This window comes from Rana temporaria, chromosome 10 (assembly GCF_905171775.1).
Source record: "Rana temporaria chromosome 10, aRanTem1.1, whole genome shotgun sequence".
NCBI lineage: Eukaryota > Metazoa > Chordata > Amphibia > Anura > Ranidae > Rana > Rana temporaria.
The window spans coordinates 17490891-17562979 of record NC_053498.1 but is presented as its reverse complement, the minus strand read 5'-3'; positions in this window follow the sequence as shown (position 1 = coordinate 17562979).

The window sequence follows — 72089 nt, the reverse complement described above, 5'->3', positions numbered from 1 at the left end:
GAATTATTGCTGTGAGTGCAGTTTCACCATGTTCATTAGGTGAACAAAACATTTAGGCCAACAACACATAGAACGAGATTCGGCCAGTTTAGCAGTGATTGGCCAAGATTTGATCCATGTATGGGTCGTACAACCAGCCTGTTGGATTTTTTACATTCGATTACTGCCATTGGCTATAGCCCCTAGCAGTAATTATTAGGTTCTGTCCAATGGGAAGGATCCCTGCACCCCTCCACTGGCAAAACACAATAGTGCTGTGGTAGGCACAGTCAGTGATTTTCTTTCCTTCCACTCGTGATGGAAAAAAAGAAAACTGAGTAATCTTTGGGCTGCTTTACTTTGCAAAATTTCTCTAACATTGCAGTAAATCAACCCTATCATATGAAATAGTGAGACCATATATGCTAAATGTAAAAGAAACCCGTCAAATTAAAAATATGGGAGCTGCAACTCATGACTTGTTTCTGAAAGTGCATGGTCCAGAGCTATCCTCTTGAATATGTCTTCGCTACTTGGTAAGTCGCTGACCCAGAACAAGCATGTACATATCATTGCATCAGGTGTCAGAACTCTTGATATGAACATGCTTGTTTTGGATCAATGACCCGCTAAGCAGTAAAACAAAGATAAGTTTGACAGCCCTGGAGCATTGCAGCTGAACTTCCAGATTCACCTCTTTGAAGTAGATTCTCCTACTATGCCTGTGAAGTAAAAAAAAACAAAAGGCTATCCTGTATTTAGCCAAGGCTGAGGGTCAGTACACTGTAACTGCTAACAGGAAACATCACTCGGCTAGACCCGCCGAAACAAGAATGTTCCAAACAAAGAGCAAGGTCTCAGCCTGGACATATCCACAACTGCTCAGCTTAGCTGCTAGTTCTTGAAACAAATTATTGACATATACATTTCGATAGTTACATCAAAGACTGGAAATCCAATCCCCCAGAGATGTTCTACATTGTGAAGAATCTCTTGGCTAAAGACAAATGGGAAGAGTCCTCCATGTCTTCTCCATGTCTTCCAGCAGTCATTTTACAATTTTCAATAACGTTTCCAGTCTCTGGTCTCCTCATTCACACCTTATGCCTGCTAACAAGATCTTTGTCACTTTTTGTAATTGTCATATGAACTGCAATGTTCATAACATCCTAGAATCAAACCCTGTATGGATCCATGAAGTTCCATTCACATCACAGAAATTAAATTTTCTCTGTGGTTGCTCATCAAGCTTAGCCATGGTGGGATTGATATCACTGGAGTTCATGGGTCTCATGACATTAAGGAATTGCAAGTCTATCTGCCTCGGCCCAGACCGCTAAGTATAGGCAACTTCATTCTTCCCTCTAATTCCTGCAGCTACCATTGTTGTTGTTAGGAAATACAAATATCTGCAACACACGCAAGATAATGGCACTGCAACCCAATCATACAATCAGAGCCAGCAAGAGCTCTCTGTTTCTATTCACTGTGCCTGACTTACTCTCCACAGGAGTGCTTCCATGTAGATAAAGTCGGCATCCAGGTGAGGATGAATAAAATGTCTCTTTATTTCGTCCAAGGATAAACAGAGCCAACACTAGTGTTAGCTCTACTAGAACACGTGTACTCCTTGGACAAAAAAGGGGAATTGTATTCGTCCTCACCTGGTTGCCGACTTTATCTACATGGAAGCACAAATAACTGCAAGCTTATGTTGTAGTTTCCTAGCAGCTAAATGGAAAAGATTTCCCTCATCTGTTCTATCAATATTTTTTTCTTTTGGTGTAGTTTAAAAGCCAGATTATGGCAAAACTAAAAAAAATTTGAATATTTTGACTGCTCTTGAAACAGAAGTCCAAATGGCATGAGACTATATCATGGGTCTTCAAACTACGGCCCCCCAGTTGTTCAGGAACTACAATTCCCATCATGCCTAGTCATGTCTGTGAGTGTCAGTGTGTTACAATGCCTCATGGGATGTGTAGTTCTACAACAGCTGGAGGGCCGTAGTTTGAGGATCCCTGGACTATATACTAGGTCACAGTTTCTCAACCAGCATTCCATGGAATCCTAGGGTACCTCCACAGGTTGCTAGGCATTTCTTAAGCAATGAGCAAGAACGCAGTGACGTCATTGCGTACGACGAGCATCGAGTGAGCATCGTCATTCGATGCCGATGCCGCCATCTTTCTTCACCCTACCTATGCTGTGGAAGCTACCGCACATGCGTCAAAGTCATTTCGAGCATGCGCGGGTTTCTACGGCGACAGGTAAGTATACACACTCTCGGGTTTCTCATCGGGAAACAGGCCGACAAGAATCTCGATGAGAAAATAGAGCGCAGGTTCGATATTTTTCTCGTCGAGATTCTGGCCAGATTTCCCGACGAGAAACCTGAAAGCCCCGTACACATGCTCGGTTTACTCGGCAAGAAAGCTCTGTCAGCAGTGTTCTTGCCAAGAAACCCGGTCGTGTGTACGAGGCCTCAGATAAGTTCCCACTGACACCATTGGTCTTGTTATCTATATGTAGGGGGTAATTCTTCCCAGTGACCACAAGTATAAGGAGCATTCTTTCCACTGATCATCATATACCAGGAGTTGTAGATATAGTAATTTTTAGCAGGGGTTCCCTGACACCGCAAAGTTGATTTAAGGGTTCCTTCATGGTGAAAAGGTTCAGAAAGATTGTACTATATAGTCAAACTTTGTTGATACCTGACCATCACACTTATATGAGCTTTTTGGACCTCCCATTCCAAAACTATAGGCATTAATATGGAGTTTACCCCACCTTTACGCCATAACAGCCTCCACTCTACTTAGAGGGGTTTTCACAAGATCTTGGAATGTCTTTGTGGGAATCTGCAGTCAAAAGAGAATTTTGTGGTCGGGTGTTCATGTTGGGCTGGAAGACTTGGCTTGCAAACAGAATTTAAAATCATCACATAGGTGTTCTGTAGAATTGAGGGCAGTATTTTTTGCAGGCCAACAAAGTTCCTCCACACCAAACTCAATAAACTACAATATATGTTTATGGAGCTGATTTTGTGCACAGGAACATTGTAATGCAAATAATATTTTCAAAACTGTTACCAAAAAGTTGGAAGTGCAGAATTATCCATACAGTTACATTCAATCATTTGGAGAGATGCCTTTAAACTTTTGGCTCTATAGTGTCTGCGCCAAACTGTCTATATGGGCGTAAAGCATTGTGTGTGAAAAAGCAATCACGCCAGTTCTTTACAGTTTAGTGTAGTACAAGTCATGCATGCTTTAACGGTTGCCGTAGATTTCACCATGTCATTGAAACACATCTCTGATTTAATAATAAAGCGTTCTGGTAAAAAACATAAAAAATTATAAAAAAAAAGATCTTTAGCAGAAGTCAGCAAGTGCAAAGGCGGTGCTGGGCTTTCTCATTGGAAAGCCCAGCATGAGCTGAAAACACTGTACCATGGAAGGTTCCTGTATTAAATATTAATTTGTAAAATAACAGTTTATATAAAAAATAAAAGCATATATATTAACAAAAGAACTTTATAGAATTACAAAACTTTCTAAAATAAAACTGACCCCAAAAGATTATAGTCTCTTTTTAAGTGTGACCTAAACAGGTGACTTAACTGTGACCTAACGGATAGAAATACGATGTAGCGTAAGTACTGATGTGAAGAACTATATACAAAAATAGTCAAAACAGCATTTACGCAGCAGGGTAGTATGAGGCTGGCTGTTATAAATAATGGAAAGACACATATAATGAACAGCATGCAATATGGTACGCTGCTTCTTATTCCCAGTTAATGGGGGAAGGAATACAAGTCTGCTTTTTTTTTTTTGCGCACTTTTGCCCTACAGCTAATGCGGTGACCTATGGCCTGGTTCATGTGACTAGGTTAGTTTGCATATCTAGTTCAAGAAAGTGTACAGTGCTAAAGTACCTATTGCATCTGTGACTGAGGATGGATTTTCTAAGAAAACAAGATTAGCCACATTTTAAAAATTCAAAGCACCAGAGGCTGGGGGTTCTTAAGGTTTATCTCTATGTAAAGGCTTACTAACTGGATTTAAAGGGCTATATAGTATGTAGAAACTCTGTATAAGAGAAGACTAGATATACTGAACACAAGATACTCAAAAGCAATGCAAGCCAGAGGATCTAAAGACTGGTTGTGTAAAGACTCCAGCTGACTCAATTTCAAGCATCATTTGCAATAATCAGGCTATTTCTGGACTGGTGCAGAGCAATAACGACCATTTTTGGTGGTCAGTGGTGTTCTTCATTGCACAGGAAGATTTTCCAGCTTGCTGGAAAATTGCCCTGTGACTGGTCCCAATCCTTAACTCTTCTATGTAGAAAAGAGAAGACGAAAAGTAACTGTTATTATTGGGCAACAATTATGTTGGTTACCATACTCCATCAACTTGCGTGATGTAGGTAATCTTCCTTGGAGAGATATCTGCAACCAACAGCTTCCCTTAGTCACAGAGCATAGGCTGGTGGTTCAGAAGACTAGGTTCTATGTTGAGGCTCAAGATTGGAAGAACCTGGAAGAAAGATTCTGTGTGTAGATTAACTGAAAGAGAAAGGCTTTTAGGTTCTGAAGGCTAGGTCCAGGGTGGAGGCTCAAAGACGGACAACAGTGAAAGCTCTTGAGATCAGGTTTTGTGTAAAAGCTCAACGATGGAATGGGTAGAAGCTCTGAAGGCTAGGTTCATTGTGATAGAGGAACACAGAGGTTTTGAAAACTAGAACATTTTTAGAGGCATAGTGATCAAGTAGGTTGGAAGTTCTGAAGACTAGATTACGTGTGGAGGCTCAATATTAGAGGATGATGTAGGCTATGAAAGCTAGGTTCTGTGTAAAGGCTTAGGCCTCGTACACACGACCGAGTTTCTCGGTAAAAACCAGCAAGAAACTTGCTGGTATTTTTTTTTTGCCGAGGAAACCGGTCCTGTGTACATTTTTCGACGAGGAAACTGTTGAGGATCCCGTCGAGCCAAAAGGAGAGCATGTCTTCCTTTTCCTCGACGGGAAAGGAGAAACTTGCCTTGTCGAGTTCCTCGAAACCCCAACAAGGAACTCGACGAGGAAAACGATGTGTTTCGCCCGTCCAGTTCCTCGGTCGTGTGTACGAGGCTTCAGAGGTGAAGGTTTAGAAGACTTAGTTCTGTATAAGAACTTTGTGACAGAGGAGGGTGGATGTTCGGAAGGCTACATTTTGTGCCTAGGCTCAGTTATGGGGCAGCGGGGAGCTTCTGAAAGCTAGCTTCTGTGTAGAGGCTTAAAGATGGAGGATGGTGGAGGTTCTTTAGGTTCTGTGTGGAGGTTTAATGAGTAAGGAAGGTAAAGGTTTTCCAGGTAGGTTCCGTGATAATGCGAGTGGAGGATCTGAAGGCTGGATAATGTTTGAGGGCTCAGTGAAAGAGGACACTGGAGGGTCTGATAGTTTTGTTCTGTTTGAAGGCTCAGGATTTCATGATCATTACTGAAAGAAGAACTTTTCTTGTTGTACACAGAAATAAATGAGATTCCCCCTTTTATCTTTTTAGTGAAGAATAAAAGAATGGCAGTGAATGCCTGGTTGGTTGCTCTGGGCAACAAGAACAATTTTCTCTTCAGACACTTTCCATCTTAAGGCCCTCAGTCACAGAAGAGGTTGAAGGTGCTGACACATTTAATCACAGACAAATCTACCAGCTGCACCACATAAGAAGCCCATTTCGATGATTAATCCCACCATTAATTAGATAATTCATCAGCTACCTTGCATGTGACACAGGCCATTTACAGCTCAACCAAAACCACATAAAAATGAATATAATTAATTATTGCTACACCCACATACAAGCAATACATCCCTTCCTGTTTTTAATTAACCTCCCTTTAAACCCGGGATCCTGTGCAAAGCTCACTCCTTGAATTGTACCGCATAAAAGCGCTTTCCAATATCTCTTCCAGTTTGTCCTGCTCACCATTTCTGTTCCATCTACTTACACAAATCGAGATAGGACTATAATAGAACACGGTAAATGCTTGTTTTGTCCCACTGTGACTTCTGCAATTTATTTTCTTATATAAGGGGGGGGGGGGAAGACTCCAATTCCCTATTAAGCATCTTACTGCACCATAAATTCTTGCCATAGCACTGTGCAGAATTCCCAAATAATCCTTCCATTGCTCTATATAAACTTCTCTTATAAATTCCTCCATCTCCTCCACATAAGAGCTGCCCACATCTCTGCTAATAGCTCTATTAATTGTTTCTAGTAAAAATCTACCCGTCCCTATAATGGACATTATTGTCTGATGTCGCTTTCCTCCTATTGCTTGATATAACTCCAACTGCTCTATAGAATTTTTATAATCTTCCATACGAATTACTAGAGCTTTTTAAAAACTGATGAAAAGGAGAATTAACTGTGTTGCCTGCAGCAACCAATGATTATATAGAGCAGTGTGGCGAGCTCAAACTCCATGCAGATACCTGCAACAGTCATATATTTATAGCACAACTCCATGCTTTTCTAATACAGATTGGCCCTATTTCCAGATATATATATATATATAGCCATCTCTACACTCCATCGCTGCTCCTTGCGTCCTCTTATTAGTCTAATTATGCTCTTTGCATCCTCCTACTAGTTCATCATTGATCCTTGCATCTTCCTACTAGTCCAACGCTGCCCCTTGCTTCTTCCTACCAGTACTTCGCTGCTCCTTGCATCCTCCTACTAGTCCATCACTGCCCCTTGTATCCTCCTACTAGTCCATAACTGCGCCTTGCATCCTCCTACTAGTCCATCACTGCCCCTTGCATCCTCCTACTAGTCCATCACTGCGCCTTGCATCCTCCCACTAGTCAATTACTGCACCTTGCATCCTCCCACTAGTCCATCACTGCCCCTTGCATCCTCTTACTAGTCCATTACTGCGCCTTTCATCCTCCTACTAGTCCATCACTGCGCCCTGCATCCTCCTACTAGTCCATCACTGCGCCTTGCATCCTCCTACTAGTCAATTACTGCACCTTGCATCCTCCCACTAGTCCATCACTGCCCCTTGCATCCTCTTACTAGTCCATTACTGCGCCTTTCATCCTCCTACTAGTCCATCACTGCGCCCTGCATCCTCCTACTAGTCCATTGCTGCTTCTTGCATCCTCTTACTAGTTTATCGCTGCTCCTTGCATCCTCCTACTAGTGCATTGCTGCCTTTGCATTCTCCTTTAAGTCCATCGCTGTCCCTTGCATCCTCCTAGTCCATCATTGCCTCTTGCATCCTCTCACTAGTCCACCGTTGTACCATGCATCTTCCTACTAGTCCATCACTGCTCCTTGCATCTTTCTACTAGTCCATTGATGCTCCTTGCATCCTCCTTACTGGTCCATCACTGCTCCCTACATCCTCCTACTAATCCATTACTGCTTCTTGGATCTTCCTACTAGTCCATCACTGCTCCTTGCATCCTCCTACTAGTCCATCACTGCGCCTTGCATCCTCCTACTAGTCCATTTCTGCTCCTTGCATCCTCTTACTAGTCCATCGCTGCTCCTTGCATCTTCCTACTAGTCCATCGCTGCTCCTTCCATCCTCCTACTAGTCCATCGCTGCTCCTTCCATCCTCCTACTAGTCCATCGCTGCTCCTTCCATCCTCCTAGTCCATCATTGCCTCTTGCATCCTCTAACTAGTCCACTGTTGCACCTTGCATCTTCCTATTAGTCTATCGCTGCCCCTTGCATCTTTCTACTAGTCCATTGATGCTCCTTGCATCCTCCTTACTGGTCCATCACTGCTCCCTACATCCTCCTACTAGTCCATTATTGCTTCTTGGATCTTCCTACTAGTCCATCACTGCGCCTTGCATCCTCCTACTAGTCCAAAGCTGCTCCTTGCATCCTCCTACTAATCCATCACTGCTCCTTGCATCCTCCTACTAGTCCATCGCTGCTCCTTGCATCCTCCGACCAATCCACCGCTGCCCCTTGCATCCTTTCACTAGTCCACTGCTGCTCTTTGCATCTTCCTACTAGTACAGTGTTAGTCCCTTTGCAGGTTAAATAATGCTACATTTATTTGTTTTCATGAAAGTGTGCAAAAGTAATCCAAGATGGCCAGGCGCAAACATTGTGAGGATGTGCCCAGATTGGAGTTGGACTTTAAATGGAAGGTGCCAAAGCCGTTGTTTTTCCACTGCCGATTACTGAGCAACGGCAGCATGAAAAGTAATTTCTGAGTTGTTCCAATTTTGTTCAGCAACACTGTGATCTTAGTTCATATGTGGTATATCCACTTTAAAGGAATCCTGTACTGCGGACATATGTGGTTGATTTACTAAAGGCAAATAAATTGTGCACTTTGCAAAGAGCAGTTACTCCAGAGCTTAGTAAATGAGCAAAAGCTCTTCTAACTTCCGTCATCCAATCATGCGCAAGCAAAAAAAAAAATTCTTGCACCTGATTGGGTATTCTTTGCAATGTGAAGCTTTGCCTAATTTACTAAGCTCTGGAGCAACTACCCTTACTAAAACTGGAGCATGCAATATCTGGTGCAGCTCTGCATAGAAACCAATCAGCTTCCAGGTTTTATTGTTAAAGCTTAATTGGACAAGCTGAAGTTAGAAGCTGATTGGCTACCATACACAGCTGCACCAGGTTCTGAGTGCATTAGTTTTAGCGTTTCTAGATAGACCAAAAGGAGGCTGGAGACTTAGGCCCGGATTCAGAAAGGAGTTACGTTGGCGTATCTCCAGATACGCCGTTGTAACTCCCAATGCGGGCCGTCGCATCTCGGCGCCTGATTCATAGAATCAGATACGCCTCAATGTTGCCTAGATACGTGCAGCGTAAGTCTTCTACACCGTCGTATCTTAGGGTGCAATATTTACGCTGACCGCTAGGGGCGCTTCCCAAGACTTCCGCGTCAAATATGCAAATTAGGTAGATACGCCGATTCAGAAACGTACGTCCGCCCGGCGCATTTTTTTACGTCGTTTACGTAAGGCTTTTTCCGGCGTAAAGTTACCCCTGCTATATGAGGCGTACGCAATGTTAAGTATGGACGTCGGCCAGCGTCGAATTTTCCGTCGATTACGTCGTTTGCGTAAGTCGTTCGCGAAAAGGGCTGTACGTAAGTTACGTTCACGTCGAAAGCATTGACTATTTGCGGCGTAATTTGGAGCATGCACACTGGGATACGTTCACGGACGGCGCATGCGCCATAAGTCAAAAACTTAATTTACGTGGAGTCAGCCTTGATTAACATACAACACGCCCACTGCCTGGATAATTTGTATTACGCGGGCTTACGCCGGACCACATAAGCTACGCCGCCGTAACTTAGGGCGCAGGGTCTTTCTGAATACAGAACCTGCCTCACTAGGTTACGGCGGCGTAGCGTATCTGCTACGCCCGCACAAAGTAACGCCGGGCTTTCTGAATCTGGCCCCATGTCTAGACAGCCAGTGGTCATGCAGCTGCTGAGGAACTATAAGTCCCAACATGCCCAATTTCCAAACACACTGGGCCCTGTAGTTCCAAGACAGTTGGAGACTGGTAAGCTGCAAAGCCTGGTTTAATCTTTTAATTGTGGGACTCAATACATTTTGACTTCCATTATTTTTTCAGTTGTTTTAACTACTTGCCGTCGCCGCACCGTCATAATACGTCCACAAGGTGGCTCTCCTAGGCGAGATCACGTATTATGACGTCCTACCCTTTAGCCGCCACTAGGGGCGCACGCGCGCCGCCGGAGGCGCGCGCACGCGCCCCCCGCTCGCCCCCGACTCCCGTGCGTGTGCCCGGCGGGCGCGATCGCCGCCGGGCACACGCGATCGCTCGGTACAGAGCGGGGAACGGGAGCTGTGTGTGTAAACACACAGCTCTCGTTCCTGTCAGCAGGGGAAATGCTTTTCTTCGGTTCATACACTGTATGAACCGAGGATCAGTGTTTCCCCTAGTGAGGCCACCCCCCCCCCCACAGTAAGAACACACCCAGGCATACTTAACCCCTTCCCCGCCCCCTAGTGTTAACCCCTTCACTGCCAGTGGCATTTTTATAGTAATCTAATGCATTTTTATAGCACTGATCGCTATAAAAATGCCAATGGTCCCAAAAATGTGTCAAAAATGTCCGAAGTGTCCGCCATAATGTCGCAATACCAAAAAAAAAATCGCTGATCGCCGCCATTACTAGTAAAAAAAATATTAATAAAAATGCCATAAAAATACCCCCTATTTTGTAAACGCTATAACTTTTGCGCAAACCAATCAATAAACGCTTATTGCGATTTTTTTTTACGAAAAATATGTAGAAGAATACGTATCGGCCTAAACTGAGGAAAAAAAATGTTTTTTTATATATTTTTGGGGGATATTTATTACAGCAAAAAGTAAAAAATATTCATTTTTTTCAAAATTGTCGTTCTATTTTTGTTTATAGCGCAAAAAATAAAAACCGCAGAGGTGATCAAATACCACCAAAAGAAAGCTCTATTTGTGGGAAAAAAAGGACGCCAATTTTGTTTGGGAGCCACGTCGCACGACCGCGCAATTGTCTGTTAAAGCGACGCAGTCCCGAATCGCAAAAAGTACTCTGGTCTTTGGGCAGCAATATGGTCCGGGGGGTAAGTGGTTAAAGCACTGCCATAGATCTCAGTGTTTCACAGGATGTTCGGTCGCCGCAAAGATTAAGCAACATCGAGCTTCCGAAAGCCAGAAAAAAAATATGTAGCATCTGTCCAAAATGTTTTCGCGAGCTGAAAATGTCTGTATAATCCATTCACAAAACAGAGGTTTCAAAGAAGGACTGTTCGGGATGAGATTAGAACTCGCTGGCTGAACGGTCGTCGCAATTCATTGTTACGCGCTCAGGCTTTTCTGTGTTTGAAGCACACTTTAATCGCAAGTCTGCAGATTTCCATTTACAATGTGTAGTGTGGATGACCATTCTGAGGCTGCGTTTGGCCTGCTTTGTGTGTCTGTGAACGGGGCAGGTCCATTCGTGTTGCTGGCAAAGCAGGTCAGGCACAGCCCCTGCAGCACTTTCTGTTCAAACGCATGCGTTGGAGTAGCGCATCAAACAGCAGTGGCACTCTACAAAGTGCAGTAATCCATAGTAACCAATGAAATTTTAATGTACTGAAGTCAGATCAATGAAAAATGTTATATGAACTCCGGGATAAGCAAATATTGTCTAAAAACAAGAGTCATGTGAATTGTTCTTTGAATCTTGGCGTGCTTTGTATCTCTTCTAGATCTGTGCAATAATCCAATGATGTGGGAGTCAGGGGCTGGGCCGAGTCCTGCTGTCTGTGTCAATAGACGCAGGACTCGGGAGCACGCCCGCACAAGTACCCCGAGGGAGAACGGCTCTCCAACAGGGCACTTGAGAAGAGGAGGAGCCAGGAGCTACTCTGTGCCAACCAACTGCACAGAGGAGGGTAAGGGTACAAGTCGCCTAGAAGTCGGATTGAAGTAGTACAGGAACCTTTTCTGAAGTCGGAGCGACTTCAGTAGTGTACATTAAGACGGCTCCCATTCACTTCTATTGCTTTTCTTGACAGCATGACTTGGGGAGACTTGAGGCGACCTGAAGTCAGATAGCAGATCGCCCCAGTGTGAACCGGCTCTTAGTATGACAAGTTTGTTTTTTGTTTTTTTAAATAAAGAACCTTTAGATATCCTTTAGAGCAGAACTAAACCCTTCTATCGTTTTCAGCCAAGGAAGATGCCATCTTAGCTTACGTTTGAGCTGCAACTTCTATGGTACATGTGATCAGTTATGACGCTAGCCATTTAATGGTTTGATAGTTTGGTTGAGAGCACAAGAAAATGTGACAGCATTCTCGGCATGAATGGAATGTAACTGTTTCTTGTAACCGTTAAGTTATTGGGTTTAGTTCCGCTTTAAGGGCCTGTGTCAATAGCTTCAGGCTTTGCTCTTTGTTCTTTGACTAACTGAACAGACTTAGGTAACGGATGTTTCAACCTGCTGTTCACTCATACACAACCATCTTTTATGTAGCCATGGGTGTTTTTTTAATTTCCTTGCAGACACAATGAGATTATCGGATGAATGTTTGTCTGTTTTTTGTATTTTTCTTCATGCCAGTCTTATATCGAAAATGAACAGTTTACAAAAGTTACGAGAATTCTTGTACGACAGAATAAAAGTTCAGAAGTGATGTAATGTGTTGTAGTGTATTTGTATTGTATTTTCGAAGGGACAACTGTACTGATTAAATTACATTTTTTTCGTTCTTGTCCCATCGTCGTAATCGGCTCTCGAAATCTGTGTAGTAATGATCAGATTATCATACGATCGTTTTGAAAACTGTATTTTTCGTACGATTTTCTGATCGTGTGTATAAGCCAAGAGGGGCAAAATCACAATTTAACACTACTGCATAAAATATTTGGAGACTGCTGAAAGATCGATCAGTCTTGTTGGATTAATCCAACGGGGGTAAGCCTAAAATGAGACAAAGATGCTCATCAAACTCATAAATGATCAATCGTTCAGAGATTATTATACTACTGTACGCTAGTTCTTCTGTTGAAGGCTAGATAGTTGATCACTAATACGAAGTAGAACTATGACCTCCCATAAAAAAACATGTACTGTAGCGTGTAATGATAGGTGCATCGGCACCTATCATTTTCTTTTAGTCCTCCTGTAAAGTCCAGTGAAGTCCACCTAATGCAGCTTCCTGTGATGATGCGGCAACAACACTGCACTGCACCTGAACTCAGAGCAGAGTTCCCACTCTCATGAAGGCTGGGCCTACCTGCACTACAGTGGGATGAGAATATTGTAGCTTGTCAATCAGCACTTAGGCAGACCTAGTCCCACCCACTGCTTTCCAAATTAACAGCTCTGCCTCTGTTGCCGAATACCACCCCATGTGAACTGCAGTGCCTGGTAGTGGAAGCATGTGAAGCCTCGTACACACGACCGAGAAACTCGACGGGCGAAACACATCGTTTTCCTCGTCGAGTTCCTTGTTAGGCTGTCGAGGAACTCGACAAGCCAATTTTCTCCATTACCGTCGAGGAAATAGAAAACATGCTCTCTTTTTGGCTCATCGAGTTTCTCGACAGTTTCCTCGACGAAAATGTACACACGACCGGTTTCCTCGGCAAAAAAATATCTCCCAGCAAGTTTCTTGCTGGTTTTTGCGGAGAAACTCTGTCGTGTGTATGAGGCCTCAAACACAAATGAACAATAATTTGGCCCAGTCAGATAAGATAAAAAAAAAATGGTATTTTATAAGGCTTGTGCATCAGGCAGTAACTGGATTTGGTACTTGTTTAGGAGCCTTTTATTTGTACTTTAAATTATGCAACAGAATTGTGGGATTGTGGGAGATCTTCCAACTGCGCAGCTGCAAAGCCCTTGTGTATTGCCTCTCATTAAAACCAATGTGATTCGAACAATAAGACAGACTGCAGGAGATTTAAAGAGCTTAAAGAGCACTTGATTAGTCCTACCCTCTATGCACATAGATGGTCTCATCTCCCACTGACCACGGTGGTCAATAAGAACCATGCCCCTCCATCTCCAGATCACGCACATCCTAAGGCCTCTATTGGCCAACATATGGATACCATTCACCCTCGATAAAGGCACTATTGTTTATGGGTTAACTAGAATGAACATTGGTCAAACTGGAGCTCTAGAGTTGTAAAAATGGGAAGATGAAATGAGCACCAATGTTTGGGAGCGGTAATGACTGTGTTCAATGACTTCTCTTTATCACTCGCAAGGTAACCCTTCGAATTGGTTGCCTCGCTCGCAGGTATTGGGTCGCGCAGAACCATCGTTAGCCTGCGTACTCCCTATATATTCAGCTCAGCAGGGGCTACAATTACTCACTGTAACCAGCTCCAAATTAAAGCTTCACCTGCTTGTATCTGACAGTTTATTGACAAGACATGGAAATGTATCTGTGAACATCCAGAAGCAGTTAGCGGAGGACAGGGTAAAAAGAGGAAGCATCTTAATAGGCAAACAATAAATAAGAGGGTAGCAGAAAAAAAAAAGGGAAATAAAAACTACAATTCATTTTGCGACAAAAGAAAATGAAAGAGTCGGTTATAGGAAACTGGGGGACATAAAGCAGAGCGAGCTAGCTAAAATTAAAAAGATACATTTGGGGGGTTTATAAAAGGTATAAAATAAAATGGGGGGAGGCAGAAAGAAGCCTTTCCACAGTGTAATAAAAAGGTGCTAGCTGTGAATTATTGAAGAGTCGGAAGGTGGAGGCTCTAGGGGTGGGGGATGGGGGGGTACAATTCTGAGTGGGGGGCGAGCTAGGCCTTGAGGGGGGTGTTCAAGCTGCAGAGCATCTCCAGCTCAGATTAGGTGGAAAAAGGGGGGGGGGGAGAGCAAGGCGCTCTCACACCAGTCACTATATGCAGGGCATCTGACAATGAAAATGCTTTATTGCTTAGTCTTGTATCGATCGGTGACGAGGGGGCTCAAGGGGGGGGGGAGTTCTCTGCTGCACTGCACAATCCACTACTGCTTCCCTGAGCCTCCTCCACTCCCCCCACACCTCTGCGGCTCTCTCCTCCTTACAGCCCCCGCTGCTTTCCATCCTTTCCCTCTTCTTCTATTCACACTCCTTCTACATCCACACTCCAACTCAGTGAGGCTCGCTCAGCCTTGCTCCCTGCCTCCTGTCAGTTTGTTTTCTGACTTTTTTTTCTTCCTGCATCTCTTCCAATTACTCTTCATCCTTTTATCACAGTATTAAAGGAAATGTATTTCACTCCCCCCCCCCTTCCCTATCCACCCCAGCTGGCTTCACCTATTTTATCTCACACTTCCCAATGTGTCACTAATACCTAGCTCAACATCTGTGGCTCTCTCCTCTTGGGTGAATCTCTCTCTCTCTCTCTCTCTCTCTCTGTTTCTCCTGTGCTTTATCCTTTTATTTGTTCTCTTCTTTCATCCCTTGGACTGTCCATTTTCCTTTCTCTCTCTATCTCATTTCTTCTTTTATCCTTCTGTTCTCTTTGTCATGCACTTGTTTTCTTTTTGCCGTATTTTCTCTCATTTCCTTCTACTTTTCAATCTCCTACTCTCACTCTTTCTTTCTAAACTTCCCTACCTCTACTTCTTTTTTCCTTCCTTCTTTTTTTCCTTACTGTTTTTCCTTTCTTTTTTCTTCCTTTAGTTTCTTTCTTTCCTTTCTTTTTTCTTCTCACTCTTTTTTCCCTTTTCTTACTTCTCTTTCTTTTTCTCTCTCTCTCTCTCTCCATTTTTTCTTATACTTTTCTATTTCTTTACTCTACTCTTTACTCTATTACTCTCACTATCTCTCCTATTTATTTTTATTTATCTCATTACTTCCTTTTCTAGCTTTCCGTTCTCTCTCTCTCCTTTTTCCCGCTTTCCTTCCTTCTTACTTTACTTCTTCTCCCTCCCTCTCCCTTCTTTCTTTCTCCATTCTCTATTTCTCTTCCTTCTCTATTACCCTAACTTCATGTCTCTCTCTACCTCTCTAAGTTTCTTTTTTTTTCTCGCTCTCTCTCTCTGTCTAGCCCCTCCTTCTCTATTTCCCTACTTCCACCTCTCTCTCTCTTTCTTTCTTTTTCATTATTTTGCTCTCTCTGCTCTTTATTGTTTATCTTTTACTCTCTTGCCTCATTCTCCCATGCTCTCCTTCTGTTTTTCTTTATGTCTTTTTCCTTAGTTATTTTTCTCTATCTATCTCTCTCTCACTCCTCTATTTTCCTGCCTCCACCTCTCTCTATTTCTTGTTCCTTATTTCTCTCTCTCTCTCTCTGCACTTTATCTCTCGCTCGCTCTCTCTCTCACCTCCTTCTCTCTCTCCCGCTGTAAATATCTTTGTCTCTCGGCCTCAACCTTCACCGAACAATCAATGTACAGTTAATGGCTTCCTAATCACTGCTCATTAAACTAATACAACCGCCAAACACTCTTGTCTTCTTCATCATTGCTACCTTTGCCGTTCTACCTGTATAGAGCTGCCTTTCTTCAGCGTTTTCCCCTTCTGTAATCCCCTGATCCCATTTCATACCCTTTAATCCTGTTTTACTCTCTAGCTTTCTTTCCTGAATTCTTCCCCCTCTTCCCTCATTTAATTTTCTCTAGATTGTAAGCTTCTGCAGTCAAGACCTTACACTCCATTGTTACACGCTCTGGCTGTATTTAATAAAGGTGATGTGCAAAGCCAAGTATTCCAAAGCAACCAATCCAATTTCAGAGTGCCAGGTTTGCTAAAATCTCTGTTCTTTAAATTATCAAATAAGACCAGAAGTGTAATGTTGGCCAAATCAAATCGACATCTTTTTTTTGCAGATTAAATTTAAATTTATATTTAAATGGGGCATTATAGTCTTGGACACATCACACACATTTCCTACTGTTTAAATCAAAAATGCAATTGTAATTATGATAATTTACAATAGTTTTAATAATGTTGTATTTGACCAAGTTTCTGAGCATACTGCAGGTCTGAATGAAAAAAAAATATTGCACATATGCTGCAATTCTATTACTAAAGTAATTTTACTTTACATGATATACAACAACATTCTGTATTTATTTGTTCAAAGGGTCACCAAAATATAGTAATTTTCTGGCTTTTGGGAAATATGTGAGTAATTGTAGAATTTTGATGGTTCTATATATTTTTTTGGCATACTTATTAATATATATATATATATATATATATATATATATATATATATATATATATATATAAGCAGCACCTGGTGTATTGTCAAGCAGCAGACAAATAGACTGGGTATGCTTTGAAAAAAACATCATTCATTATGAAAAAAAACCCTGTCCACTTATCAGCCCTAGGTTTGGGCACTAGGCAGACTAAATTTAGATTGGACATTATACACTATGGGTCAGCCTATGATCTGGCTGGATAGATTGGCCATCCTGCCCTATGAGCCAGCCTATGGATTGGTGCTGCCTTGAAAGGCCATCATCTATCCATCATGAATCTACCCCAAGTAGACCCAAATTACTTACCTGGCTCAGGCCTTGAGCACTAGGCAGAGTCTTATTTAGATTGGCCATTGTATCTTTTGAGATCGACTATAGACTGGGCCTGCCTTATAAAGGCCATCATTCTTTATGTACCAAACCCAAGTATGTCCACTTTTCTGTCTCAGGCCTTGGGCACTAGGCAGAGTCTTATTTAGATTGGCCATCATACCCTATGGACTAGCTTTTGGACAGGCTGAATAATTGGCCATATGCAAAAATGTGTTGTGCTAAAAAGAAAAAATAATATTAAGAAAAGTTTGGTGAGTCCATGAGTCACTGGCGAGACACTCTGACAATATAAACATGTGCAGGTGTTTTGAACACTGCAGTCCCCCACCTTGTGAATACCACCACCAATCAATGGATGTGCTCTTACCAGAGATCACTCATGTGCTTGCATCCAAATGCGATGAAAGGAAACGACACCTCAGCCAGACCAGTTTCGTCACTACAAGGACTTCACTATTTGTCTCCTATCTCTTTGTTGGAATATGCCATCTGATACCATGGTTTGGGACAAGAGGATTGTCGATTGACCCATTGGCTATTTGGAGTGATCTCCTTTGTCTCCTGTATGCTGATGGGGTTTCTGAGATACACAAGCCTTCTTTGACCCCCCCCACACACACACACACACACACACATAATAGGTAGTCAACACTCTCTGGTAAGAGCACATCCATTGATTGGTGGTGGTATTCACAAGGTGGAGGACTTTGTTGGGGACTGCAGTGCCCACAACACCTGCACATGTTTATATTGACTCATGGACTCACTGAACTTTTGCTAATATTATTTTTTGCTTTTAGCATAACACATTTTTGCACATACTCATATACTGTAATAATATCTTATGTTAGTGGTAAAGCTGTTTATTTGATGATTTATATCACAAGCGCAGTTTATTATTATATTTTTCACTTATTTTTTTCAATAGATTGGCCATCATATCCTATCAGCTAGCCTATGTACTGGGTCTGCCTTGAAAGGCCATAATTTCTTAACCCCAAGTATACCTGACCACTTATCTGTCTCAGGCCTTGGGCAACTAGGCAGTCTTATTTAGATTGGCCATCGTACCTTTTGAGTCAGCCTACGGATTGTGTCTGCCTTAAAAAGCCATCATGTTTATGAACCAAACCCAAGTACGTCTTGTCCACTTATCTGTCCCAGGCCTTAGTCACTAGACATAATCCTTTTTAGACTGGCTGTCACATCCTATGAGCCAGCCTATAGACTGGGGCTTTCATGGGAAACCCATCATTCTTTATTAACCAACCCAAGTAGACCCAGTCCACTTATCTGCCTCGGGACTTGGGCACTAGGCAGAGTCTTATATAGACTGGCCATTATATAATATAGGTAGCCCTAAGGTAGACCTGTCTGCAGCTTGTGAGCACAGCCAGGCACAGTTATTGTGTGTATCTATAATTGGAGTGCCACACTGTGATATTGAAATCTGAATACAAATTTATTCCAGTGAAGGACTGTTTAAAAATTCAATGCGTTTTGGGCATTGTAACAGTTACAAAATGCATTGGAACTATAAACAAACTTCCAAATTTAGATTCACTTATCTCTACCACATCCCAAAGTGAAACCAATGAAATCCCCCCAATTTTCAAATTCTCTATGTCTACACCCCCACAATACTATTGGATGATAACAAAAATATAAAATATACACACAAAGAAGCCTCAGGGTTACAGCGCCATTCATCTATTTTCCCCAGGCACAGATTATGTCAGGGGCACTGGAAGAACAAAAACCTGTGTGTAGTTTGCACCATGGCTAGATCTTGTTCCCAGGGTGAGAAACAACTTATTTTTTCTTAGAAAGGCAGGCCAATTAGATCCAAATAGGGAAGCATGTCTCTTTGAGAGTCGGAAACGCTGGTAAATCTTAACAGCAAATGTTCTATATAAAATAGGAGAATCGTTCATTTGAGTATGTAGAGCAAATTCTTAGCAAACCTCCCACCCAACCCAGACAGACTCCTAAGGATCAACAGCAAAAACTTGTCTGTCTGTGGTTAACTTTTACTGCTACCATTTTACTGTCAATTTGTTGTCCTGATGCTAGACTAGTACCTGACAAAGGAACAGGCAGTAAAAGAAGACACTGCAAGAATGGAATTTCCATTACAAAAACATGTGACATATGGCTTACTTCTGACTTTAGAGGTACAGTCTGCAGTAATTGGCCACAGTCTGAAAATTGTAGTTTTATAATCATTACCCAACTACAGTTTAAAAGGAGACCATTTGAATTTAAGGGCGATTGTGATGTCTACTTGTTTTTTAAAGTTCCAAGACCTTTATTTTTCTTCTCTCTTCCCTACTTGCTTGGAGTCTGTTGACATCATGGAGGTTTAGGCACCAGATATGCACATGCTTTTCCAGTTCAGAATTGACAGTTTAACACAACGATAGCTCAAACAAATACAGTATCTGTATTATCTCATACTTGTCATTTAAAGAGATTGTAAAGGTAAAATAAAAATAAAACAAAAACAAACATTTCTTTACTTACCTGCTCTGTGCGAGGTCACAAACCTCCTCTTCTCGGGTTCCCCGCTGACGCTCCTGGCCCCTCCTTCCTACCCAGTGCCCCCAAGGGAAGCCTGCTCCTGAGCCCCATCGCTGCGTCCATTGACAAAGACAGTGAGACTCTGCCCCGTCCCCCACTCGCTCATCACTGGCTTTAATTGACAGCCCCTGCAAAGCCAGCGAGACCTGGAAGTGAGAGGAGAGAAGAGCTGCAAACATGCACAGCACTGGATCGAACGGGAGGGGGGGGGAGTGAGTAAAGGGGGGACAGGAAACCTGTCTTTGACAGGTATCCTGTTCCCACTTCTGGGAGTCCACGCCGCGGCCCATGATGTCACCGGGGGGGTTCCCTCCTCCTCCCCCTGTCGCCGGGCCTGTAGGAGAGAGGAGCGGGGCCTCGCGCATGCGCAGTAGGGTTCCCGGTGTGAAGCCGTAAGGCTACACTGCCGGGTTCCCTTACCCACAATGGCAAAGGTAAGTGTCCTATTATGAAAAGCCAGCAGCTGCAGTATGTGTAGCTGCAGGCTTTTAATTATTTTGGGCGGACCTCCGCTTTATGTCTAGTGGTGCACCGAAATGAAAATTCTGGTGCTGAAACAGCAAATTCAGTATTTATTTAGAAAAAAAATCGAAATAATTGTACTATTTTTGACTTTTTAATTAATATCATGATTTTAAATCAATTTTTTTTTTATTGTTGGCCATTATTGGCAAAATTGCAGGCGTTTTCAGCAGCCATTATCGGCACCTTTTTTTCTTTGGGCAAAACGCTGCCTATTTTCGCCAGCCGAAATTTTGATGCATCACTCACTACTTAATTTTGGTGCATCACTACTTAATAAATTCTCTGCATTAAAAAAAAAACTTCTGAGCATCGTCCCCCCCCCCTCCCTTCATCCCCCAGGCCCAAGGTTTACAATCATTTTAGGACGGTCATGATGAAAAGATCACTGTAGGTCCTAGACCTTGATGGGCAGATCTCTCAAGACACGTTGCTTACAGCGATGTGACTGTGTTATGGCTGCCATAGAGACCTATGAGACCAAGGACTGCAAGAATCTTTTATATGCCAATATTCAAGCAAACAATCAAGGATAACAGTCACTCAAATTATTATTTGCGTCTGTTAAATGAGGGTAACAGGCCTCTGATTGGGTATGGCTTTCCATACTTGGGTCACTGACAGCAATAAGCACGGGACACATCTGCTTTGCCTCTTATTTGCTTACTGACCACCGACACTCATCCTGATCTTCTTTCTTGGAGTATTGGTGAACATGCAGTGATATTTGTTTCCTTTTGGATTGCCACATACACAGGGATTTTTTTTTTTTTTTTTTAACAAAGGCGATTACGTAGAATGCAGAATACCATAACAAGTTCCTTTTCACAGTTGTAAGTGCTAATTATCACCCACATAGAAAAGATCTAAACAGCCAAATCCTTTCCAAACGCCGCAATCGATTCTTGAATCGGGAGCACCTCTCAGGCTCTCTGTGGCCGACCTAACGCCACTGTGTCTCCTTTGTTCCAGTTTGTATGACTCACAAATACAACAAAAAAAAACAGAAGGTTTAATAGAATAGTAATAGGAAGATACATACAAGGTGGTTTCATCGAGGAAATGAAATGCAGCAAGAGTGACAAAAACGGAATACAATACAGATTCGAGAACAGGTGCTCGAAAGATTAAAAAAACATTGGGATTGAGAAGAGACAGCTAAACCGGAGACAATACAGAAGACACCGTGACGGCAAGAGACCAGGCAGGAGAGTAAGAGACTGGTTTCCCCCACTGAGTAGTTAGCGTGTAACATACAAACATGTTACACGCAAACGGAAAGCCGAGCTGTCTTCGGCACTTTGAAGAATGATGGACACTTTCAAATCACTGCATGAAACTGCCTTTCAAAGCAAGAAACTGCTTACCAATGAGAACGGCACTGCTGTATAGAAGAATAGGAAGACAGTACCTTTTCAAAAAAGAAAGATGGCGCTTTTAGAAAGAGAAAAAAAAAAAAATGCTTTTATAAGATAAGACAGAGAAAGAAGTGAGACTGCTTCAAAGAAAAGAGACTCAGTTCTAATTATAACTGAATTCCAGGCATATACACTCCGGCCACTTTATTAGGTACACCTGTTCAATTGCTAATCAGCCGATCACATGGCAGCAACTCAATGCATTTAGGCATCTAGGTGTGGTGAAAACGACTTGCTGAAGTTGAAACCGAGCATCCGAATGGGGAAGAAAGGGCATTTAACCGCTTGCCGACCGCCCACCGTCGTTTTACGGCGGCAGGTCGGCTCGGCTGCGCAAAATCACGTAATATAACGTGATTTTGCATTGCGGCCACTAGGGGCGCGCGCGCGCCCCCTGCTCACCCCTGGTGCCGATGTGAGTGCCCGAGCGAGAACTCGTTACAGAGCGAGACCCGGGAGCTGTGTGTGTAAATACACAGCTCCCGGGTTCTTTCAGGGGGAGAAATGACTGATCGTATGTGCATACAATGTATGAACAGCCATCTGTCATTTCCCCTAGTCAGTCCCACCCCCCTTCAGTTATTGTATGTATTTTATACACTCGCGAGTAAGGACATACCTGCAAGTGTATGTAAAGTGCCTTGAAAGTACTGTACAGACATTTTGCAGTCGCAGTAGAAGGAGCTGAAGCTCAAAAAGTATAGCCCGCCCTGTTCCAGTGTGCCCCTGACACCTCCACTACAGCCCCTGAGACCTCAACTACAGCTCCTGACACCCCCACTACAGTCCCTGACCCCCCACTACACCCTAGAAGTGATAAAATGTATTGTTTTACTTTAAGTACATTTTCGTTTTACATACATGCTCTGGTCCCATTGTGTACTTAAAAGTGGGGTATGCCTGTAAATGAAAACTAGGAATCAGGAAAAAAAATACAGATTAAATAGTGAATTAGACAAATTTGACACACCATACGCCAATCTTCAATTTGCCCAAAACACGCACAAGCAAAGAGGCTACACATTTTAGGTATATGAACATTTTTGCTCGTACACCGAAAATGCCAAATTTGTCAAAAAAGATGACATTTTCTGAATTCTTCTGACTTGTGAATCAATGCTCATATCTCTCCCAATAATCAGGCTCCTTTCATCTTCCAGTTTGGAGTACTAGTACAGTAGTTCTAAAATTGCATTTTTGTGGGAAATACGAGAAATCTGTCATTTTAAATCGAACCTTTCCATCCCTAAAATGCTGTAAAGCAGCAATCGTAATATAAAGTAGGTATTCTCGAGGGCCTATAAATACCTACCAATGATATGCAAATGGTGACTTTCTCACTAAAAGTCAAAGCATTGTCCATGTCCTCCTTCACCTAGCTATTGCTGATTTAGTTCATTCTTTTCTAAAAATGAAAATAAGCCTCTTCGTCTGTATAACAGGCACCTTCTAGTGTCACATCTTACCATTAGCTTGCCTTCCTGTTTGCTCTATAGACACTATAGCCTCACTAAAGTTCATATGCCAATGTTGACTGAAAGGAAGTGATTAAATATGGCACGTTCGAACCCCAAGTGACAGTACTCAGACCTGGAAATAGCAATGCACTTTGTACTTTTGTGTTTACTGCATGACACAATAAATTATCATTTCAAAGGAAAGGTTTGCTGGTAACATGCTGAATACTGATGCATGGTGCCTTCTGTGAGTTGTTCCACCACCCATCCATAAAGTGACCAGACCTGTATGGTGCGTGATGGGGATATATTATATATATATATATATATATACTGATATTCAGGCTTGGAGATAGGTTGCTCAGGCACCAAGAAATGCAGTTTGTGAGGCTTGGCTAGAAGGCATTTCTATCCCAAACTCAAAAGTAATACTGAAGCAGCACAAAGAGGGCAGGAGAAGAAGATAAAGGTAAGTACAATAGCCACTGGAAGGTGCATGTTATACAGCTGAAAGCTTTTTAAAAAGGACAAGACAAATATCCTCTATGGACAAAACGCTATGGATGGAGGCAGGATGGAGCAAGCTAGCCTTTTGTCAAGATTTGCAAAAATTTGCAGTGCACACAAAAAGGCAGAGGCATTCAAGTGGTTCTAAAGCAAGGGGCTCAAACTGGCGGCCCTCTAGATGTTGCAAAACTACAAGTCCCATGAAGCATTGCAAGGATGACAGTTACAAGCATGACTCCCACAGGCATAGGCATGATGGGACTTGTAGTTTTGCAACAGCTGGAGGGCCTGCCAGTTTGAGCCCTCTGTTCTAAAGGCTGAGGGTGTTAAGTGCTACTCCCCCCCCATCCATCCCCACCTGGTACCTGAGTCCAATCTTGATCCAGCACTGTGCACAAGAGTAGCGGCTCTCCCTCCTCAAAGGCTCAGAGACTCCCACGGGGGACAGGGATGAACCACGCCCTGTGTGTCTATGGACATGCAGAGCTGGCTTGAGAGCAAGGCCACACAAGTCCACCCATAGCAAGTAGCTTGCTATGGTGGGCACTTAGTGGAAGGGAGGAGTCAGGAGTGCTCGGGGGGGGGGGGGGACCTGAGAAAAAGAAGATCGTGGCTGCTCTGTGCAAAACCACTGCAAAGAGCAGGTTACATAGTTAGTCTGGTTAAAAAAAAAAGACACAAGTCCATCTAGTTTAACCAATAAAAGGTAAAAAAAAGTGTACAATGCTATATACACAATCCTATACCCACAGTTGATCCAGAGGAAGACAAAAAAAAAAACAGCAGAGCATGATCCAATTTGCTCCAGCAGGGGAAAAAATGATTTCCTGATCCTCCAAGAGGCAATCGGATATTCCCTGGATCAACTCAACTAGTATCCGGTTAAATTAGGTACGTATCCAGTTATATTGTGTACAGGTAGGCATGAAATGTTTGTAATTTAAAAAAAAATAGGGTTTACAGTCACTTTAAATCGGAACCCTGAGCACAAAAACGTTCATTTAAAAAGACTCCTAAATATTCATAAAGGAATCCATTTTATGAGCATCTGCTTTCCTTCCCTTTTTATATGATGTGTCCTTAATGTCTTATTCTTTCTATGTATGGGAGACAATTGTACTTATGTGTCAATCCCATTGTAACAAATACTTTTGCAAACCCACATGCTAACATCTAAAAGTAGCAGTAATATCGTCAACGTGCTATGCATAGCAGTGGGAGGGACCCGGCAATGTTTGTAAAAAAAAATGACAGGAGGGGGCGGAGACAAGACCAGTCACCCTGCACAAGGAGAAAGAGCAGCAGGGAGTGGTCTGTATTACAGGAAGTTCCTGCACAGAGATAGTTTCATACAAATACTATACTCACAGCACAGCAAGATTCAAGTAGGAAAAAAATTCTGTTTTTATACTTAGACAATATTCGCGTATCCTGGAGTTCAACTTTAAGAGATACATGTAGGCACCGAAGGGTGCCTGTTCCTTATTACGATTGCTTCTTCTGTGGATGGAAAGTTTCACTTTAATATAGCTGTTCTCTCCAGCTAAAGGAACACATTAAAAAACCTTCTTACTTAATAACAGATACACAAGATTGATATCTACAATAGATGTGACCAATTCCAGCAGTTCTTTACCTATATAATGTTTGCGAATATCTATGATCATTCAGGGGTCATCTCCCTTTTCTATGCAGAAAAGGAAATGGTACAACTGAGCACCGACACGTGTTTCCTATTGACTGCTAAGCCCTCCCCTGCTGCCAGAGTCGAAAATGTTTGCCCCTCCCACGCCCAAGCCTTGCTTTTGACCAATGAGACCACTAAACATATTAGAGGACTAGTGGGGCTTTAGACCTCGCCATTATGGTTTCCCAAAAAAAAGTGAAGAGAAGGAGCCTGTGTAGGCTCCAAGTGGCTCTGGTTGGAGCTCACACAGTGCTAATGATTCTATTCCCACTATTTCGTGACAGTTCTTGGGCATGGGGATTGGCTGTTCAGACAAGGGGAGTGAGTCACATGCTCCCACACACCCGCGCATTTTTCTTTGCCTTGGTCAACTGGAGCGGCAGAGGAAGGAAAAGGAAGTTATACACCAGGGACCAGTCATCAAAGTGAACCTGTTCTTTTGCCGTAATGGCTAAAGCACAGGGTCTCCTTAATTCCAAAAAAGAAAATTACCAAAGCACTTTGTTGATAGAAAGTTAATAATAAACTGAAACACTCACTACAAATCGTATCCATGATAACTGCCAAAAAACATTCTCTGAAGTATTCAGCTGCAAAATGATGAAAGGAAGCTCAGTCTTTATGAGCAATGAAACAGCCTGGGGCTTCATTCACTTATAATTTGGGCTAGGCATAGATATAAGATAGCTGTCTGCAAAGGGGGGGCAATTTTGAGTCTGAAAGATTGCTCATACTAAAGGATTTTCTTAAACTAGCCATAAGATGGAGCGATTTTGGGAAATTCTGTATTGTATTTACACTATATTTACTTATCCCAAGTTCAGCATTAAGCTTCCTACAAATATTTTTCTGATGCCGCTCGTATCACAGGCTGGTTCATTCCTCTAACCCCCCCCCCCCCACGTCATCACAAACATCATTAGTAATAAGGAGTTTGTAAGAATGTACCAACACTCAGCGGAGGAGACCATCTGACACCTCTGGAAGTTTCCAATGCTATAGAAATTGGTGAAGGCTACAGCGCTAGAACAGAGGGGAGGTAGGAGACATGGGCTGCCAGCCATCAAGACAGAAATCTCGTAAGCTTATAACTTCCTGTGCTCTGTGCCTCTGGACTGTTACCATTTAGCATTGTTCACTGTTATCTCAGTGGACTACAAAACACCACCCATCCACCCCTCCTATGGAGCCAGAAGGGAAGTGTTATGTAATCCCAACGCAGTGCTCCATTCACAAAACGTTACCTACTAATTTTAGATCAGCGGTAAATAGCTCAGCGTTTTTCAAAAATGTTTGTTGCAATTCACACAAAAAAAACACTACTAAAATACGCTGTAATTGATGCAGTATTTTAGTAGTGAAAACTTGGGCCATTTTAATGCTGGCACCCGCTGGCGTCCTTGACAACCAAGTAATAGCTGGTTGTTAAGGAGTCAGCACCTGCCATGTCCTTCACAACTATGATTCATCTGCTGTCAATGGGATTTCCCGCTGATAGCAGAATGTAAACAAAAGGAGAGCCAGTGACTTGTCATTAAGGTTCCCCTAACGAGAAAGTTCCTTCAAGGACTGCGCAGGCGCAATCCTTGCCGACGGAAATCTCCGAACCTCGCCCGGCATCCAGGCTCATTCTTTAACATCCCCGTGGATTGGAGGATGTTAAAAAAAGAGCCAGGAGGCCGAGTAAGAGGAGCGAGCCGTCCGAGAGAAGCGAGGACGTGAGGCCGACTGGCCACTTTCCTCAAAATCCACGTCGCCCTGGATGCCGGCCGAGGTTCGGAGATTTCCGTCGGCAAGGTTTGCACCTGCGCAGTCCTTAAAGGAACTTTCTCGTTAGCCAGAAACCATATCGGCAGATCACCGGCATTAGAATAATTTAAAAAACAAAAAACAACCTGGCCCCCCCCCCTTCCATACCAGGCCCTTCGGGTCTGGTATAGATTTTGGGGGGAACTTCAAGACAATAGTCTAGTATAGAGGGGGTCCCACACTTTTTATTTTTACATTTAATAATGCTGACTCCCATCCTTTATTTACATTCTGCTGTCAGTGGGGAATCCCACTGACAGCAGATAAATCATGGATATTAAGAACAAGGATGGTGCTGGCTCTTTAACATCCATCCAAAATGTCCTACATTATCCAACTATTGCATGCCTGGATCACTACTTATTTAATGCTATGTTCAGACTTTGATGGTACCACCAAATATTAACTGGTATTAAGCAGAGAAAGGGTAACCGCTCAAAGAGAACCAGATAATCAAGTTCCTATGGTCCGAGCCTAGGGTGCAGGCAATGCAATCAGGATGCAGGTTTGAATACAAGAAAGGGCTGGGACAGCCGCACTCCAAAAAAAACTTCTCCTTTTATTAAAAATGGATGACAAAATACATGCCACGGCCAAAAACAGAACAAAAACCTGACGCGTTTCGCACTGTATCTCAGTGCTTATTCATAGCATTAAGCAGTCAAAGTTAAGAAGAAAAGAGATTTTTATTACAAAAATATATATAATGAATGACATATTCACAGAATAAAATGAATCATGACAATCGACAAAGAGTTTTTTTTTTATATATACATCCCATCATTACAAATAGAACATAGATACCATCCATATATTGGTTGCTTTGAGCAACCAATATATGGATGGTACCCATGTTCTATTTGTAATGTTAGGATGTGTATATATATATATATATATATATATATATATATATATATTTTTTTTTTTTTCTTCTTAACTTTGACTGCTTAATACCAGTTAATTTATGGTACCATCCAAGTCCAAACATCGCTCCTTTCTTATTCTATCTACATTTTGATGGGGCGAAGGTACCACAATTACACTTTCCTATACTTTTCACACTTCTATACAATACTTATTTAATGCTTAATCTTTATTTATTTATTTCCTTTGTATTGACACCTAAAGTGGTTCACAGAGGGCAGCGTGAACGGCCTGCGGGGGAGATGCGATGTGGGAACCCGCACTGTAATCGCACTGTGAACCCAAGATAAAGGTAGGTAAAAAGAAGCGCTCGATATCCAATCAAATGCAAGTTGGAAGGTCAATTAGTTCTTATTGAAAGAAGCAACAAGTGATCAAGCCAACGCATTTCGGGGGAACAGAGACTCACCTAGGGCTAGGAGAGAAAAATAAAAACCATTTACATAATTGTATATCAGAACATCCCGTTTCCTACTGCGCATGCACGAGTCTCGCGGCGCTGTAAGAATGGGTGGTTGCTCTCTGGGATACACACAGTTCCCAGAAGGCAGCGCGCCCCATTCCCCAGAAGGCAACGTGAGGATAAAGACCAGCCGTGGACTAGGAAGAGGCAGATTAGGAAGATCCGCCTAGCAACCCGCAATTTCTGGTAAGTATAACATTTATATTTTTTTCAATTTTTTTGTAGCATTTTGGTGTAATTTTCTTTTTTAGGGTGGACCTCCACTTTAAATCAACAATAAATGTGCTAGCGAAAATCCTTTTTTTTTTTATTTCCTTCCACATGAATGAGTATTTAAAGTGAACATATAAGTTTCAATGTGAACAATAATTGTGAACAGTCTCTATTCTTTCAGTAAATCACCCCACTGACTTGAAACAAGAAGAGAGATTATGAAGCCAGACTTTACTCCGACTTTCATTTGCGGCATGCTTGTTCTGGGTCTGTGATCCAGAAGCTAGTAAGAACTAAGAAACTAGCATTCTCAGAGAGAGATCAACAATGGCAGCCCCATATTTTTCTCATGACAGTTGTACGTTAAATCAGTGTGTTGCTGAGCTGTAGGAGTTTCAATCCCCTTGTACTGCATTCCCTGTAAAGTAAAATAAAGGAAACATCCAAGCAGGAGAGTTGGCCTCCACATAAAGGTTTTAACTGATGGAGCCCCTGAAAAGATAGAAAAAGCTGGTGGGTGATGGATGATTCAACCTGACAGCATTTACCTAAAATGAAATGTCAGTATGGAATGGGCTGGCCTATCCATTACTGTCTACAATGATCTCAAACAATGGGGGAACCTCAAGAGTTGACTGTCAGGGAACCCCTGTGTCATTAGCAAAGAGGAGAACCACAGGCTGAATCAGAGGAACTCAATTCCAACTAGATGCATGGGCTCCATGGAAGAGCGATGTTGGGTTATAGAGTAAATGACGTCCATGCTTACAGGCAGCTTTTTAAAATCTCCTACTAGAATTCATGGGCTACTCCTGCAATTAGCTAGAAAGCACTTCAATGATTTAGGCACCAGCAGACTCCAGCCTTAAGTGCATTACCTGATTTCAACAAATAAAAGGGATGTGCAGTAATAATTCTAATTAAGGGGAAAGCTTAAAGCCCCGTACACATGGGCCAAATGTCGGGTGACATCGGCCAGTTTAATAAAAACCGGTCGACATTCAGCCCGTGTGTATGGCAGCCAGTCCAACAGAAGCCGGCCATTGGAAAATCAGCAGCCGACCGACTCCCGATCAGCGCTCTCAGCCAATAGCGAAGAGCACTGACTGGAGTGTTCTGGTGGGGGGGGGCCACCCTATCAGATCCAAACAGCCCGGCTTCTGTCGGACTGGCTTACATACACATGGGCTGAATGCAGGGCCATCTTAATAGCATCATGGGCCCCTGGGTAAAGTAATGCACTGGGCCTCTACCAGCCTGCCCCAGTTGGCATGTATGATGTAATGCAAGACTATCATGGGGCCCCCTACGCACCTGAGGCCCCTGGGCAGTGCCCATGCATTAAGACAGCCCTGGCTGAATGTTGACTGTTTATTATTGAACAAACCAATGTCTCCCTGTGGGCATCATGTATTAAAAGTGATATAAAATATCTGTGCAGCCTTTAGCAACCAGATACTGCATGTCCTTTTATTTACTAACCTGTGCGGGTAAGATGACAGCTGGAAACAAACTGGTTACTACAAGCAACACAGACACTGATGCTTTAAAATATTTTTCACACATCGGATCCACAGTTCACAAACTCCTGCAGGCATTTGCTCCCAGGCAAATATAGAACGGATAAAACTTCCACAGCATATTTCCTCTGACCCCAGCGTTATTACTAGTGGTTTGACATAACAATATGCTACAGTGATGTCATACTAGGAAACCCTTTGTTTCAGGAGGCTTTGGGGCCTTAGGCCGTAAGGCTTCACTACCTGTTTCCCTTAGTAAGGATGGAGGCGCCAGGACTGAGCGATCGCCAGCGACTAGGACAGGTAAGTGTCCTTATTAAATGTCAGCAGCTACACTGTTAGTAGCTTCTGACTTTAAAAAAAAAATTGCGGGTGGAATCACACTGGGTACGATTTGGTACGATTTGAGATGCGATTTCACATGTCAAATCGCATCTCAAATCGGCGGCATTTGCCGGCAATTGTCGGCAATGGCACTGTCCTAATCGGCGCGACGCCGCATCTGCGGCACTGCACCGATTTCAAAAAGTAGTTCCTGTACTACTTTTTGCGATTTCGGGCCGCGATTTACATTGAACCCTGCACAGATGTCTCTTAAATCGCGGCCGAAATCGCGGCAAAATCGCAGCCGCAAAATCGCGATTTTGAATTCGCAGCAGTGTGAACCTAGCCTAAAGGAAAAAAGCAAATCAATGCAAGCAATCAAATTTTGAATTTGTAACCTGCAGTATAATCATTTTTTTTATTTTTATTTCAATAAAGCTTTAAACCCTCAAGAAACTGAACATCTCTGAACCCCATAACACATTGCATGTTCTGTGTGATCTTTTTGTGAACAAATATCAACAATAAAAGCTAATGGATTCTCAGACTTTTTGTTTGGCGCTCTCATTGGACTTTGGGCTTCTGAGTAATTAGGCAAGTTTGGGAATAGCACTTCAAATGGGGTTCCCAGATCACCAACAAAAGAGAGGACTGGAGCACTGAGCCAGGTACGAGACATTCTCTGTATGTGTTTCAAGCCTTAATTTTCTATTTTAACTGGAGTGTACTTTTAAATCAAAATGCTATGTTCTGTTTCTTGGTTGCCAACCACTCACGAACACTTGTAGCAGGAACAAACATCTTCATTTGAACTATAGGACACGTCCTCTGTTTTAAGTGTTCAGATTTCTGTACAAGAAAAAAACATTTTCAACTCTTTACAATTCTTTTGCTATGTAGGAAGCTTTATAATATTACATATTACTGAGGCTTCTTGCAGTTCCGGTACCTCCAGCAGTGAATGTATATAATGGCAAGGGGTGCTGGAGGGTCTATTGATGCCGGCTGCTGGGGGATCTATTGTTTCCGGGGTCTATTGTTGCTGGCGAGGGGTTTATTGTTACTGGGGGGTCAATTGTTGCCAGGAGGGGTCAACTGTAGAGGGAAGGTTCTAGTGTTGCTGGAGGGTCTATTGTTGCTAACAGGTTATTTTGTTTTTAGGCGTCTATTATTTCTGGTTGCAGGGGATTTATTTTACTGCTTTTCTTGTTATCATTAACAAATTTTATATAATTTATATATTTTTCACAAAATGTTCTCTAAAAGAGATAGTACTGGAGTTAAGTATTGGGTGGAACCAAGGGACAAAGCTCAGAGGTGGGTTAGGAGTGGAGACAAGGCGTGATCCAGAATGAGGGAGTACCTGCATCTATTCTCTGAGGGAAAAAAAAAACCCTACATATTACCTTAAGCCCTCGTTCACACTGAGGGCGGGTTTGAACGATTTCAAACCCCAATTTCAGTGCAAGTTCAGGGGCGATTTGAAAGATATCTGTGCGGGTTCATGCACAGATGTCTAAGGAAATCGCCCCCAAAGTCGCCAAAAGTAGTGCAAGAACTACTTGGGAATTGGTGCAGCGCTGATAAGTCGGTGTCGCACTGATTTGAAATGGTGCCATTGCCATTAGGGTTGCCACCTCATCCCTTTAAACCCAAACACATATGAATTACACAGGTTCTAGGGCTAATTTATTGCAAATAAGGCACCAAGTGTGTTTAATTACCACCTTAATTCGCCCCAGAATCTGTGTAATTAATGTGTGTTCTGGTTTAAAGGGATGAGGTGGCAACCCTGGTTTCCATCTGTCTGTCACTTGATCCGATCTGCCAAACGGACGGCGAATGGATCCCCATCCATCTGTTCTTAGTGCACACGATCGGAACGGAGATGGGTGGGTGTCACACATTTCTGCTGACATCTGCCGCTTCATAAAGAGCCATGGAGGGTCCGATCAGGTCTGCCTGAAAAACGAATTGGTCCATCGCTGTGAAAGGGACCAAACTTGTTAAAATAATGCTACATTGTTGGCCTTACTGTGGAAGATAAATAAAGAGTAACCCAAGGGCTGAATAACAGTTTTGGAACTGACCACATATCTGAAGGACTAACGGCTGCCATACATGACTAGAATTTTAGAGAAATGCTGAATCGATCAAAATTTATTCCATGGGTGCTCCTGTCAGCTTGACAAAAGTTAGTTAAACAATTGACTTTTGTCAAAGAAGCCAGCTTGTACATTGTTGGCCAAACAAGACCTCCGTCCAATCACTGTTTGGGTATTCTGACAACCACTGGAGTTGGCTGTCAGAATACAATCTACCCTGCTTAGCATGGATGGAGGAACCTTTTAGATTTCTTTCATTCAGCCCACAAAATTATATGTGTACTCCCAGCCTAAGAATTTTTTGTATCACTTATGATCTCTGCTAAAATTCAATCTGGATTCATCATCCATTTCAGATCACATGATAAAGTGCCTAAAGCCCTGTACACACGCTTGGTTTTCTCAGCGGTAAAAAGTCAGCTAAGAAAACCGAGGGGAAAGCTGAGAATCCGGCAGGAAAACTGCCATGGGGCTTTGGCCGGGAATCCCGGCCATGTGTATGCTCCATCGGCACTGCCTCGCATTGTTTCCCATAGGTAAGTAGTAGATCTGGCAGAAAAAAAAAAACGCCGGGAATCCCGAAGGGAAAATAGAGAGCAGGTTCTCTATTTTCCCGCCGGGATTCCCGGCTGTTCTCCTGACGGGAAAACTGCGAGGAAGCATACACACCGGGAAAACCGGTCGTGTGTACGAGGTTTTAGGCCCCGTACACACGACCGAGTTTCTCGGCAGAATTCTGCCAGAAACTCGGTCGGAGCTGAATTCTGCCGAGAAACCCGGCCGTGTGTACACTTTTGGCCGAGGAAGCTGACGAGGACCTCGGCGAGGAAGTAGAGAACATGTTCTCTATTTCCTCGTTGTTCAATGGGAAATTTCGGCTCGCCGAGATCCTCGGCGGCTTCACAAGGAACTCGACGGGCAAAACGATGTGTTTTGCCCGTCGAGTTCCTCGGACATGTGTACGGGGCCTAAGCCTTCAAAATTGTGGCCAGCAATTAAGGGAACCTGGAGCAGCAGTTTCTCCAGGAAAATATGTTGACCTTTCTGTTACCCTTTTTTAATCCAGCCCAGCAGTTCTTTTTGTTAACATTCAAGCATTAGTCTATTTGAGGAACAACAGGTGTCGAGGAGAAGAACTGTCTCAGCCCATCTGGCTTCTTCCTCATCAACCAATCAGATTCAATCCTGCAATAGGGAATGGAAGTTTGAATTTGACCTGAATGCTGTGAGGCAACACAGATTATCTAAAGATTACCATATGCTTTAGGCCTCGTACACACAACCAAGTTTCTCGGCAAAAACCAGCAAGAAACTTGCTGGGATTTTTTTTTGCCGAGGAAACTGGTCGTGTGTACATTTTTCGTTGAGGAAACTGTCGAGGATCCCGTCGAGCCAAAAAGAGAGCATGTCTTCTTTTTCCTCAACGGGAATGGAGAAATTTGGCTCGCCAAGATCCTCGACAGCCTAACAAGGAACTCGACGAGCAAACGAGCAAAACGATGTGTTTCGCCCGTCGAGTTTCTCGGTCGTGTGTACGAGGCCTAAAAAAAATAAAACTTTAAGCTTTAGAACCACTTTATTCGTACAATCTCCTTCATATATATCAAGAACCATGTAGTATGGAGGCAAGTGCAGTCTATTTTCTCCACTGCAGGTGGTGCTCAAGCACAGCGGCATTGCAGAGGGAGAGGAATTCAAGAGAAAAATGGTTCCTCTATTGTTTCATGGGTCACTGAGAGATCTATCCAATTGGATGCTGGCGACCCATGTGACTCTGGCGGCTATCTTGGGTCAGACAGAGTCTATTTAAGACCCTGTCTCCCAGGCTTGGTGGCAAATATAGGGACATGTCACCCATCCGTCAGGAACAGTGATTAGTGACAGAGGGAGATTCCAGGCGAGTAGGCAAAGAGAAGCGACACACCATCCTTCCTGGAAACCTTTCCATTTGGGTGCAGACCAGCCAAGCTGCATTCCATCCCTGGAGACAGACCATGTTGGTGCACCTGAAGACCTACTGCTTTATTCATCACTGCAACATTCTGTGAGTGCGCCTGGTTGGGTTCTCTTCCGTCCAGATAGTTGTGCTTTGTTAAACTTTAACTTCAGTTCTGTTTTCGCTACTGCCGTTCCACCACGCTGCACCTCCCCACAAATGCATGGTCCTACCTGATTGGATATGAATTGAGTGAGTTGCTGAGATAGCTCCTTGCATGACAGTTCGGTACAGAGATTGCACAATTAGATTGTGGCGTGCACAGCCAGCTTCTGATATTTATTTTCCTGATACACAAGGACAAAGAAGACCAACACATTTTGCCAATCAAATTACAAATCATTCTCCGAATGTCATTTCTGGGTAAAAGTCTGAATCTGATTGGTTGCTATGAGGCAGCACATAGACTCTCTGATAAATAAGGCCTTTATGATGTAACTCAATGCAACCAATCAGAAATCAGCTTTATCGCACTACGCGCCTAAAAGATTTCTGATTGGCTACTATAGGTAACTGGGCAAGATTGCTCTTGGTATATACAAAGATGACTTGTGCAGCTTGTTCCACCTACACATCTGTACTGTCCCTTTACTGGGGCCACTAGCCGAATAGATATAAATTAATTTGGCCTGAAAAAGATCTGTGCCCCCCCCCCAGCACAGCGCTTCTCAAGGGATGCCCTGTAATGGCCTGTATTTCTGGTAGACCCACATGCTGCAAGCGCTGCATCTGTTTAGCTTTGAGGTACTGCTGATCAGTTAAGCCTTTCATACAGTGTATCACCGAGAAGACCATTAGCACTGTGTAATTCTCGGTTTCCAGTCAGCTTGCTGCATGAGTGCGTTATCCTATGGTTTCAAAAACACAGCAAAGGAAAAACATCCAGAGTCAAACCACAAGCTTGTCTTTTTGTACCTTATTTGGAATCACCTCTCATTTTAGGTTACAAGATATTATTGTAGGAAATCGTTAAAAAATATATTTTAATGGCTGAGTAAGTGGAAAAAAAATGCAAGCTTTAAAGACAGCTAAGGTCTCTTTTTTTCAGGCATGGCATAGTCTCTGTAGTCTGCTTTTAACAATGACTAACACAATGCAACAGTCTTCAGCGAAAGATCCTTTTTCTTGTCTGACCACCATTCGCTTCCTATAACTCTGAACGGCTTCTAAGTTCCACCAACAGTCGATCTGCCTCTGGATGAATTGTGTTTTGACAGCAACAGGTTGTAGATCTACTCTGACAATTAACACTTCCGCTGGCCTGGACCTACTATGTGCTCTGCCCATTTTTTCACAATTTTTTCAATATTACGGGTCTCTCTGTAGTCCCCAGAACAGCCTTTCTCAACTAGGGTTCCCCCAGAGAGATCATGTGTGGACTTGGAGTGCCGCTCAAAGCTGAAGGATAACATGTGTCCCTACTGGTGGTATTCAGAAAGTGGGAGCAGGCATCAGGTACTAATTCGGATGCGTGGACATATGTTGGGTAAGACGCCACCCAAAACCGACCCAGTGCTTCAGATGTGGATATGGCTGCATATGGCCTCTGACCACGTCCCCTGATATGTTTCACCCCACCCAATGGGGGCTGGGTAATAGAGGTCTCCGGTAGGCAGGGCGAAACATGTCAGGGGGCGTGGCCAGAGCAGCACAGACTGAGGCCATACACAGCCATATCCACATTTGAAGCACTGGGTCAGTTTTGAGCGGCGTCTTACCCCACAGGGTTCCTACAGAGGTTGCTAGGGGTTCCTTAAGTGGTGAGCAGCTTCTGAGATGTGTAACCACAATGAAAAATTATCTTTTTAGCTATCTGTAAGGGAGGGAATTTTCTCAATGGCTACAAATGTTAGAAGAATTCTTCTAAGGCCTCGTACACACGACGAGTTTCTCTGCAAAAACCAGCAAGAAACTGGTACATTTTTCGACAAGGAAACTGTCGAGGATCCTGTCGAGCCAAAAAGAGAGCATGTCTTCTTTTTCCTCGACGGGAATGCAGAAACTTGCCTTGTCGAGTTCCTCGACAGCCTAACAAGGAACTCGACGAGCACAACAATGTTTTCCGCCCGTCGAGTTCCTCGGTCGTGTGTACGAGGCTTAAGAGGCCGTCATACCAATATACTGCGATCATTTGATATAGTAATTATTTGTAGTGGCTACCAGGGCCTGGAAAGTTATTTCAAGGCCCCCGTGTCACTTATTGTGCTGCCCTCAGGGCCTTGAGGATAGTAGTCTTTGTTCTGGTGTTTACTCAAGCCAAGAAAAAAATAAACCTCTTTAGATTGGCTTCTAGTAGGTACATGGTTTAGTTTATTTCTTTTAAAATATCTATCTATTTTTTGAGATGTCTATGCATTTTCATTTTTATGTTTTTTTTTCCCCCTCTGATCTTTTATAATTGGCAGTAATCTCTAGAAATGCCATGTAATGTGTCTCCAGTCTATGACAGTCTCATGAATGGCCCCAGTTTCCAACAAATTCTATATTATCAAAAAAATGGTGGCCAGAGAGCCTATATGAAGACCCGAAAAATGCGAGGAGTTCTCTACAGGTGGGGAACAGGAGCTGAAGCCATCTTTTACCCATATTTTACCCATCTCATTACATTTTTGCAACAGGTAGTCAGTGTCTGCGTGCAGGCGGTCACCATTTTGTTGAAGTCTACTGGAGCCTGACAAGCCTATCTTGCACCAGTCTTTTCACATGCTGATCCAACTGACACAGGTTTGGAGGGGCATTTGAGTGGTACTACTTTCATTGTTTTGAACCCCTATATCACAATGTTGGTAGATGTCCAACCATCTCTTCGAGCATATCTATAGTCACGGACCATCACCTGTTCATGTGTGTAGTCCCTGTCACTTTTTTATAACATTGCATTTACTGAATATTATGTGCGGCCCTTTGGTGATGTCAGGAGTCATACTTGAAGCCCACTACATCAAGTAAGTTGACCATCACTGCCCTAGAAGATCCACATGCTTTTATCTGTAAGAATTGCAAAAAAAATAAAATACTTAAATTGTTATTGGCACACACAAACCCAATGTAACTTGCAAACTTTGCACAAAAATCTTCTAATAATGAATGTAATGTAATTGGGGGTTTCGTTATGTCTGGGAGTTCTTAAAGTAGGCATGTATACAGGGGGGTTGATTTACTAAAACTGGAGAGTGCAATATCTGGTGCAGCTGTGTATGGTAGCCAATCAACTTCTAACTTCAGCTTATTTAATTAAGCTTTAACAAAAAAAAACTGGAAGGGGATTGGTTTCTATGCAAAGCTGCACAAGATTTTGTACTGTCCAGTTTTGGTAAATCAACCCCAATAGGATTTGTGTTTTTATATCGTATTACAAGTCTTCTTTTTTTTTTTTTTTTTTACTACTGTCCCAATGGGGCAGACATGCCCCTAAATAAGAAAATACATGAGCCACCTTCAGATAGCCTTGCAGTTCTCACATAATCAACTGTAAGGGTGGGATAATCTTCATCCAATCAGTGCTCCACTGCAACCTCCTTCCACACCATAGGTGGAGTAGAGTTTTTTTTTTTTTTTTTGGACAACCAGGAAATCACGGATTGCTATTAACCTCATTCAGAGCACTGTAACTCTAATCCTAAACCCAGTAGTCCTGAGTACTTCCAGGTTCATGGGTGAGTGGCCATCTGTCAAAGCAACTGCTTTGTCCAGGGAGTTTGCGTCAGAGCTTCTCAGAGGGATTGCATATTTCCATGGCTAATGAGGAGAGAGAGAGTATTACATCTGTATATATGCATACTCCAGATCAGGTGCACAAAGGCAACGTCAAGCACCAACATAAGCATACACACAAGCATGTCCTCATAGGGAAGAAATATGAGGAGAGCACGAAAGTGATTGTGTACATTCATAATGCACTGTACCTCTGTTGTGATCAGGATCAGTGGTTCCCAGATGGTGATCGTTGTCAGCTGACAGTGTTTGCAAAGCATTGCTTTCAAAAATATGTCCCCCTCTGCTCTTAATGGTCAAGAAGCAAAGGAAAAGACACAGATACAGTATTCTAAACTGGAATGTATACCTTGTAATATGTGCTATGTTATATTTAAAGGAACGCACGACTGCATTAAAGTGGTTCTGGTATAGATTATTTTTTTACCTTAACGTTTTCTATGCATTAAGTTAAAAAAACTTCTTTGCCTAGCAACCCCCCAGCTCCCCCTCCTAAATACCTACCCGAGCCTAATCTTGATCCAGAGATGCTCACCAGTGCAATGGCTCACTCTCTCCCCACTGGACAGAGAGGCAGTAGTGGGAGCCATTGGCTCCTGTTGCTGTCAATCACAGCCAGTGAGGAGAGAGTGGGGGGGTGGGGCCAAGCCTTGCTCTGCGTGGACACACAGAGTGGGTATATTGTCAAAATAGCCAATTCATCAAGATCTCCAATTACGTCACGTCCGGTTACTGTAAACCATCATTAAATGGAGATTTCGAAGACTCGCTGTTTTGACACAACACAGGCAAGCGTGTACACAAAGACTTTGCTGTTTTGACACAATAGTGGGAAACGAGGAAAAAGTTGTCGCTGCAGCAGAGGCAGCCATTTTGTTGATTAGTCTTGGAGCAGACTAACAATGTCCGCTCATAATACCGCGTACCGGAGTGTATACGGTTGCCAGTGTTGTGTCAAAACAGCAAGTCGTCGAAATCTCCAATTACTGATGGTTTACAGTGACCGGAAGTGACGTAATTGGTGATCTTGATGAATTTACTATTTTGATGGAACACCAACTTGGGAGCAAGCATGCATGTGTGCCCCCAGAGCACGCAGCTTGCTATGGGGGCACTCAGAAAGGGGGGAGGAGCCAGGAGCGCCAGACGGGGGCCCCAGAAGCGAAGGATTAGGGCTTCTCTGTGCAAAAACACGTCGACATGTTTATTATTTTTTATTATTATCATTGTTTTTAAAAATCACTTTAAGCCCAGGTTCACACTGGGCTGAGGAATCGAAGCCGTGCAAGTTCAGCTGAACCTGAACGATTTGTCAGTCCCGATTTTGGCCATGATAACAGAGACATCTGTGCCGTTTCTGCACAGACGTCAATGTAAATTGCGGGCTGAAATTGCAAAAAGTAGCACAGAAACGACTTTTTGAAATCGTTGCAGCGCCGCACGATTAGGACGGTGCCATTGCTGGCAATTGCCGTAAAATGCAGCCGATCTGACATGTCAAATTGCATGTCAAAACGCACCAGTGTGAACCAGGGCTTAATGATGATTTTATATTTACCCAAGTTCTGCTTTAATACTTATGCTAGCCCTAAACATAAACTGCTAAACCCCATTAGGTAGATTCAGAAAGAGTTAGGCCGGCTTATCAGTAGATAAGTCGACCTAACTCAGAATCGACGCCGACCTATGTTTAAGCGTATGCTCAAACAGAGATACGCTTAAACATATCTAAGATACGACGGCTTGCGCTGTCCTATCTTAGATTGCAATTTTTCGGATGGCCGCTAGGTGGCGCTTCCATTGCGGTCGGCGTAGATTATGTAAATGAGTTTGTACGCCGATTCACGAACGTACGCCCGGCCGCCGCAGTCAATTTACGCCGTTTATGTAAGAGATAGGCCGCGTAAAGTTAGAGCTAGGCTCTAGTGGAATAGTAATGTCAAGTATGGCCACCGTTCCCGCGTCGAAATTTGAAATTTTTACGTTGTTTGCGTAAGTCGTCCGTGAATCGGGATTTACGTTGTTTACGTCTACGTCAAAATCAATAGGCCCGTGCGGCGTACTTAGCCGCAATGCACACTGGGAAATGTAGTCGCCTGGCGCATGCGCAGTGAAAAAAAACGTCAAAAACGTGAGGTCAAGCCTCATTACCATGAAACACGCCCCCCTCCAAGTCATTTGAATTCGGCGCCCTTACGCCCGCTCGCTTTAGGCTACGCCGCCGTAGATTAGCAGGCAAGTATATTGAGAATCATTACTAGCCTAGCTAATTTACGGCGGCGTAGCCTAAACAGGCTAAGCTACGCCGCCGTAACTTTACACGATTGTACCTGAATCTACCTACAACTCTTAATACCCTTAAAATCTATTGAAAACAACAGATCCTCCTATTCTGCTGTCTTTGTAAAAATAACTGCCTCTTAACCTGAAATACACTTCTCTTTTTTATCGCCTTGCTCCTCTTTTTAATTTGATAGTTATCACTGTAAACATTTGTCACCTAACGTTTAATCCACACATCGTCTTCCAAAGCTATATTCATTTTATTATTTCTATTCTTTTCACCGTCCTCCTCTAAGGACGCTCCGACTTCTCCGGAGTTACATTGTACCCTTAACCCCCCTCCCCTGTCACCTCCTTTGGGACTTCTCCCCTCCACCTTGTCCTCATTCCTCCCCTGGGGTTCCAGTCTCGCACAACCTCCCCCCACCTTTCCTCTTCCCTGCCCTTGTGCAATTTGAGCGATGGGCGAAGCTGTCCGTCACACTGCGTCTGGCAGAGGGACACAAGCTGCGAGCCTGGGACACAACGTGTCATTTATAGTATGGAGAGCTCAGGAGGGGTCACAGGTCAGAGGAGCCCCCCTGGGTAACAAAGGAGGGACCATGGAGGAGGAGGAAAAGATGTCAACAGATCTAGCAGAGCAGCAGAGGATACAGGCAGCCGGGTGAGGTGTGTGGGTGAGACAGGCAGCCGTACAAAGACGACGTTGGTCATTATTTGCCAACAAGCATACAGAACAAGTTTTAATTGTACGCTGACAAAAAACAAAAATCTGATCGATAGATCGTTCACGTAGCCAACATTATTTTGCCTAGTTGGAGATGGATGTATATTGTACTCCAAGATCAATTTTTGTGTCACAGGATACTTTCTTTTAGTGGATTCATACAACTGATAGAATACAATACAATTATCAGTGAATCAACCTAATCAATCAATTTTATGCATGACTGCTCTGTCCAAAGCATTTCTAATACAACGGTTTCTATCATCAACATACCGCAGTTATTGAATAACGATACGGAAGAGTCATGTAAGATGTTCTTATTAATGGAGCATCTAAAATATATTTTTATGGTTATGCGTACATGGATAGGAATTATGGACTGTTAGCTCCGTTCACATGGTGTCCAAATACAGCTTGTTCAGCCTAATAATCCACATTAAGATAAAGTCAATCCACGTACCAAGTTGGATTAAAATCAGGTAACTCCATGTATTAACTTTAAAGTGGTTGTAAAGGTTTGTTTTTTATTTTCTAAATAGGTTCCTTTAAGCTAGTGCATTGTTGGTTCACTAACCTTTTCCTTCCATTTCCCTTCTAAATGTTTTTTTTTCTTTGTCTGAATTTCTCACTTCCTGTTTCTCCTCAGTAAGCTTTCCACCATCGTCCGAGCGGTGGAAAGTCATTTAGAACAGCTTACTGAGGAGGAACAGGAAGTGAGAAATTTAAACAAAGAAAAAAAATATTTAGAAAGGAAATCGAAGGAAAAGGTAAGTGAACCAACAATGCACTAGCTTAACCAATTAAGGACCGCCTCCTTCACATATACGTCGGCAGAATGACCGGGGGCCGCGGGACCTGATCGCCGCTGGAGTCTCGCGATTGGTCCCCAGAGCTGAAGAACGGGGAGAGCCGTGTGTAAACTGTGGTGGCAGCATCGATCGTGTCATCCCTTTTATAGGGATACATAATCGATGATGTCACACCTACAGCCACACCCCCCTACAGTTGTAAACACACTTCAGGGAACACATAACCCCAACAGCGCCCCTTGTGGTTAACTCCCAAACTGCAATTGTCATTTTCACAATAAACAATGCATTTTAAATGGTCCCAAAAATGTGTCAAAATTGTCCGAAGTGTCCACCATAATGTCGCAGTCACGAAAAAAAATCGCTGATCGCTGCCATTAGTAGTAAAAAAAAAAAATTAATAAAAATGCAATAAAACTATCCCCTATTTTGTAAATGCTATACATTTTGTGCAAAACAAACCGATAAACGCTTATTGCGATTTATTTTACCAAAAATAGGTAGAAGAATACGTATCGGCCTAAACTGAGGGAAAAAAAATGTTTTATATATTTTTAGGGGATATTTATTATAGCAAAAAGTAAAAAATATTGCATTTTTTTCAAAATTGTCGCACTATATTTGTTTATAGCGCAAACAATTAAAACCGCAGAGGTGATCAAATACCACCAAAAGAAAGCTCTATTTGTGGGAAAAAAAGGACGCCAATTTTGTTTGGGAGCCACGTCGCAATTGTCAGTTAAAGCGCCGCAGTGGCGAATCGCAAAAAGGGGCAAGGTCCTTTAGCTGCATTTTGGTCCGGGTCTTAAGTGGTTAAAGGAACCTATTTAGAAAATAAAAAACAAACCTTTACAACCCCCTTTTAAAATAAATTTAGTTCACCTACCAATCTAAATTAAAATCAGGTCACCCCACCTACCAAGCAACAGATTATTCTGTAATATGAATTTACTCCACCTACCAATTCAGATTAAGATTAAAAAAATCCACATTAAAGTTAGGTAATTCTGCTTACCGAACCACATTGAGATCAACTCACTTTATCTACCAATCCAGATTAAGATAAAAAAATTCCACCTGCCGGTACTAAGTTACATTGGGATCAGGCCATTCCACCAAACAATCTTGATTAAGATCAGGTCAAACATCCCCTTCTAACGATCCATATTAAGACCAGATCACTCCACAATCCATGTTTAGGTTAGGTCACTACAACTACCAATCTAGATTTGGACCAGGAAATTTCACCAACCAATCCAAATTATGATCAGATCAGACACCTTCATCTAACCATCCATATTATGACCAGATCACTCCACAATCCATGTTTAGGTTAGGTCACTCCACCTACCAATCCAGATTTGGATTAGGTCACTTCATCTACCAAACCACATGGAAGCAAAATTTTAGGAAAAATATTTACATTTTTGGATAGAGATTTGGGGTTTTATTGCTGCCTGATAACTCTCTGTAATTATCATTATTATTATCATTATACGTGATTTATATAGCGCCAACAGCTTGCAGAGTGCTTTACAACATGGGGGCAGACAGTACACTTAGGCCGCGTACACATGATCAGTTAAACCGATGAGAATGGTCTGATGAACCGTTTTCATCGGTCCAAACCGATCGTGTGTGGGCGCCATCGGTTATTTATCCATCGGTTAAAAAAAAAGCCAACTTGTTTTAAATTTAACCGATGGATTCCTAACCGATATAAAAAAAACGATCATTAGTAGGCACAACCATCGGTTAGAAATCCACGCATGCTCAGAATCAAGTCGACGCATGCTTGTAAGCATTGAACTTCATTTTTTTAAGCACATCGTTGTGTTTTACGTCACCGCGTTCTGACACGATAGTTTTTTTAACCGATGGTGTGTAGGCACGACTGACCATCAGTCAGTTTCATCGGTTAACCGATGAAAACGGTCCATCAGACCGTTCTCATCGGAATGGAACGATCGTGTGTACAGGGCTTTACAATACAAATCAATACAAGAGGGATCATAATTGTCCTGATTACCAATATCACCGGCAATGAAATAGAGGGAAAATCCAAAATTTTGAGTCGTCACCAGAACAGCAATAGAAGGGATATCTTATGATGAGGACAATTGTTCCCATGACAACTGTCTAAGGCCTTGTACACACGGTCGGACCAAACCGATGTGACTGGTCCGTTGGACCGTTTTCATCGGTTCACCTCTGAAGTGGCCGTACGGCCTGATATGTGTACACACCGTCAGTCCAAAATCCGATCGGGTCAGAATGCGGTGACGTCAAACACACGACGTGCTGAATAAAGTACACATAACGTGCTGAAGTTCAATGCTTCCAAGCATGCGTCGACTTGATTCTGAGCATGCGCGGGTTTTGAACCGATGCTTTTCTGTACTAACCATCGGTTTGGTCCGATGGGGCAGCGGTCCATCGGTTCGGTTTTGAAGCATGTTTTAAAATTTTGGACCGAAGGAAAACAGACCGATGGCCTATACACACGGTCGGTTTGGTCTGATGAAACTGAACTTCGGTTTATTCTCATCGGTTTGGTCCGACCGTGTGTACGAGGCCTAAGAAGTGATATCCTTTACATTGAAAAGCTATCCTCCCACTTCCTGTTGAGTCTACAGGACAGGAATCGAAAGGAAAGCCCCCTAATAATGCACAATTAGAAAAACTTGACTACAGTTTTAACCCTCCCCTACTCATTCCAAAATTTAAAAAAATGGGTTTAAGATCAAGTCACTTCACTTGTCAATTCACATTAAGACCAGGTTATTCTAACTGTCAATCCACATTTTTACTATACAGAATTTATATAGCATAACACTTTGCTCAGCACTTTACAAATACAGGGAGACAGTACAATAATACAAGAGGGCTATGAGCGCTCTGTTCCTTAGAGCTTACATTCTAAAAGGGAGGGGCAAGTGGAACAAAAGGAAATAAGTACTAATAACTGTGAGATATGAGCTGATGGAAGAAATAAACGTTTCAGCTGAAGGCAGGAAAGGCTTCCCTATGAAATTCCAGGAATCACCTAAAAGTGGACAGAGTAGAAAATGGCTGGACAAATTGGGGTAGTGAGTTCCAGAGGATGGGAGAGGGTCTGAAGAAGTCCTGAAGACAAGCATGGGCAGAGGGGACAAGGGAGCTACAGAGCAGGAGGTCTTGGGATAAGTGTAGAGAATAGTTTGGGTGATATCTTGAGACAAGATTGGTGATGTAACTTTGGGCAGAGTTGTAGATGGCGTTGTACAGTATGATGTAGTTTAATTCATTGGGCAATCAGAAGCCAGTGGGGATATTGGTGGAGAGGGGTGGCAGGCAGCAGTCATGATAGATCGAAAGAGAGATAGCCTGCGTAGGAGAAGGTCTACGAGGAGACAATTGCAATAATCAAGGCGATGGATAACGAGGGAGTGAATAAGTTGCTTAGTGGTTTCATTGGTTAAAAACAAGCGTATTTTAGAGATGTTGTGAAGGTAAAGTCGACAAGACAGTGATTGGATTTGGAACTAAAAGGACAATTCAAAGTTCAGAATAACAAAGCTCAGAATTACACCTACCACCGTGGCACGAGGACAGGAACTAATAGTTGTACTATTATCCCTGATGGTAAAATCAGGGGAGTGGAATATTTGGAGCATAATGCCGTGTACAATGTGAGCTTTTGGTCGGATATTTTGACCACATGTAGGCTCCATCGGACATTTGCTGTCGGAATTTCCAACAACAAATGTTTGAGAGATGGTTCTCAAATTTTCCGACAACATTTGTGTGACCATCTGTATGCAACACAAGTTTGAGCCAATTTCCATCGGAAAAAAATCCACGGTTTTGTTGTTGGAATGTCCGATCGCGTGTACGCAGCATAAGATCAGGTCACTACACCTACCTATCTACATTAATATGGCTCTAAAAACCAAAGGTTTTAACCTTAATGCATTCTCTGCATTAAGGTAAAAAAAACTTCTGCAGCCCCCCCCCCCCATACTTACCGGAGCAGGGGGTGGGGCCGTGTCACGCTGTCTGTGTCTATGGACGCAGGCAGTGGTTTGAGCCTGCAGGTGTGCCACGATAGGAAACAGATAGCATCCATGTTTCCATCGCACCCGTTCCTGGAATGAGCTCTTAAGGTACTGGGTGCTGTAGCGACCACCAGCTGGATACTGGAACCTGTACGATATGTATATATACGCCAGCACACCAGGATCATCAATTTCGTCCAAATGGCTTTTATTAAAGAAAGTTTACATCACAAAATGGTGTAGTGCACTGTTTTGGAGCCACGCAGGACCCCTTTGTCAGGCATATGATAATCATGCCTGACTAAGGGGTGCTGCGTGGCTCAGAAGAAAAACATTTGGATGAAATAGATGATCCTCGGTGTGCAGGCTAATATCTACATAGCATACATTAGGAAGCAGCTCCCTTTGATGGCAGACCATGAAGAGGAGGAGCCAGAAGCACCAGCGGGAGACCCTAGAAGAGGGGGGCCTGGGCTGCTCTGTGCAAAATCATTGCACAAAGCAAGTAAGTATAATGTAGTTATTATTTAAAAAATAAATACCCTTTACAATACCTTTAAGATCAGGTCATCCTACCTATCGCCCCACCTACCAATCCATATTAAGATCAGGTCACCTTATCTAGGTTATAAAAGCTCATTCTCACTCAAGCTGGCTCAGGCTTGAGCAGCTCCTTAAATATTGCCCTGCAATTTACCATTCTTGTAAATTTTGAAGGTTCAGCACCTGATGTTGACCTGAAGCCAATGCTCATACTATGACAGGGGCCTATACAAGGCAGATGCATGCAGCCACCACAGAGGGTCAGTCTATTTATAAGTGATGTTTCAGTAATACTGTGCAAGTGACGTGCAGGCTTTATGCAGGGACTCTGGTCAGAAATCTGGCAACTGGAGTCCTTGAGACACATGAGGAACTTTAGAACATTTCCCAAAAAACAATAATAAGATTTGCATGGACTGACCCTCTAACGTAGTACTTTCAAGTGGATAGATGTGTGCTAAAGGTCTACGAGCCATTTGCATCTGTTTGTTGAACTGTGGGAATAAGTGGGATTTGTTGAAAAAATGTGAGGTGCGTGCATTAAACATACATGGTCTCTAAGATTCAGTGTTAAAAGGAAGGTAAAAGAATATCCTAAAATACCATAGTGCAGACTTCCAGTAACCGTCTAATCTGACGAGCACACAGGATACATCGTACTATACTTGTAGTGTCAGTTCAGTTATATTCACCCTGGGGCAAACACAGCTTGCTGGCAAGGGATCAGGTCATTCTTTTTTAAAGACCCTAAAGCACGTCTGCCTTGCTACACCTCTGCCCAGGGTTTGTGGGTATGTAACTATTTTAACAGCCAACTCTGTCATTGGAATATGGACTATGGTATCTTTCAATTGTTTGGCGTTTCTTTGGCGATTCCTTTTTATACTAATAAACATTAGGCCGAAAAATTATATATATATTTTTTTGCATTTATCAAACAGATATAAAAACTATTTTAATAGCATATTTAACATTCTGTTTAACCACACTACCTCAAAAGCTCAGTACACTCAAAAGCTTTATTCCATTTATAGATTGAGGCTGAACAACCAGGCCATAGATTGTCCCATCATAGTTCCCTGTTTCATTCCTGCCACCTTGAAGCTTTGGGGATTACTGCCCATCTCTGGATGTCCCAAAACTCCTACTATATTTTCCATAATGTAAAATAAATCAAATCTCCAACAGGGCAATTGGAAACCCTTTACCAAGGCCGCAGCTGGAGTTCAAAGCTAGAAACCCAAGTGCACGGCTTTTAGCACCACCAATCCCAGAGAGCTATAAGAAATCATTAGGTGGTGTACCTATCCAGCATGCAATAAAAACAAAACTAAGCATGACAAGCTGTAGGTGAATTGACCTTTTAAATGTCCAAAGGCAGAATGGATGTGGTTGGTCAAAATAGTATAAATGGCAGAATTTCATAAGTTAATTGGCAGACAGTTATAAGGGCCCCGGCCCTAATGTTAGTGCTATAGTATGTATAACTGATCGATCTACACCATGACTGTAGCAGAAAATGTTTGATATTCACATATGTGCATATGCCTTTATTTACTTCTGGATCTCTAGTTCACAGATAACACATTCTTTACTGGCATTGACCTTCATTAAATATAGTAGGTTTAGAGCTGATTACTTGGACATCTGATCATGCATGCATGACTGTACTAGAAGTTCTCAGCGTATGAACATCATAGAAAAAGTAAGACCTTCTGTGCCGATAACTGTCTTATGTAAGGCTGTTTACATTTCTCAGTATCCACACAGCTATCCAATGGACACAACTGAACTCAGGTGGTAGAAACCTACACTTAACGCAGATCTTTAGGCTTAAGAAGGACTTCCATTCCATCCACCCCTCCTCCCCTCTGCTGTCTGATTAGGGCTGTTTTTTTCTTTTTACTTTTTTTCCTTAAGAAAAAATTTAGGCCCTGCCTCACTTTGGACAGCATTCACCTAGGCAAATGATGTGCACCGTCCTCCCTTTGCCTATAGGGACACGCAAGTCACATATCCCAGTAGGCAAAGCGCTCAATACACAAAAGTGGATGGGGTGGGTTATTGCCGTGTCATCAAGAGGTGTGACGGCTGAACCTGGAAGAGAGAGTGGGCCTCTTGATTATAAATATGGTAATGCTGGACCAAAAGGTGTAAGGCCTTGTATACACGACCGAACATGTCCGCTGAAACTGGTCCTTCGGACCAGTTTCCGCGGACATGTCCGACCGTGTGTACGGCCTACCGGACAGTTTTCCGGCCTAGCGGACAGGTTTCCAGCGGACAAAAGTTTCTTAGCATGCTAAGAAACTTGTCCGCTGGAAGCCTGTCCGTCGGACATGTCCGATGGTCAGTACGACTCATCGGACATGTCCGCTGGCCCGAAATCCCGCGCATGTGTCGAAGTGATTCGACGCATGCGTGGAAGCATTGAACTTCCGGGTTCCCGCACGTCACCGCGTCATTGTCGCCGCCACGTCACCGCGTATTCTATCCGCGGGGGAATTTGGTCTGATGGTGTGTACACACAACAGACCAAATTCACCCAGCAGACATGTCCGATGAAAACGGTCCGCGGACCGTTTTCATCGGACATGTCTGGTCGTGTGTACGAGGCCTCAGAGAACCAGAGAACAATGCAGGATTCTCTGGGCGGGTGAGTATTGGTAATGGAAGCAATGAACCACACGGTAAGTAGGGAGGGGGCAGTTAGGGAGTTGGCAAGCGAAGATCCTCTTTACTGTCAACACCTGTCAATTTTGGCCACCACTAAGAACAACAGAGTGGAGGTGTTGGGTAGGCCCAATCAGACTGTGAACATGCAGTTTAATACAGTTAACTCATCTGACTTTATAAAGAGATATGCTGATGTTTTTAGAGTTACATTTTTCCATAAAAAGAACAAAAACATCTACATGTATTTTAATGCAACTGAAACAATCCTCTGTGATACCAGGCATCGCTGTGAAACCAGGAACACTTTAGACATGCAAACTTTTCCATGAGCTACTCTAGCTGAGACAATAACAGCTATTCCTCATAATCTGTCATTGTGACAAAAATGGAACAATAAAGTTGATTGTATGAACTGCGCAAGACGTCTCTAGTCCCTGAAGCTTGGTATAATGCACCAATAAAAAAAAAAATAGTCTACAAAATCTATCAACGTACAAGACATTCAATTTCCAGCTACACTTACAATTTGTATTCATCTCTGTAACTGCAACCAATTATGGGTGACAGCCAGCATCTAATTGCAACTACCAACGTAGCTAAAGCAAACAGTCAGTGTAGTCATTTGGCTGATGTTTTTGCTTTGCCATGGGCTAAATATGACCTTTAAACAAATTTCCGTGGCAGATCATCATGTGAAACCATAAATTCCCTGTATTCGTTTGCCAATTTTTATTAAAGGGCACTGGTTCTCTTCACCAGCTATGGCCAACCACCAGCTCAACGGCTCAGATAAAAAGCACGGCGCTGACAATCCGCAAGAAAAAGGGTATCTAGTCCTGGCTCAAGCTTAGTGTCAGAAGACATATAGTGATCCAAACAACCACACAGAGCAGTCAATTCACAAGCAAGCACTGACTACAGTTCCTCTCAGCTCTGTAAGATGCTTTAATAAGCTGGATGTAGAAAAAAATGTAACATCAGATCCGGGCAAATCAAAGGAGCCAAGCAGCCTAAAAATTGCACCTGGTGTTTGAATTCTTTCAGCTTATTTTTTTATGCAGTGGCTGTACATGTTGTCTGGATCCTTAAAGGGGAACACATCAGAGTATGAATGTTGCCATTGTTGACTTGTATTTGATGGTACATTTCCATGGCTCACTACCATCATATCAACCAGCATGTTGCCTTGGCATCAGGATCTGTGACTTTGTGAAGCCAGAACGGTGCCATGATCCATAAAATAATTGGGATGTAGGATTACAAAAAAAGTATGCATACCTCCCAACTTTTGGCTGTCTTTTGGCACACACTATTTGAGCCTCGTACACACGATCGGACTTCCAACCAACTTTTCCGTTAATTTTGGTCCAAAGGGTGTTGTCCGTGAACTTGTTCTGCATACACAAGGCACAACATTTTCAGCAAACATTCAACAAACCACATGGTTTGTCAGCTCTTTACCGCCACCCTTTGGTCAACTTCTGCTATTATTGGCTAATGTTTAACATTGGTTCTGAGCATTGGTTCGGATTTTAGTTGGACCATCTTGCGTACACGCGATCAGATAAACCGACGTAACAGATTTATTGCCCAAAAGTTGGTGGGCATGAACAGCCAACTTTTCTTGTTAATTCAGCCAACAATTGTCTGATGGAGCATACACACGGTCGGATTATCCGACACAACAGGTCCATCAGACAATTATGGCAATAAAGTTGGATCGTGTGTAGGAGGCTTTAGGGTTAGGGACGTACCCCTACCACAGCCCAAGCTACCAGGATCATGAAGAATTAATGTGGAAAATGTAATCCGCTAAACTCCAAAAAAAAATTGTAACAGTATTGTTTATCTATATTAACTTTTGAAAATACCAAAAAGTGTATTGCAACAAAACCACTTTTGATCCTTAAGCCTCGTACACACGAAAGGTTAACCAGAGGACAATGGTCTGAAGGACCGTTGTCTTAGGTTAACCTATGAAGCTGACTGATGGTCGGTCGTGCGTACACACTATCAGTTAAAAAAACGATCGTGTCAGAACGCGGTGACGTAAAACACAACGACGTGCTGAAAAAAACGAAGTACAATGCTTCCAAGCATGCGTCGACTTGATTCTGAGCATGCGCAGGTTTTTAACCGATGCTTTTGCATACTAACGATCGGTTTTGACCTATCGGTTAGCATCCATCGGTTAAATTTTAAAGCAAGTTGCCATTTTTTTAACCTAAGGTTAAATAACCTATGGGGCCTACACACGATCGGTTTGGACTAATGAAAACGGTCCTTCAGACCGTTGTCCTCTGGTTAACCTATCGTGTGTACGAGGCCTAACTGGATCCTGAAGATGCCCTAGCGGTGAAACGTGTTGATACGTTTCTTCTGGGGTTCAATGTCCAGTTTTTGGAATACACACCGTCTCCAAGGATTGGAGCGGCGGGTCTGTACTCTGCTACCATCTGAGGCTGTCTATAGTGGTGCCTGATAGCGGCATTATTATATGCGAGTGAATACATATATATAATGCGTTTCACTATTTAAATAAAATACTGCATGCGATTTCTCTTGATACATGCTATTTATTACATATGGGGGAGAAACATATGTGTAGCCTGTGGACCACCAAGGGCCTCTGGGAGATCGTAATTTTTTGAGAATTGTGACATCTTCATTGTCTGACCATACGAAGCTCTCTTTTGCCTTATTACAAAAGGGTCCAGGTTATGTGGTAAGTTTGTATTTTTTCCACACATGGTGATACATATTTTCGCATGCTTGTGTTGAGGTATGAAGAGGAGCTACAAACTTATGGACACTTTTTGTGGTGTTGGGACACATATATTTTAAATAAATGGACTTTTAATTATGGGCTTTTGTTTCTGTGGATTTGGTTTGAGCATTATTGATTAAGCTAACTTTTGTTTAAGTTGTGTGAAGGGCCTTAGTTTTTTATTTTCACTAAACATTGTTAAACCTGAAAAAAGATTTCCCTATCTATGTCCTGTATAATAAATAACAAAATAAAAGTCACGCCCTTGTAAAAAGGCCTGCTTAAAGGGGTTGTAAAGGTTTGTTTTTTATTTTCGAAATAGGTTCCTTTAAGCTAGTGCATTGTTGATTCACTTACCTTTTCGTTCAATTTCCCTTCTGAATGTTTTTTTTTCTTTGTTTGAATTTCTCACTTCCTGTTTCGCCTCAGTAAGCTTTCCACCATCATCCGAGCGGTGGAAAGTCATTTAGAACAGCTTACTGAACACCTTACTGAGGAGAAACAGGAAGTGAGAAATTCAGACAAAGAAAACAAAAAAATATATATATTTAGAAGGGAAATTGAAGGAAAAGGTAAGTGAACCAACAAGCTTATAGTAACCTAATTAGAAAAAAAAAAACCTTTACAACCCCTTTAATATATGAAGGTATTAATGAATGGGACATATGCTAAACATTCAGACGCAAGTAGTCCCAGACACTCCAGGTCATAAAATGTAAATAAGATAGACGATGGACACTAATAATGACCATTAGGAGCCATAAACTTGTTTTTTCCATTACAGACCTTCTTATAATGACAGCCAGGGTCACAAAATGGTGCTGTAACCTTAGGGGCCAATCCATCCATCCAGTGAATTTGATGCTGTAATAAGGAAGGAAAATAACCCAAGGGAAAAGAGGTGTGTAGGCGCTTCAACCTTCCCACATAACAGCAAAATACGAAAATAACCCACTTTGTGAAGCTGGGCATAGAGACAAGTCACCGTTTTTGGACACATTGTGCAAAAAATGTATGTCTATTAAGGCAAACAGACAACCACCTGTCCACTGGTAGAAACAGGAGCCAGTCGAATGTATCTGTGTAAGGAGGAATCTTACTTTTAGGTTCATGTCCAAACAAAATTTGGATATATTTTTTTGTGCAGTAAATGACTTATCTATGTGCATAATTGTGTCTATTGGATTCCCTACCATGCAGCAATCCTTTCAGATAATGGGATGCCTGGACTTCCTCTTAAAGACCGGTCATTTGTTTGAGTGACCAGTCTTCCCAATGCCGACTTTCAGTTTTCATTCATTGGGAAGGTGTGGTTGGACCTCTCCCTACCCGCTGAACCCTTTTTATCAGCCCCGTAGAATAAACATTTTAGTCCTTTTGGTTACTGATGATGTCACCAGGCCTTAAAGCGGAAGTTCACCCATTTATAAATTTTTTTTTTTTTTCCCCTTAGATTCCTGCTCGTTTGGTCTAGGGGAATCGGCTATTTGTTTTAAAATATGAGCTGTACTTACCGTTTTTGAGATGCATCTTCTTCCATCGCTTCCGGGTATGGGTCTTCGGGAGCGGGCGTTCCTTCTTGATTGACAGTCTTCCGAGAGGCTTCCGACCGTATCCATTGCGTCACTCGTAGCCGAAAGAAGCCGAACGTCGGTGCGGCTCTATACTGCGCCTGCGCACCGACGTTCGGCTTCTTTCGGAAAATCGTGACGCGATGGATGCGACCGTCGGAAGCCTCTCGGAAGACTGTCAATCAAGAAGGAACGCCCATTCCCGCAGCCCATACCCGGAAGCGACGGAGAGGATGCATCTCGTAAACGGATAAGTACTGCTCATATTTTAAAACAAATAGCCGATTCCCCTAGACAAAACGAGCAGGAATCTAAGGCTAAAAAGTGCTCTCTAAGGGTGAACCTCCGCTTTAATTTATGTTTTATGCAGCAGTAGATCAAGGTAGGTACAAGGTCCCTTTTGAAGGATGATGTGGAGAAATAGAGGGAGGTTGCGTGTGGGAAAGGGGGAGTACGAGTTTGAAAACAAGCTTTAAAGGGGTTGTAAAGACAAAAATATTTTCCTCTTAAATTAAAGTCTGACAGTAGCTGATAAAGTAAAAAGTAATGTTTTGCATTATAACTAGTTTGATACCTGTTGAAATCGAGCTGTTTTATTCAACTCCGTCACTCCTGAATCATTATTCTCACCGACTTCCTGGTTTGCGGTGCGCATTCATTCTTGCTACATCACCGCCTAAATGGGAACTATAGTTCCCATTAGGCTTAGCCTCCATGCCTGTGAGGCATAAGAGAGCATCTTCACGCAGGGCTGTAGTCATAGGGAGGGGGTGAGCACATTCTGCTTTCCACCATGCAAAACAGCTCAGATGCTGGTGGAAAGCAAGAAGAGGAGAGACAGGAAATGGCATTTTCAAACCTGGATTACTTTATTTTGGAGGTCAAAAGGAAAAACGAGGTAAGTGATATTTAAATGCTCTTGCTTACAGCAATCAATTGATCTCATAAAAAAACTAACCTTTAGTGTTCCTTTAAGGCAGTTAGGCATTGCTTGCACAACTGACTACACCTATGGGCACCTAAGGGTCCTTTATTACCTTTCTTATTCCCTATATAGAATTTTATATAATTCATGTTGCCCAAATAGAAAAGATGACATTTTAGTTTGTTTAAAAAATGGTTAATAAAAAAGTGACTCACAAAAGTGATCCAAATGCACAGCCAGTTGCCGCACAAATTGGTAGGTATGACGTGCTTTTCTAAACCAAGAATGTAACTGAAGTATAATAGACAAAAGCACCATAAATATCCTGACCAGTGGGCTAAATGATTAGCAATTTTGTCTTGGAGCATTGAATTATGGGTTCATTTCCTACTAAGAGCTCCATCTGAATGGAGATTGCATTTTTTTATATTTGTGAGGGTCTCTTTCCTGCAGGACACTTTGTCCATGCGACTAGTCCACCAAAGCCTCGTCTTTTTGGCACTCCAGCTCTGACATCATCAAGAACAATGAAGGACCATCAGTTCTGCATTGTAAGTGAAAGTTCTGAGGGCCTGCCCACAACTTAGAGCAGTGATGGTGAACCTTGGCACCACAGATGTTTTGGAACTACATTTCCCATGATGCTCAGCTAGACTGCTGTGTAGGTTGAGCATCATGGGAAATGTAGTTCCAAAACATCTGGGGTGCCAAGGTTCGATATCACTGACCTAGAGTGTACGAGAGAAGAGGTGAGCACTGGCTGCTGGCAAAGTAAGGGAAAAGGTAAATAGAAGTGCTTTCTGCAGGTACCCTAGCCAAAAAAAATAATTTAAAGGCGAAATACAGCTAAAGCTTGTTTGGCTGTATTTCCCTTGTGGATCACAAGAGTGCAGTTCATTCTGCCATCCTGTGACCTGTTTGCAGCTGACAGGGGTTCTAAAGCCTGCTGTCAGCTGATGTCACAGAGCTGGTCCAGTCAGGGGAAAGATTGTGACCATATAGTCAGGATCAACCCAGGAGCCTGGACCAGCACCTGGCTCAGCCTCTCAGCTTTGCTTCTGGGAGACTGCGCCAGTCGCTCCGTCCCCTTCCTAGCTCGGCACTCCAGTGAGTGCGTTGACTTTCTCTCTGCTAAGAGCGGCAGGGAGAACTGAGCGATCAGTGGTGTTAGATCAATCAGTTTTCAGCCTTAGAGCCTGGAGGGGACAGATAAGTAAAACTTCCATTCTCTTTTAAGAGTATGTAAACCCAACATTTCATGTGTGCCTGCTGTACCATGTACCTGTATGAAAAATTATCCTGAATTTCCATCTATGTATATATATTTGCTGATGCCAGCTGTTGTACTGTTCTTGCTGTGGTTCGTGTGGACCAGTCCTCTGTTATGAATAAATAAACAATATAAAAAAAAAAAAAAAAATGATCCTGTTCTCTTTGTATTGCTTCCTTTGAGTAAAATCCCTGGTGATCCTGTCAATCCCTCTGCTATTCTATTAAAAACTGACCATGCTAGGCATGAAAGGACAGGGTGGTCAATTCTCTAGCTATGCTGGGAATGCAGCCTGAAATCCTCTAATGATCAGACTTATCCTGACACCCCCAGAGACATAGTGAGACTATATGGACTCACTCACAGCAGCCCACATGCTAAAATGCTTAGTTTGGAATTATTTTATTAACACCGCATAATTTTGGGTCATCTGCAAACATGGCAATAATACTCTTTTTTTGGGGGGGTTGATTTCATAAAGGCAAATAGACTGTGTACTTTGCGGTTGCTCCAGAGCTTAGTAAATGAGGAAAAGCTTCACTTTGCAAAGAACACTCAATCACATGCAAGGAAAAAACAAACAAAAAAAAACAGCATTTTGGCATACTCTGTTGGTTTCCTAAGTCTAATAAAAAATGTTTAGCATTGTGTTTGGAACGACACATTTCCATTATCTATCACAATGTATAAGCCTCTCGTGGATTTTTATGAGACCTCAGTAAAGATCATCTACAAGCAGCCTTGACACTAAAGTCATTCACATTTAGTCTAAAAAGGAAAGTTGTTTTTTTTTTTTCTATAATGCATGAAAAAAAAATCTATAATTTTGAGCAATGTTATCTTTTGTCCACAGCTAACAATCCAAACATTGTGTGTCCCCAAAAAAAAAAAAAAGCAGACAATCCATGGTCAATCCAAGGTTTATCGCCTTTACTGAAAAGAATCATTGCTACAATTGTCAATGAACGTTTTTTTCCTCTGGTGTTAAGTGGATGGTTGTTTATGCAGCTTTCACTGGCCTTGAACTATAACAAAACTATACAGCCAACGTGCGATACAAGACATTGATTTTTAAAAGTAGCAAAAATCTGAGGTTAACATTAACAAGAGAGAAACTCTTTAAAAATCTACAGACTTTTATTCCTGTTCGCAGTATTGTGTGCTGTTACATAGTTCGCTTTTATCTTTACATAAATGCATTTCAAAATACAATAACCTCCGACCCTCTCATAATCTTCTATTCAGCTATAATAAAAGTGGTAGCTACTGGTTTAGATCAGACACTGAATTATTATTCAATGAATGCGGAGGGATGAAACCACTTCCCAACATGTTTTTCAGATATTGAAGAGTTTTTGTGAATACAGTACAATAAAACAAATTGTATACAGTGAATAATATGGCCTAACTCTAATCCCATTGGATTGTTTAAAAAATAAAGGTTATTTACCTTTTTTTAGGCTACATTCACCCGGACCTTAAAACTTTGCTGATCTCATTGCGCATTTTTTTTTCTAGCACAAAAGTTCCTGCAGAATGACCAGTAAATCCTCTTTTTTCTGCAATACTTGCCTCTAGCATACATGTATACGTATTTGCTCAGACGCAGATTTTTAAATTTTGTATTATGGATCTGAATGCAGTGCATGTTTATGCACCTGCAGTGTTGCCAACCATCATTATTTTTTTTTTGCCAGTGACCGGAAAAGGTTGCTAGTTAAAAATATGGCTGCGACGCTCGGCTCAGAACTGCGCATGTGCAGTTCCGGTCCGAAGCCAGTCGAGACCACCCAAGTGCCTGCTACAGTGTGTTCGGGCAGTGCCGGTGAGGCGGAGGCAGTGCCTGAGCATGTGTCGTGTGATGTCATAGTACAAGGGAGCCAAGCGGAGCAAGGCAAGCCGGGAGCTGGACTGTCAGTGCTGTTGGGACTAAAGAGACCGCCTAGCATGGAGAGAGACTGTCACTGTGAATCAGGAGGCCACGTGTCATGTTGGTGAGGTGTCATCATCATTTGTGCTGCTGCACCCTGAGAGTAAATTTCATGTGTGTGTGTGCCACCCATTCTATTTTATTTCCCTCCTGAGTTCTGTCCCTGAGCTACTTACCGTATTTATCGGCGTATACTGCCCACCTTTTTGCCCTTAAAATCAGGGCAAAATCGTGGGTGCGCGATATACGCCGATACTCGCTTCCCCCGCTGTGTTTGAATCTGCCGCCGACATATACCGAGCGCAGTACACTCGGCTCCCCTCCCGGTTATGCGAGAAGAGCCGAGAGAAGCTGAGCGTGGCCGAGCATGCCCGAGTGTACTGCGCTCGGTATATGTCGGCGGCGTTCAAACACAGGGCGTAAAGCGGGGATCGGCGGGATCGGCTCAGAGACAGCGCGGGAGAAGCGGGGGGGACACCACGAAGGCCGCAAACGGATGCCGGACCGGACAAGGCCGCCGATGGAGGCCGGGCAAGACACCAAAACTGTAAGTAATAAAAAAAATGTTTCCAGGAATTTCACGTCTAGATTAGGGGTGCGCGCTATACGCCGGTGCACGCTATAGGCAGATAAATACGGTACTTACTATATCGAAAATAAAATATGAAATATGTTTTTTGCCTTAATATCTACCCTAAATCCCATTGCCAATTGCATATTGTACTTGTTTATAGCTTAAGTACTGAAAATTGCACTTAAAGCGATTGTAACCCTCTGCGCATTTTTTTGGGGGCTTACCTGCAAGGCAAAGGCATTATGTGATACTATGCACCGCAACCCAACACTTAATTTTCAGGTAACAAACACTTGAAATCTGCTGATTCAGGAAAAAAAGAGTTTTTGCATTTAATCCAACCATGCCTCATACAAGGGGAAGAGGGTGGGCTACAGGGGGATATGAAAATCTTCAAAAACTAGACTAAGTACCCAAAGGTTAGAGTATCAAAGTTATTCCTTAACTGGTTTTAAATCTGCCTAAATTGTTTAGATGATCCAAACTAAAGCCTCGTAAATGCAATGAGAATATCGGAGAAATGATCATCCGTTTTTTTTTCTGCATGCTAGTCTCATATCGAAAATGCAGAGGTTACTCAATTTATGAAAAATTCTCATGCAACAGAATACAACTTTGGTAGTGATGTAGAGCAGGGGTCTCAAACTGATGGCCCTCTAGCTGTTGCAAAACTACAAGTCCCATGAGGCATTGCAGGGCTGACAGTTACAAGCATGACTCCCACAGGCAGAGGCATGATGGGACTTGTAGTTTTGCAACAGCTGGAGGGCTGCCAGTTTGAGACCCCCTGATGTAGAGTATTGTATTGTAATATTATGGCATTTTTGTACAAAAACTGTACTGATTATGATCTGGTATCGTACGAGGAAATGTTTCACGTTGGTCCCGTCGGATAATTTCTTATGCTACTTTTTGGGCTGTGCTCCTGTGGAGGCAAGACTCTCCAGAAACAAAATGTGCTAGAAATCTTGACAAGATACAAATATGTGCAATTCAATCAGAATACAGATATTAGACCACATGGGCATTAAATATAGAGTTGCCCCTTTTTGCGGCTATAACAGCTTCCACTACTCTAGGAAGGCTTTTCATAATATTCTGGAATGTGTCTATGGGAATGTGTGCCGAAATTTGTGCCAAATCAGCAATAAGAGCATTTGTGAGGTCAAATATTGATGATGGATGAGAAGACCTGGCTTGCAATTGGTGTTTCAATTCATCCCAAAGGTGTTCAGTAGGGTTGAGGTAAGGGCTCTAATCAAGCCACTGGAGTCCTTACACGCTAAACTCAGTAACCATGTCTTTATGGAGCTGGCTTTGGATCGGGGGTGCAGTCATAGTAGAACAGAAAATGGCCTTCAAACAGCTAACACAAGGCACGCAATTGTCAAAAAAATTTCTTTGTACACTTCGATCTATATGAGCATACAGCCAATTACAATACCGGAAAAGTCATAGAACTCGACTTCAAAAAGAACTGTGGCAATCTGGAATCAAACAACTAGAACAAAATAATGCTCATCCAGTCATAACTTTTTTTAATTCACCTAACCACACCATACTGTAGTTAATCAGAACCTCAATATCTACAAAGGACTAAACTGACTTGAAGCAAAGTTAAACAATTATAGATAAATATAGCTTGATAGCTGTTTATTTTGCTAAGGCAGATCCCCATTGGCTCATCAGTGAAACACATGCAGGTCACGTTCATGGTGAAGTTCCCTAAGAAAGATAAAGTCCTCCGAAGCAGAAAACATTCTGCAAGAGAAACAAATGTAGGGAACAAGATCAACAAGACTTTTGTTTTCATCTAGAAATTGCTTAAAGGAGACGTGTGGTAACGTTAACTACCTGATGCAACATTGGTGTACCCAGTCGGCTTTAAGACCTAGAACTGAGCGATCACATGACTGCTGATTACTCAGTTCTGAGGGCCACTCTGAGCAGAGAGCAGTGACTGTCAGTCAGTCTTATTTAGTATTTTTAGGTAATACTTTAAGTTGGCCATACACTAGCAGAATTGTGTTCTAGAATACTAATTTTAACAACGCTCGTTTGATTTCAAATCTTTGTTAATTTTTGACCACAGTAATGGAAAAATTTGAAGAAACTTTTTCTTGAACACTTTTCTTTTGCTCTTTTCCCTCTTCCATTCTGAGCTTAGCTGTACAGGAACAGCAATAAATAATACCAGATTAGATTCAGGTACTTACACTGCTTGCATTTAAAGAGGATAATACTTTTATAATGATGTAATAATGATAACAGAAATTAATTCATTATATCTGTCTGGAGTGGAACTAAAGTCAGGATTACTCACCTCTACTCCAACTGTCCAATGCCCATGAGGTCCCTCACAGGCATGGTATCTTATCCCCAACCAATCCTGGGTATCGGTCTTTGGCCATCTTGATTGGCTGACCTTGGATGATGTCACTCCCACGCATGCACGTTAGTCATTCATCCCAGCACAGGCGCATTTTACTTTATTGCAGAAGAGACTTTTTTTTCTGACTTTAGTTCCCCTTTAAGTGTATCATATTTAGATATGTATCTAAAAACAAAACTATAGCTCCAAAAAGAACTTTGCTATCCCTTTCATCTAAACAAGGCTGCGGAAGGAGATCCGTACAGATAAACTAGAAGGCTCAGCAATTAAAAAAAAAAGCACATTTGTTAAAGCAAACCTTGGCATTAATCACATCTCAGATGAAAAATTCACCCGGATTCTATAAATCTGCCGATTTCACCTTAATGAAGTCCCTTGCTCCCGTATAACATCCAGCACCATCATCATTCTGTATTCATCGTGAGCTATAAAAACCGCAGTCATGTAACTGTTTTTAAAAATGTATCACAACAAAAATTAAAGTCCATCTCCCTGAACAACAAAAGCAGGAGAAAAGAATTGATATTGGATTTCTTCTGAGGCAAAAGAAGAGATAAACCAATAAGGTTTAGGAAGCTTTCACAGCAGTATTTTAGGATTAAAGCAAACCTATTATTAAAATTCACACTTCGCATAGATCAATAAGGCACGTGTCAGCATTAACCAAATCGCCTTATTATCCTGAGCGAAAAAATAACATCTTACCTGTCCAGAATACTAAAAAACGCAGTTCTCCCATATGACCTGAAGCCTAGGCAGAAGACCACATGGTCTCCATGGGTGTCTCATAACATTAGAAGCTGCCTAGAGTCTATTAGGAGGATTACAGTGGCTTAATGGATAGCTCTTCTGCCTTGAAGCACTGGGTTCCTTGGGTGGAATCTCGGTTAGGACACTATCTGCATGGAGTTAGGATTTACTATTATTGAGGACACTTATTTGGCCCCCAGTGCATGAGAATAAGGGAGGGGTGGTCACGTGGACCGCTTGTTATCACATTTTGTATGCTGAGAGTGCAGCCTAATGCCCTGTACACAAGACCGGTTTTCATGACATGCCAAAACCCAACGTTTCTCCCGACGTGATTCCTCTCAAGCCTGCCTTGCATACACACGTTCAGTCAAAAAAAACGGTCGTCCAAAGCGCGGTGACGTCCAACATGTACAATGGCACTATAAAGGGGACGTTCCATTCAAATGGCGCCACCCTTTGGGCTGCTTTTGCTGATCCTTGTGTTAGTAAAAGTTTGGTGAGAGACGATTCACGCTTTTCAGCCTTGTGCTTTTCAGTCCGTTACAGCGTGACGAATGTGCTATCTCCATTACGAACGCTAGTTTTACTAGAACGAGCGCTCCCGTCTCATACTTGATTCTGAGCATGCGCATTTTTTTCCCCTCGGAAAAGCATACACACGAGTGGTTTTCACAACGAAACACGACGGCAAAAATAGAGTTAGTTCGAATTTTTTTGCAGGCAGTTTTCTCGTCGGGAAAACTGCTATCGAGCATACACGACCGGTTTTCCCGACCAATCTAAAAATTGGCAGTCGGGAAAACCGGTTGTGTGTACAAGGCAAACGTTTTCTATTAGCAAGAGATATATAAGTCATGCTTTAGGCCAGTTGGCTCAAACTATCCAATTGCGGCCCTTTTCTAGCCCTTATCTGGCCCTTGGGACACTATTAGTCCCACTGACACCAAGAGTGGAGTATAATTCCTGGTACTGACACCAACGATAGGGCATTATTGCTCCAACATGATATCAAGGTTTGGGAACTATGACTTTTACTGACTAAAGGTGCTATGAAATTTCTATACTCTCACTGACCACAATGCCTGAGGCATTGTTTATTCCCAGGCAATCCAGGATATTTTCTACCCCAACTGGCAACAGTCCACCCCCCCCCCCCCTAAAGTCTGAAGGATGGAAAACTGGCCCTTCATGTAGAATGTTTGGAGACCTCTGCTTAAAGCAGTGGGCTCCCCTTGAAACACATTAGCCATACAAGACTTGAGTGGCATCTTTCTGTGTAAAAAAGTATGTGCATTGGATCTCACATCTCTGGATTTAGGATTTGTTGATGAGCTTACACACTAGTGTTTGTGAGTGTAACAACTGTCTATATTTTATTGATAAATGGTTTACAAAGATAATGTACTAGACTGGTGCACCCTCTTTTTGTTTTCTATTACAGCTGGCATGTTTTCACTGTGTCTCCCTGGGTTTTCCTCCCACACTCCAAAGACATGCTGGTAGGTTAATTGGCTCCTGTCTAAATTGGCCCTAGTAAGTTTGTAAAATTTGGCTATGCATGTGTGTATCACATTCTGTATGCCGGTCCCAAGCGGGGCAGTTGGGGAGGGTTAATGAGAGGTCTGGTGACCTACCTTGCATAACATTTTATGTAAAAGGCTCTCAATTGTATAAGACACAGTGCCCAGGGAGCTGTCCCCGAGAGTCAGATATGAACGAACCTATATATATATATATATATATATATATATATATATATACACAGCTAAGACAGACCCTGTCAGGTAGACATGCAGTGAGATAAAAAGATCATCAAGGCACAAACCCATGCAGTACTATAAAGAAGGAAGTAAAACTAGGGATGGACTGGGATTTTTTGACCTTGGGGAAAGCACAAGCACAGTGCCACAGTGATTGGTGGAGGGTGGTAGCCAATCAGTGTCTAACTTCTGCTTGTTCAATTAAGCTTTGACAAAAAAACTGGTAGCAGATTGGTTTCTATGCAGAGCTGCACCAGATTTTGCACTCCAGTTTTAGTAAATCAATTATATTTCTATAGGTTTAGACTAAACAGCGCTGACCCCACTACATCCAAAAATATCTATATATATATAATCAATACATACACTGGTAACTAACACAGTAGCTAGCGCAATAAATAATCGTGTCTAAGTGATAATCTGGGAATTAGTGACTCAAATGATACAACTGTATCTGATTATTAGTGACTTGTTAGTTATAATCAGAAACTGTTGTAATATTTGATTTACTAATTCCCAGATTGTCACTTAGACACAAATGTTTATTGCGCTAGCTACTGTGTTAGTTACCAGTGTATGTATTGATTTTATATCTTTTTTTTTTTTTTTGGATGTAGTGGGGTTAGCGCTGTTTAGACTAAACCTATTGTCACATTTGTCCCCCAGCCAGGGAACAGTATATACAGCAGTGGCCAGATACAATTACACTACACTACCAAGGCGCAAGTGTTACTTAATTTATAATCATGTTTCTAGTTTGCAAAGTACATTCTTCATTTGCCCCTGGAGAATACTTTAGGCTCGGGTTCCACTAGTGCGACTTATAATGCGACTTGGGACTGCAAAGTCGCATGACAAGTCATTCCCCATGATTTCCAATGAGTACCGTTCATATATGTGCGATTTCAAGTCGCAGCAACTTCAAAGTAGTCGCTGCACTACTTTGATCCCACTTTGATGCGACTTGAGGTCCATAGACCTCAAGAATACACAGGCATTGTTTCCAGTCACATTAAAATTGCGGCATAAAATTGCAGCAAAATCGCGCGACTTTCTAGTCGAAATAGTGGAAGCCTTAAGGGCTTGTGCATATAGAGAATATACTAGAGAGAGGTGAAATAGGAAGCTCAGTTCACAGCAATGGCCTTGGTGTCTGAGACAACAAGTGATAGGATAACTCCCCAATGTGGACAACCCCTAAGGAAAACACCCAGATCAATTAAAACTTGTACCATTCTTCAGCTCTATCCAAAACCGAAAAGTGTTTTGGAAAGAGTGCTAAATTGAAATAAAAGATCAATTAAACCCAGCAAAAAATTAAAACAATAAAAATGCAGAGGTTTTAATGAGTGAAAATAGAATGTCAATATGAATGTTAAATCCAGTGTGCCTCCATGTCTAAGCTCCGTGGGTGGGGCGAAACGTGACAGGGAGGGGGCATGGCCTGGATGGAGCCTGGGCTGAGGCTCCTCTTACTATAGAGACTGTTGGTATTTGTCGTCATTTGGGGTGTTTTTCCTTTACATTGCAGTCAGTGCTAACACAGGGCTGTGGACAATGTCTGAGCTGTCATATGGAATCAGTCATGTGATCATAAATGCCCAAAGGAACCAAGGATTTGAATGGATCAGCAAGATAGTAAAGAAAAATGAAGTACAATAATGTGAAAAAGTAAGAACACCCTATGGAAATTGTTGACTTTTTCAACCTATTTAAACAGGCAAGCATTAGATCCTGAAATAATCAATAAAAATTTGCACACCCCTTTTATCTACACTATTTTGCAACCAACAAAAAAATAAGGGTGCTTAAACCCCTCCACAGTGTATCAACCTGTTATTTTTATTATTTTTATTAAAGTGTTTTCAATGTTGTTGAAATACAAAACAGGGCCATAGGGGCATACCCCGGCCAATCATTGCACGGTATCAACCTGTTATTAATTAATTCATTTTAACTAAAAATAATTCTTAATTAAAATTATTATACTAGCTGGTTGATACATTGTGGAAGGGCTTAGGCACCCTAAAAACATTAGATCTAGATCTAAATAGTGGCTATAGATAAAGGTGATAAAAGGGCAAATAAAATTCACACAGTGTATTCATTCTCATAATCTAAATTAACGAAAATGCGTATTTAGCATATGGAAAAAGTAATTACACCCCCAAACGTATTACCACTTTAAATCCATTAAATTTGAATCGGGTGTTCCAAATTAAGTACCAATAATTGGAAACGCCTTAGGGAGTATGCAGGTGGAAACTATCTTATTTAAACCACAGACATCTATAGTCTGGTTTCCTCTATGCTATTGACATGTGTGGTGTCATCATGCCAAGATCAATAGAGCTCTCTAAGGCCCTCAGAAAGGAGGTTGTGTAAGCCTATGAGTCTTACAAGGGATTTAGAAAGATTGCCAAATTAATTGAAGTCGACCATTTCACTTTAAGGAATAATCTACAAGTGGCGTACATTTCTAGAGAGTGCTAATTTGTCTAGGGCTGGCCAGTCCCACAAATTCAACCCAAGAGCTGACAGTTTCATCCTAAAATAGGTTTCCAAGAACCTCAAAATGATATCATGGGATCTTCAGGTAAATTTTGCAAACAGTTGGTGTCAAAGTGCATGTATTTACAATCAGAATGAGACTGCACTCTTTAAAACGACATTAGAGGTGTGTCAAAAAAGAACAATGGAGCAAGACCACAATTTGTCACTGAACATATAGGCAAAGACATGGGCTTCTGGAACTGTGCTGAAGACTGCTAAATCAAAGAAAGATTTGTTTGGCCATAGTAAAAGTAAACATGGTTTTAAAGAGACAGTATTTAAAGAGAAGAACATACAAACTGTGAAGTATGGTGGTGAATGTTATGGTTTGGGGCTACTTTGTTGGCTGGGCCTGGGCAGCTTGCAGAGATTGAGTCAACTATACAATCTGCAATAAAGTATATCAAAGTGTGTTTGATGAGAATGTAAGGCCTCCCACCCAAAAGTTAGCATTTAATTAGAAATAGAACTTTCAACTCAATACTAACCTGATGCACCCAGGAAAGCTCATACAAAGGGAATGGAGGGTTTTGGAGGGGCTTAGTCAAAGCCCTGATTTGAATGCCATGGAAATGTCATGTCCATGTCAAAGACTTTGCTACTAAAGGGGCCAATCCCAACTTCTGGGGCCATTGGTATACTTACTCTTTTCACAGCACACATTTACAACTATTATTATTTCTGTTGACTAAATCATTGATCTCCAAACTGTAGCCCATGGACTGAATGCAGCCCTTTGTTTACATTTATCTAGCCATTGGGGGACTATTATTTACACTGATGTGTATTATATTCCCAATGACACCAACAATGAGGCACCATTCCTTCCACTCACACTAACAGTGGTGCACCATTCCTTCCACTGACAGCAACAGTGAGGGACTATTCCTCCCAATGACAGTAATGATGGGACACTATTCCTCCCACTGAAACCAATGATGGGACACTATTTCTTCCACTGACACCAACAATGAGAGACTATCCCTTCCACTCTTCCACTGACACCAACGATGGGGCATTATTTCTCCCATTAATACCAATGATGGGGCATTATTCCTCCTCCTGCTGTCAACAGGCGCCATGTAATTGTTTTACCCCCACTTGCATTGTTTACTCCCACAGATGCTGAGGCATTTCTTACTGCCTGTCCCCAAAGCCTGCCACAACCCCCCCAGCATCCACCCCCGAGTCTAAAAGAAAGTAAACTAGCCCTTTGCTTGGAAAGTTTGAAGACCCCTGGACTAAATGATTGATAGGGCATCATTTCTTTGTGTTTTTATTCAAGTATATCACTTTTATTTGTAGACACTGTTTGAATGAATATATTGGGGCAGATCCACAAAAGAATTACGCCGGCGTATCTATTTGTTAATTTTAAAGTTCCCGCGTCGTATCTTTGTTTTGTATCTACAAAACAAGATCCGACGGCATCTGGGATCGATCCGACAGGCGTACGTCTTAGTACGCCGTCGGATCTTAGGTGCATTTTTTCCGCCGGCCGCTAGGTGGGTTTCCATCGAATTCCGCGTCGAGTAAGCAAATTAGCTAGTTACGGCGATCCACGAACGTACGTCCGGCCGATGCATTTTTTTACGTCGTTTGCGTTCGGCTTTTTCCGGCGTATAGTTTAAGCTGGTATATGGTGGCGTACTCAATGTTAAGTATGGCCGTCGTTCCCGCGTCGAAATTTGAATTTTTTACATTGTTTGCGTAAGTCGTTTGCGAATAGGGATTTGCGTAGAATGACCTCACTGTCGGAAGCATTGGCTTGTTCCGGTTTAATTTCGAGAATGCGCACTGGGATACCCCCACAGACGGCGCATGCGCCGTTAAAAAAAACGTTGTTTGCGTCGGGTCACGACGTATTTACATAAAACACGCCCCCATCACAGCCATTTGAATTCCGCGCCCTTACGCCGAAAAAGATACACTACGCCGCCGTAACTTACGGCGCAAATTCTTTGAGGTTTCGAAAAAAAAAAAGTTACGGCGGCATAGTGTATCTTAATGGGAATGGGAATGAGGGGGGAGATTTTATTAAAACTGGTGCAGAATCTGGTGTAACCAATCAGTTCAATTAAGCTTTGACAACAAAACCTAGAAGCTGATTGGTTACACACCAATCGCACAGGGACACCAGATTCTGAGTGTACCAGATTTAATAAATCTTATCCAAGGGGTACTCACTTTTTTCATTTGAATGTATATGCTGCTGGAGATGGAGGAGAGTAAAGGAAACCTGTTATTTTTCCATGAATTGGCAAAGTACGGTTTCACTTTAAACCTACACACATATAATTAGACTGATGGCTAACTGTGCAGCATGGCTCTCACTTCATTATTACACGTATAATTAGATGTATATTTTTAGCTACCTGGTAAGTGTTGGCGAGCCGCGCGGCGTCTGCTTCACACGCAACAGCCTTGCCGTGTCAATGCCTTTCGATTTACATAGCGCTAGATTTCCATAATGATTAAATGTTAGGATATGATTAAGGAAGGTGATAACGCTGATCGCTTGTGTCGCTTTGAAAAATGAGCTGCGTTTTGTCAGGAGTTCAATACATCCCGCATGATTTTCGCACCCGTTCTATTTTATAGCGATACAGAAAGAAGCTTTAGAAGCTATATTAAAGAGGTTTATTAGTTTACAGAAAGGAAGGCGATTGTGAAAGGGGAGCGGAGGGCTGAAGGCTGAGATTTGTGAGGCCCAAACGGGAAGCGCCAGGAAGATTAAACGCTGAATAACTTATAAGTGAAATAGTAGATAACTGTATAGTTATGTTTTACAACCCCAGCTAGCAGACTTATTGAAGATAAGCTGGAGGGATAACTAATTGCTTATATAGTATAAATGGGGGGAAATGTATAGCATATTCGGGGCTGCTATCGCGATGCCCAGAGGTGCGGGATAATGTGTCGGTAATGTGTGTAGATTCCTAGTGAAGGGATTGTATTTTGAAGCTTACGGTTGTCCAAAGGGGCTGATTTATGAAAAGGAGAGCGAGTGAAACAAAAAAGTACTGTTGCCCATAGCAACAAATCATGTTTTAGCTTGCATTCCCTAACCTGCAGCAAAAACATGAGAGCTGAGTAATTCTGTACCCTACAGCAGAAAAAAAAAGCACCACAAGAGTGGTGGCTATGGGCACAGAACCATTATTCTTGCTCTAGGTGTCACTGGTTGGGCTCACAAAATTTGTGTATGAACAATGAAGAAGGAATTTGAAGTGTGTTATGGAAGGAATGATGGTTCCCATACAGGAAATGACGTTCCTAACTTTGAGGAGACGGGAAAGCATTTTCAATAATTGTCTCCATCTATGTTGTGGGATTATGAACGGTGCCACCACAACATATAGAGAGGGGACAGTTGTAGGAATCAGTTTTTTCATAAAGGAATTTGAAGTGTGTTATGGAAGGAATGATGGTTCCCATACAGGAAATGACGTTCCTAACATTTAGGAGACAGGAAAGCATCTTCATCTATCTTGTGGACCTCCCACCGCAACATATAGAGAAGGGACGGTTCTAAGAATCGTTTTTTTCATAAAGGAATTTGAAGTGTGTTATGGAAGGAATGATGGTTCCCATACAGGAAATGACGTTCCTAACTTTTAAGCCTCGTACACACGACTGAAAATCTCGTCGTAAAAGAAACGTTGTTTTTACCTCGACGAGGTTCTTGTCAAGCTTGATGAGATTCTTGTCAAGCTTTCCTTGCATACACACTGTCGAGACAAAATCTCGTTGTTCTCAAACGCGGTGACGTACAACACGTACGACAGCACTATGAAGGGGAAGTTCGATTCCACTGGCGCCACCCTTGGGGCTGCTTTTGCTAATCTCATGTTACCGCGTGTTAAGTAAAAGTTTAGTGAGAGATGATTGGCACTTTTCAGTCTGTTACAGTGTGACGAATGTGCTATCTCCATTACGAACGCTACTTTTACCGAAGGTGCGCTTTATTCTGAGCATACACACGAACGTGTTTCTCGTCGTAAACCAGCCCGACGAGAACCACAACCAGAAAATTGAGACTCACGACGAGAAAAAAGAGAGCATGTTCTCTTTTTTTCTCGTCGAGATCCACGACAGTATTATCGACGAAAAACATACACAGGACTGTTTTTCTCGGCAAAAAAGCTCTGCCAGCAGGATTCTTGATGGTTTTTGCCGAGGAAATCGGTCGTGTGTACGAGGCATCAGGAGACAAAAAGCATTTTCAAAAATTGTCTCCATCTATGTTGTGGGACCTCCCACCGCAACATATAGAGTGTGGACAGTTCTAAGAATACGTTTTTTCATAAAGTCCCTGTTCTGGGCCTGCCTTAAAAAACTTAATGGGATTTAGATGTGAATGGCTTTAGGCTTTATGGGACCAATGTACTGGACATCTAAAAAGTTTAATGACAAAGGGAGAGATTTACTATAACTGGAGGCTGATTGGTTTCTATGTAAAGCTGCATCAGATTTGCACGCTCAAGTTTTAGTAAATCTCCCCCAAAATGTCATGTTCTGTGACCTATGGTAAGCTTTAGTGACCAAATAAAGCTGAATCTGGTTATGAACTGTGCCACATTCCAAAGGTAAATAGATTAAAAAATATATATATTTTGACAGATTTTTCTTAGTGTCTTAGTGTAAAAGTGGTTGTAAACCTTCACATATACCCAGTGAAATGACTGATACACAGAGATGACCCAACTCCTTCTACATAAGTTGTAACTGTACATCTGCAGTCTTCTCTTCTCTATAGCCATTGAAAGTCTAGATTGCTGAAGCTTGTCTGAGATGTCAGAAAAAAGGGGGGAAGAGCTGAAATTACACTCGGCAGAGCTCAGTGAGGAGAGCTCTGAGTGTTCATTGGAGGGAAGGGACACAGGGACAACCCCCCCCCCCCTCCTTCACACAGGAACAGGGCTGAGGCTGTCAATCACAAGCTGTGTGCTGAAGGTCCCCCTTCCCTGTTCCATTTTTTCACTTAGTGTCATGATAGTAGAGGAATGAAGCAGCAGACAGAAATTACACCTAATCCTCTTAACTGAGACGAAAACACACTATACAGGGATATTTCATGTGAATTTTACATACATTTTTGGAAACAGATAGAGCTTTCTTTTCATGGCATTTAATACCCATAGTTTTTTTTTTTTTTTTTACTGAGAAAAAAATGATGTTCTTGCCGCCTATTGCATTTCTTGAAGCCCTAAAAGGCCAGGACAGTGCAAACCACCTCCACAATTGTTTAGATTAGTTTAGTTTAAGACGTAGCATAAACAGTGCAGAAATCGCAGTGCAAGAGTCAGGTCTATGTAATAAACTGTAAAAGTCCAACTTCAATCAAAACATTGTATATTTTGTTTTGGAACAGAACGGAAGAGTTAAAGCCTTTGTCAGGTTTCTGTTGCCATCTGTGTGCCAGTTGAAGAGATTTCCATTTACTTCCTTTCAAGACAGGAAGTGAGGGGAAATCTCTTCAAATAGAACCTGAACGTAAATAGAAACACATTTTAAGTCGAGAAGGGAAGGCCTAAATCTTCTGATAATGTTTTATTGCTGTTCTTGTCCTTGGTGACAATCGCACACCCACACTGATGTTTCTTGTACACGCGTCAAAGAAAATAAAGTGAGGGAAAATGATCCGACTGGACAGAAATAACCTTAACAGAAGCCTGTACCTGACAGAAATATAACTCTTCTCCACTCAGGCCCCGTACACACGACCAGTTTCCTCGGCAGAATTCAGCTTCCGACCGAGTTTCTGGCTGAATTCTGCCGAGAAACCCGGCCGTGTGTACACTTTCGGCCGAGGAAGCCGACGAGGACCTCGGCGGCTTCAGGGCTGAACTGGCCGAGGAACTCGATGTGTTTGGCACGTCGAGTTCCTCGGCCGTGTGTACGAGGCTTCAGGCTAAGTGCCATAGAAACAACCAGAGTTGCAAGAAGTGTTTATTTGTGGTGTAACAGCCTAGGGACCCTAGGGTACACCCAAATGTTCCTAGGGTCTAAGGAGCAATTTCTGCCTCTCAGATAAGTTCCCACTGACACCAATGATCTGTTTAGCTATCTGTGAGGCCTCGTACACACGACCGAGTTTCTCGGCAAAAACCAGCAAGAAACTTGCTGGGAGATATTTTTTTGCCGAGGAAACCGGTCGTGTGTACATTTTCGTCGAGGAAACTGTCGAGAAACTCGACAAGCCAAAAAGAGAGCATGTTCTCTATTTCCTTGACGGGAATGGAGAAAATTG